Source organism: Ziziphus jujuba, chromosome 3, assembly GCF_031755915.1.
Source record: "Ziziphus jujuba cultivar Dongzao chromosome 3, ASM3175591v1".
In the NCBI taxonomy this organism is placed as follows: domain Eukaryota; kingdom Viridiplantae; phylum Streptophyta; class Magnoliopsida; order Rosales; family Rhamnaceae; genus Ziziphus; species Ziziphus jujuba.
In genome coordinates this window covers 27,236,704-27,307,381 of record NC_083381.1, presented here as the reverse complement: position 1 = coordinate 27,307,381, position 70,678 = coordinate 27,236,704, and the positions used below count along the sequence as shown (strand labels likewise).

The following is a 70,678-nucleotide window of genomic DNA, read 5'->3' as shown; positions in this document are numbered from 1 at the left end:
TTTTTGTATTTTAATTATTATATTTTTTATATTATTTTATTGTATTAATTATCTCATATGTATAAATTTGTATTCTAAATTAAATATTAATAGTATCCATAATTTTGTCGAAATTTTCATCGATATCAATATTTCCATCGATATTTCTATAAAATCTTACCTTCGACGTTTACGCCCATACCAATCTTATTATTCATTTCCAACTTTCTAGTAGCTTTCTGGTTATAAACTATTTTCTCGTTTTAAAAGTAACAAATTGTTAAAAGTAGGATTCTCCCTTTGGTTCCTTTTTATAACACTGCTTTTTAAAATAATGTTTGTCACATCTACAAAACAATTAGAAAAACTAAGTGATAAAATTGACTTTTTGGTTCTTTTTGCAAAATACTTTTTTAATATATGTTTTTCACATATACAAAACAGGAAAAAAGAAAAAATGTGAGACAATTGGCTTTTTCCATCCGTCTAGAAGTGGAACTGACCATCTGGTATAATTCTGTCAAACTGAAATTAAGATCATTTTTTTTCCCCAAAGCTATCAAGATTAGGAGAAATCCCAAATCCAACCCTTGATCATGAAGGAATTCAAATTTCTTAAATTCTTAAGTGCAAAATAATGTCTGAATATATGAAAAAGGACACTCCCAAACCAAGAAGACATTTAATAACTAGAAGGAGGCCGAAAAATGCTTATACTAAAACTTGTAATGCCTGGTTCTAATCTGACTAATGGAAGATGATTTAGGCTTTGCAATTCTTACCAAGATGAACCTGCCATCAAAGAACTGAACCACATGTCAATGCCCCAAAATTCATGGAAAAAAAAAAAAAAGAAGAAGAAGAAGAAGAAAAGGCTCTTTTTACACCAAGAAATACCAAATCATTTATCAAGAAGAATACCTTTCCATTCATCTCCTTCACAGCCAAATGAGCATACTCTTCTCTAGCAAACCCAACATATGCAGATCCTAATGACTGTCCAGAAAATTTATCTGTATTAATCTTAACTGCAAAGGTAATTATAAACAATTAATAAGGACCATGTAATTAAAGATTGTGCATAACAAAAAATTTAACCAAAAAGGCAGAGCTAAACATGATTAATTAGCACAACTAAAGACAAAAGCAGGAACCTAATGCCTAAAGATTCTTCAACTTGTTGGTAATATTAAAAGACTTAACTTAGAGTTTTCTCCATAAATTTAAAGAAACCCCACCAACTTCTTTACCTAGCCCACCTCCCAGATTCCAAGAAAATGGAAACTTTTTTGCTTCTAAAAACACCAACCCAAAAGGCATATAGGATAACACAATGCACAAAAAACCTCCGCACCTTCGTTTACCTCTCCAAACTGTGAAAATGCCTTCTTTAAACGCCCTTCAGATGTTGATTGTGGCAGCCCTGTATCAATCAGATCAGAAATTTTGAAACAGAGAAAACAGCAGTCTTTTATGGAAACTACATATATTTTGTTATGGGGAGATTAAACATTAAAATTTTGTGCAATCTCAATAACAGCTCGAGAAACCTGGACCATTTTCCATGAACACTCAAATTAATGCTTCACAATTAAGGTGTATTCAACAGATTCAATTATGCTTAAGGACATAAACCAGATGGAATTGCTTCAATTTTAGTAAAAGGAAATGGGAATTAGGCAGAACCCACATATAAAATCTCCCTGTTAAAATAAACAAAAAGGGATACCTTTAATCATATAAGTTCTGGAAGATACCTTTTATGAAGACGCTCGTCGAATGAGTATGGTCAGAAGCAGTGGAAGACTCAGAGCTTGTGGAGCAGCAAATGCTTACAAGCGAAGAGAAGCAAGGATTTTGAGTTTTAGAGATTGAATGGAAGGATAAGCTCAAGGAATTGTAGGGGAAGATTGTAGTGGGAATTAGGCTTTTTGGGCTACAGGGTACTTTAAATGAAGAGCTTTTTGGGGATTGGAGTAGTGAAAATGGGGATGGACAACACCAGCAGAGTGCCATCCAAAACACTAATTTCAAAACCCAAAACCCAGACAAGGAGGAAAAGTTGAAGAAAGAAGGACCCAAATATCATTTTTTTTTTTTTTTTTTAAATGGACTTCCCTAGGAATGAGGCTATGACCCATTGGACTGGCGCTGCTACTTGGTAGCCCACCTAACATAATGTCCAATAGCCCTAGCCCATGTAGCTGTGAGAATTTGGTTTGGACTCAGTCTTTGAGATGCTATTTATGTGGGCTAATTAATTCCCAACAAGCCCAGAAAAACGAAAACTGTATATTTTGACGTTTGAATCTTAAAGGTTACCCAAAAAAAAAAACTTTGTGATTTAATCTTAGAATAATTTATTATCTTTTGATTCGGGTTCTATGTGCTAAGCGGTCGAATCAGATAGTTTAAATTATATTTCATACAACAACTTTGGGTATGAATCTCCTATATGGAACATTATGTCTATGGAAAAATGGTAAAGCTTTTTTAATTACCAGTAAGCAAGTGTTAAAAATATCACATGGTCACTACTAATATATTTGTTTATCCCTTGTTAAGTAGAAAAAAAAAAAAAAAAAAAAGAACAACTTTGTGATTTAATTTTAGAATAATTTATTATCTTTTGATTCGGGTTCTATGTTCTAAGCGGTCGAATCAGATAGTTTAAATTATATTTTATACACCTACTTTGAGTATGAATCTCCTAGATGGAACATTATGTGTATGGGAAAATGGTAAAGTTTTTTTAATTATCACTAAGCAAGTGTTAAATATCACATGGTCAGTACTAATATATTTGTTTATCCCTTGTTAAGTAGAATATGTACTAATGATTAAGATAAGTTTTTCCATGCTAAACCAGTCAACTTCACAGAAAGTTAATGATAAGAATTTTCTTATCAAGATAACATAAAATAGTAAAAAAGAAAGTTTATAGTAATGTGTGGACTGCATGCTTCATGATTTTGGATTTAAAATTTGGCGTGCAGCCTAAAAGAAATCTATCACTATTAATAAATCATATCTAACTCAAACCCCATCAGAACTGGGGGCCAAATTCAATCTCAGAGACATAAGAAATTTAGGTTGGGCACAAATCAAATCCATCTTGATTGTTAAACAAGTAAAAGATTTAGATTATGAGATTTTCCTTCTTCTTTTTTTTTTTTTTTTTTTTATTTTTTTATTTTTTATGTGAAAACTGACTTTGTGTTCTTTTTCCACAAACCAAACTTAAAAAACGTTGCTACTAAATCTACTAAATCATCAAATCTCTGATGCACAACAACAGCTTAGAGGAATTTCAGCGCCTGTCCCCACAGGATCTTATCAAGCAAAATGAACTGATCAAAACCACATGTATTTGGTACCGTATAAGCTAATAATCTTTACTTGTTTTTGGATAGGAACTAACCTGTAAAGGCTGCTGAGTCAGGTGTGCTATGGGATTAGGTTCAAGTACTACCATACCCAACTAATAGCATATTGCAGACAAAGAATTAGTCTCTGCAAAATGGCTAAAGGGGTGGGTAGAATTGTTTTTTTAAAAAAAAAAAAAAAAAAGCATTAATGGTGCCGAAAACCGTGTTATTCTTTATGAATTTGATGGTGGATACGGTTAACGAGTTGTGCATGGAAGCTGCTAATGACAAAATTATGTAGACCATATATAGGAGACCAAAAACAAAATGAGTTCTGTGAAAGTACAAAAAACGCTGAGGAAGAAAACAAACTTAGCTCAATAAAACAATTCACCAATGCCAACAGACAACATGAAAGGCCAAATACCAAAAACAAACCAAGATTCCACGAAACTGATTGTTAACAATACACCAATGCCAACAGACAACATGAAAGGCCAAATACCAAAAACAAACCAAGATTCCACGAAACTGATTGTTAACAATTCACCAATGCCAACAGACAACATGAAAGGCCAAATTCCAAAAACAAACCAAAATTCCACGAAACTGCTAATAGATTAACAAGTACAAAGAACTTGGAAAGATGTTTTGGAAAAGTTCAAATTGGGGTTTTCAGATTCTTTGGAATAAGGCTGAAGGAGGGTGTTGATTCAAGTTGAGCAAGACATTCTTCGAAGTGTCTTGGCACTCGTTTGTCTAAATGTGAGTTTCTTGGTCGACCCTTGACATTGGATAAGGCCAAGGATTTGCCAGGAGAGTAGAAGGCTTTCCTTCATATTCTGATACCTATCAATCAATTTCTATTCCATGTGCTATGCTTAGGAAAAGGCTCTGTGGCTCAATTACATAATGCCATGTGATTTGTTTTTTTTAAGAAGATGAGGTTTTAATTTATATGTAAAATATATTTGAACACCATTTCTTTTTTGCAACCCACAAAACGAAAAGAAAACAACAAACCCTATGTTTTGGACTGTGGAATCTATGAAGAGGAAAGGGCGAATTAAAAATAATAATAATAATAATAATAATAATACAACAGATTTTGCTATTCATTGTTTGGTTAAAAGGAAAATCATGGTTAAAATAAATTGGTTTATGGCAAAATGCATGGATTCTAGAAATTTTATGTAAAGGATTTTACGCTACAAGTTGTCACATGTGGACAAAGAGAAAAAAGGTCAAGAACATAACATGATCAATCCATAGAGTTATCAATTTCCTTTTCATAATTTCTGCATAATGAGAATTCTACTCTCATTGACAACAAACTGTCAGATATTTTTCTGCTTTTGTACCACAATTACCATCAAAGCATTACAAAACTATAAGCTACGTCTAATCTATTACTTTCAAAGAGCGAGCATAATAAAATATCTAGTCCAATATGTACACAATGTGACTGTGACAGATCATGAAAATGAAACACTAAATTAGACAATAATGTCTTCAGCAATTTTTGGCTCTTATGCAACTTGTTTGTAAAGCTGAACTTACTTCTTGGGAATTCTGAATTCAAACAAAAGGGTCAAAATATTTCTATCTAAAAAAGAATAAATACAAAAGAGTCGGAAACATGGACAAATAAAAACAAATTTGGAACATTATCTTAATTTGCTTTAAGAAAATAAGAAACGAAATACATAACACAAGATTACATATCTTAATTTTCATTTTAAGTGAAAACTTTTCATAAAGTCTGCTAGCTAATATTAGAGCTTAGTAATGGTACAGCGGCTTCAACATGATGCCACTGCCATAGAGCAGGCTGTCCTTTTAGACGTACCCGACTAAGTGACAGGCTCAGAATCTTTAAAAGAATTACAATACATTTTTTTTTTTCTCTGGTTTTGGTATATATGCATTAGTGATTGAGGATGTTTTCATGATTATTACGATGGTGATTGAAAATGAAACTGTTTGATCTTTATATTGTCTTTGCTTAACATAGACAATTGGTTGATAATTTGATTATGAACGGTGTTAGGCATCTTTTGAAAGACAATTGGAATTTTTTCCATCCCATTCAACTTTAACTTTTTCCTCCATTGAAAAGGGATATAACTAGAAATGAATGGAAAAAAAAGGAAGAGATAAGATACATTTTTGCATACTAACCTTTCATTTTCTTTTTTCTTTATTGGTAAATATAAAAGCATTCTTTTGATTTTTGTCTCAATGTTATATTGGTTTATTTAGTTATATCGTTGCTTAATAGACAAATCTTTCATTTTCTCTCCTTTCATCGGTCATTTAAAAAAAAAAATTAAAGATAAAATTCATCATAGAAATATTATTTTTGTTTTATAGAATTGTAATTTTTGTTTTTTTCACGATTTTTAAAAATCATATGGTTGAGTGGAGACTCTAATTCAAACTTTGAAATAGATGAGCATAAATCATTTACACTGTCCCAAGAAAAATACAAAAGTATTTTGGTTGTGTATAAATATAAACACAAACACGTACTCGAATTCGCTCGTCCAAATTTACAATCAATTCCAAATACATATATTTTATTATTTTGTAAAATACTCACCTTTTCTTTAGCATAATTCCCACCACCAAATCTATGACATAGACATACATATATAAATCAGTATGTCAGTATGTATATATAGGATACAAACAGACACCCTATTGAAAACTTTTGGAAAAAATCAAACCAATGTCCCCAACTTTCTTTTTCTTCTTCTATGTATTAATTTGAATATAGCCAAGATTATCAAGGGCATGCTTTTAGCAAAGGTGATATTGACCCTTTTATGCAACATTTTGCATAAAACTTTAGAAGCTAAAAAAATAAAATGAATAAAATAAAAATTATTATTATGATTATTATTTTGGAAAGTGATGGTCCACATAGACTAATGGGGGGAAGATAGTGAGTGGGTATAAAGGCAACCCATATCATAATAATATAATTGGAGTCATGTGGCCTGAAGATGACAGGGTTCCATGGACTAGACCCCACCAATTACAACTGTTTTCCCCTTTTGTCCCTTTTCCAAGATTCGCATTTTCCAATTTAATTTTTGCACATATTACAAAACAATATCACCAACAAGAATAATAAGCCCCCAAATGTACATGTAGCTGAATTTCAATATGCTTAATCACATTACTCCCCCAGTTCATTTTCCACACACACACTTTTTTTTAATATCATTCACAAGCATATTCATTCCCATCAAATCTTTGGTCCCACATTTTAAGGGTTATTTTCACCTTTGGATCCTGAACGGATGGTGACTAATCATGCTCACAAGTCACAACTTAATAGAGTAAATTCAAGAAGCACTAAAAGGTAAAAATAATAATAATAATAAATTTTTATACATATTCCAGTCATTTTTATATACATATTGTAGGATTTATGCTTTTGAAACAATCTAATCCATTTATCAGTATCTTTAATTAATAATGGATTGTAGAATTTTCAAACTAACTCATTAAATGGCAAAATCCATTTAACGTTAATGACAAAATTCACTTAATTTGTTATGAAGATACAAAAAGAGCCCAAGTAATAGGGCTCAAGGTGTTCTAAAATTAGGATTAGAGTTAATAGCATATAAATATATTCCTTACTAGCTTCTAGTCACAAAATATTTTACGTATTATTTTCTAGAAATTAAGAATCTAAGTAGGAAAATCAATGCATTTTTCAAAATAACATTCTTATTTCTTTTGTGATCATGTGTGCTTATATGTAAATCTATCATTAAAAAATAGTTTAGAAAGTCCTGTTGATTCAAGAAGATATTTTCTATACTACTACAGGTTAGTAATGAGTAATAAAAATATATTTATCACATACTTTATTTAACTGTGCAATTTCTGATCTCATTATATGATTCTAACAATTGGTATCAGCGCACCGGTTGAACTAATGTATGATAGATTGAATCCATATTTTATTTTTATGTATATATATAATTTATCAGATATATGACATATAAAGTTCTAATAATCATGTTATTTATAATTTTGGTATTATGATTAATTATTGGTTTTTGGCCTTAATCCATGGCAAATTTTTATTATTTATTTATTTATATAGTTTTTTGGAATGTAACAAGGAGACTAATCAAAAGATTAGGTTCCCCCTTCGATTTATTTATTTATTCATTTTTTCAACAATTTTATTTATTTATTTTGTAATAAAATCGAATTTTTGAGAAAATATATGTAAAATAACCAAAGAAAAACGAGCAGTCATCACTATTCATCAATTTTTAAGATTTTTTAGACATCAATTTTAGTCACAACCACCATGGATGGATAGTACACATAGAGACAAAACCAATGAGTATCAGAGCATCATCGAAAGTCATTGGACATACCCCATGTGCCACTAGAAGCTACTGCTAATGGATCTTACTCACATAACTTCCCTAGGCAGTGGATGATCTAATTAGACTAATATTTTATGGGTAGTTTCCTCTAGTGATAGTTTATTTATCTATAAAATTTCACAGTAATCAAAGTTTTCTATTGTCCCCAGTGATGTTTTTAGTACTCGTTTTTAATAGGGTTTTATGGTTTTAGGCTTAAAATCCCAGAAAATCAGTTCTAGCTTGGTTCACATTCTATAAACTTGCAAGATTTGCAACAAGGAAGAGGAACAGGCCAAGAAATTAAGTTTGGGCTTTGTGACCCTAATTGGGCATGTATTTTTTTATTTTATTTTTTTTGAAAACCATGGATTAAATGCCTATTTATTATTCAATTTTCTATAAATGTTTAAATTATCTGAACATAACATGTTTATATGTGCTTGTATGCTATATAGAATAGGTGGTACCAAATTATTGCATTATATGATATATACATGTGCATAATATATGTTTTATATCTAGATTATATTATTATGAAAAATCCCAAAAAAAAATTTATTTATAAAGTACTGAATGGGTGAAGGATAAAATTAATTTAATTAATTTAAAATCTGCGGGCTCCATTAAAAGTCCAATAATAAAATAGCTATGTAATGTTCCAACGGATAAGTGTAACCGAATTTTATTGGATTGGACGTAAATTAATTTCAAAATCCTAATTACATTGTATGGTCCAACATCGACAATACTTAGATATTAAAAAAATTTGAAATTAAATTAATGGTTAATATATTCAATTTTAATAATATTAATAATCCTATTAATGAGACTCTGTCAATACTATTAAAAGCCTAAAGAATATTGAAATACTGGTTGATTTTTCTAAAATTAATTTTGAATAGTATCATTTAGTGTCACCTAAGAAAACTGTATCTAAGGAGGTAGCTTTTCAAAGAATCTGAGGCATGTCTCACCTTTCCTAGGAGCTGACTTAGTAAGATACTATATATATCATATTTAAAATGGTAGATTTAAATAAAAATCAATTTTGAGTGGTAGGTGTTACTGTTATCTAATAAGGCTTTGTCTAAGAAGATATGTTTTTAAGAACTCTGAGACTCACCTCGCCTTTCATAGGAGCTAATTTAGTAGAACACTATACGTACCATAATCAAAGTTTAATTTATTACAAATGTTTTGTCCAACTTAAGTATTTATAATGAAAATTAATTATTGTTACAATAAACATAAGAAATAAATAGTTAAAGGGATTTGCATATTTATATGTTTGTTGTGAATATTACGTGTTAATATGTGAGCACTTTTTATTTTCCAAAAAGTATCAAACCTAAATCCCTTAACTATGATTTCGAATCAAAAACCTATAGGTGGAAGTAACTTTAAGCAATGAAAAACTATCTTTTTATCATTCTTGAGTGTAAGATAATTAACATGAGATATGTAGATTGGCGACGGGAGAATACTACAATTTATTATTATATTCTTGTCGGAACTGCCAATCATATGCAAAAGCAAATATGTAACCTATTAAAAATGATCAAGATTCTGGATAGGATGTTTGTTAAGAGTAGTAGTATTGCTAGACAAGCAGCAATAAGGGCACTGATGTACTCTTGTACAACTTGAAGTAGTGTCTAGGAGCATTGTTTCATGATAATGAGGGACTTCATTCGTGTGGATGTGATGGGGGGCTAACCTAGATGAAAAGGTACATATTGATATGATCTTATGAATATCAATCTGATAGCTTCACTCAGTTCAAACTAAACTATAATATATATAATATGAAACTCTCTCCTATTAGTGTCATATACTTGTTTGAGAGCGCTGAAAATACTCTCATGAAGCCAGCAAGTGCATATCATGTTAAAAAAAATTCTAAACTTAAAGGGCAACCTAAAAGTGGAAAGAAAAATAAAAACAAAAAATAAACAGTTTCAGTTGCCAAACCAACTCTAATAAAGAAACCGAAAGGCAAATGCTTTAAGTGCAATCAAAAGAGTCAGTAGAAAAAGAATTGCCCTAAATCAATGATTCAAACAAAGCAGCCTACTCAATAAAGGACAAAAAATTTTGAAGTTGGAAAATAGGAAACAAGTGTTCGTGATGATAATAGGACTAATAGAGCTATCTTTTAATAATAAAACTTTATATTTGTTAGATTATTTATTTATTCCAAATTTTAAAAGAAATTTGATTTTTGTTAATTGTTTATTTAAACATGATTTAACGGTACAATTTGATTTCTCAGTTTCAATTAAGAGTAATGATACTTTTATTTGTTCCGGAGAATTGATGAATGGTATTTATTTCTTAAGTATAGATGATGAACAACTTCCCTTATCTAAGAAAAGAAAAATATTGAATGAAATCTAGCTTTATCACTCGTGATCAGGACATATTGACTCTAATAAGATTTATAGTTTGGTTAAAAGTGGAATTTTAATTTTTTTATCTTTGATCTTATAGCAAAATTTTGATTTCTGTTAATTGTTTATTTAAACATAGTTTAACAATACAATTTGATTTATCAGTTTCAATTAAAAGTAATGATACTTTTATTTATTCTGGAGAATTGATGAATGGTATTTATTTCTTAAGTATAGATGATGAACAACTTCCCTTATCTAAGAAAAGAAAAAGATTGAATGAAATCTATCTTTACCACTCGTGATCAAGACATATTAACTCTAATAAGATTTATAGTTTGGTTAAAAGTGGAATTTTAAATTTCTTTATCTTTGAACTTATAGCAGAAATTTAATTTCTGTTAATTGTTTATTTAAACATGGTTTAACAGTTATAATTTGATTTTTCAGTTTCAATTAAGAGTAATGATACTTTTATTTGTTCTGGAGAATTGATGAATGGTATTTATTTCTTAAGTATAGATGATGAACAACTTCTCTTATCTAAGAAAAGAAAAATATTGAATGAAATCTATCTTTACCACTCATGATTAGGACATATTAACTCTAATAAGATTTATAGTTTGGTTAAAAGTAGAATTTTAAATTTCTTTATCTTTGAATTTATAGCAGAGAATTTTAAATTTCCTTATCTTTGAATTTATAGTAGTATGTAAATCTTGTTTAAAAGGTAAGATGACAAAGAGTCCCATCAAGGCTATAAGAAATCGCACCACTGTACAGATAAAATTGATGCATACTAATGTATGTGGACCAATGAGTGTTCAAGCTAGAAGCGAGTTAAAGTTTTTCATTACACGTAGACCAAAACAGAAACTGTGATATTTCAGTATGTCTTTCAGATCAACTTTTTTGTTTCTTTTGTGATCAAATATGTCCATGCAAAAATTTGTCATGTAAAAAATAATTTGGAAAATCATATGAATTCAAGTAAATATTAATAATGAGTAATGAAAATATATCTATCACATATTTCATTCAACTGTACAATTCATAACTTCTGTTACATGATTCTAATACATATAACATATAGTAAAACAAAACTAGGCATCAGTCATCAAGCATAGGAAAATACAAATTCATATAAAACAACGTAATGACAAAATCATTACTTTTCAATACAATAAGTTTGAGTTCAATTCAACCAAAAAAAAAAAAAAAAAAAAACAACTTATGTCAAAGACCAAGAGACCAAAACGCCACCGTTTGATCACACACAAATGGTGGGGCCTAAAGGCTTATTAAACTATACCTCCAATTTTTAACAATTTTAGACCCCACAAACAAAAGCCAAACCCCTTGACTGTATCATCATCGATGCAGCTCCATAACAACACTATGAGGTACGGAAGTCACATCGAAAAATTTAAAATTAAAAAAAAAAAAAAAAAAAAAAAGTAGGAAAAAACCCGTGCGTGCAAAACTGGCTTTTATTCTTCCACAATGAATGAGAATGTTTGAAGGTCTCCAGAATTTATCTTAAACCTGCTTATAGTCTTGAAAAAAAAAAAAAAAAAAGTAATAAGCCACCAGCACAGATTTCTAAAATGCTTCCACACGTACGGCCGCCAAATATAAATAGTTAACGACTTGATTTAGACCTGTCTGTCAGTCGAAGCCGTAAATTTTCTTCATTCTTTTTTTTTTTTTTTTTTGGTTTTTCCTACCTTAAATTTACCACAAAAAAGGAGAGATGGCAGATTCCCACGTGGCATGATCATGTAAATGTCAAATGTTTTTTGTGGGCTCCAGGGTGAGTAGATTCTGTGTGGGTCCCAAAAATTAACGGGATGCTGCTGCCACTGCTGCGGCCATCGGGACTTGTGCTGATGCCGCTGCGGCGGCGAGTACAGTTGCGGTGGTGGTGGTGGTTTCCGACGGTACGTTAATTGTAGCCAATCCATCGTTGTAAAGAAAACTGTCCACGATCATCGTTGCCGGACCGGCGACAAGGTTGTCCCAAGCTTCATCGGCTTGACGATCATTACCTCGTTTGAGAAACGCTTCGGAGGCGTCAAGACGGTGCATGTTCCAGTCCCACCGGCTATTAAGGCGGTGAATCTTCTGCAGTTGCCGGCGAGCTAACAAGCAAGTGTTCTCTTTGATTTTAGCAATGGCTGATCGGAGAAGCTTCGCCTTTGTCCTCTCGCTAGCTCCCATAGCTTCTGCTCTTAAAAACTCATCCATTTCCGGAACTCCGATTGCTCGGCGAATTCCTACGGAATAATCCGCTTCCGGATCGAACATTCTCTTAACTTCATCAAGTAGTCCTGCTTCCACCATCTTATCAACCCTCTCCGATACAAACGAATGCAGAATTTCAAGGGAAACATCCACCCAAAGGAATCTGGGTTCGTATTTCATTCGAAATTCAGCGTAATCGTTCAACGCATAAATAAATGAATTGGATCCTCCGGCAATGATCGGAAGCCGATCTCGTCGAACAATCGAATCAATAGCGACGGAAGCTTGGTGGCAGAAATCTTCGGAAGTGAAGTTGGAATTGGGGTCGACTATTCCCAACAAGTGGTGGGGTATGCCGCGGCACTCTTCTTCTGTGACCTTATTGGTGGCTATTTCTAGACCTCTGTAGACTTGCATTTTGTCTGAATTTACCACCTCGGCGGGGAAACGAGAGGCCAGGTCGATGGCGAGGCGGGATTTTCCGGTACCGGTGGCTCCAATTACGAACACCACCTTGTCTTTCCGACGGAAGAAGTGTTCCATGTTGATACCACGATGGAGTCCTCCGGGTTCGAAACTCACAAGAGGCCGTACTGGTTTGCAGGAGGACATGGGGGTGATTTTCATGGTTAGAGGTTTGTAGGTGATTCTCATGGTTTGCAAGAGGACATGGGGGTGATTCTCATGGTTAGAGGTTTGTCAAGAACCTGTCAAAACTTTAATTACAAAAGAAAAACACTTGCATACTCAGAATTTGCTCATTTACATTCAAATATATACACATATAAAACAAAAAGAAAGATGTCTGTATAGAAAATATATATATATATATATATATGTTATGAAGAGGGGGAGACACAAATGGAGAAGCAATGAGTTGGATGGTAAGATTTAAGAAGTAGCTAATCTGGATTTTATCCAAATTATACAAATGGAACCAAACACAAAAAAAGACTTAGGAACACCAAAAAAAATAATACCCCACATAAATTTTTATCTTGGACCACCATACCTTTATTACAACAACGCGGCGAATCGTACAGGAATTTTGTTGCCTGTGGCTATAGCTGTGCAGAGAAAGAGAGAGAGATGGGGGAAAAAAAGGGGTAAGAATGGTAATGGTTTGAAGCAAAGGAAGAAGGGGATGAAATGGGGAGAATTTTTTGTAGGTATAAGCACAAATGAGCTACCATTGGCTTTTTCCCACTATCTACACCACATAAATAATAGGAAATCTTTATATTTGTATGATATGCAGTTGTGAACAGGAACTGTTTCAAGCAATGAGAAACGTTTTGTGGATTTTCCCCCTTTTTTTATTTTTTTATTTTTTTTTTTTTTTGGGGTGGGGAGATTTATGGGATTTATGACATATGGTACTAGTAGGAAGTACGTCTATCTCCCTTCCAATTCAATCACCTGCTCAAGCACAAATGATCAGATGATCATCAGCTTGGTATTTATGGTGATAAGAATCCAATAGTGGTTGGACACTTGTTGTCATCCAAAAAAATAATAATAATAATTATTATTATAACTAAGTTTGTGAGAGTACATAGTAGCCGAGTAGGGAAAGGCAAAGCTTGTCCCCATCTATATCTGGATTTGCTCTGCTTTTTCCATTAGGATCAATTCAAGAAGTTACGAATGGTGTAGGGTGGGGGAGGAATGAAAGCTAAAGCTTACATATTCCAAATGTCAAGTAAAAAAAAAATAAAAATAATTACGATTGCTTAATTGGGTATCCATCTTTTTCCAACTTTGTTTCAGTGCAATAGAATGTTTTTTGGTGAAATTTGTGAAGTTCTTTATCGAATGGTGTGAATTTGGGGTCAGGTCAAAGGTTAAATTTTGGCATGAATTTGGGTCTGACTCTTAATTTCAGATTAAGGGTAATAATATATGAGAATGGGGCCAGTCTATTTACTAGTTGAATTTATAAGTAAACTAGATCAAAACTGCCCTTATGCTTTTGCCTTAAGGGTAGCCCTTTCTAAAATTTCAAAGAAATTTTTTATTTTTTTATTTATTTATTTTTTTGTATATATAACGTGGCACTAAGTAAGGTCATTTACACCCAAAGGGGTGGATCAGATGGTAGGAAGCCGACAAATCCATCACACCTGTTTACAGAAGTTACATATTCGATTCCTAATAAGCTCTATCTGAATCTTGGTGTGGTTTCGCATGTTAAGCACAATGGAAGAGGGCAATAGAGATAGCCGCGCAATGGTGGATTGGGCAGTCTATAGACTCCTGCATAGTTATAACGCTACAACTGCTAATGGCTTATAATTTCCTGAAGCTTGGACCGAGGACAATCACCAGGAGGCCCTTTTTTTATTAACCAAAAAAAAAAAAAAAAACTAAGTATGGTCATTTTAATATCTTAAGGAGGTATTTCTCTGTTAAATCAATCATATAATATACAATGTACACAATATTTTTGGAAAATAATATATAATATATACATGAATTAAAACTAGTCAACTTCATAAATATAGTAGGAGGGTTTGTGGTTGAAACGATAGGTTTCTTTCTTTTGTTTCTTAAATTGGCTTTTTTTTTTTTTTTTTTTTTTTTGGTTATGTCCTTGTTATTCCCCATAAAAAGAAAAAAAAAATTAAAAAACCCACATCATCAAAACAATGAAATTTAGGTTGGCTAGCTAGTTGTTTTCACGAAAGCAGTGGGCAAAAAGAATAATTTTCTTTTAGAGTGGTTTTGATACCTAAATAATTATATATGTGGTGAAGGGACAAAATACTGTATATTAATTAGCCTTTCTAATGTTGTGAGAATCTATTTTGCGTGTGTTAACCCCGCGTACGTACAAAGATTAACTTTTCCACTTTAATTATACGTAATAATTCCATTACTTACCTTTGATGTCATAGGAGTTTCTTTTTTTTTTTTTTAAATTGTATTCTTTATTAAATAATTTGCATGGTTTGTAGCAATATATAAAAAATAAAATAAAAATTATAATGAAAACCAACAAGAGTTCCAGTACAAATAGTATGAAAACCGACCGTAATCAAGATATGAGTTAAGCTAAATAAAAATTTTGTGCATTTTTCACTTTTTGAAGTTGTGGTGTTATTGATTTTGGAACTATCTATCTTGTTAATTACAACTTGTCTTGTACTTGGAATATTAGTGATGTTCAAGAATAATGAAAAAATAATATTTATATATATATATATATGGCATGTTAGACATATATAACATTCTAAATTCTCTAAAAATTCCTTCTTTAAAAAAAAAAAATCGATTTAAACATACTATTTATCATTATAAGTTATGGAATATTAACGATGTGACTGTTCATATATGATATGTCCAACACTTTAAATTAAAATATTTTTTTTCCGAGTAATTTGAAGAAAGGCCCATTAACTTTTTTATATGAATATTATGTTCCTTTGCCTTCCAACCAATGCTGGTTTTACATCAATGAGAATTGATGGAGAAAGCAGCTCTAGGAATCAGCAAGAGGCATGCATAAAAGGTAAGAGGATAAAATGTAGAATCCTCTTTTGTTTTTGTGTAAAAAAGAAGTATTTACATAGAGTGAGAGATATTTTAGTGACTGTAGGTTTCAATAAAATTCTTAGAATCTAAAGATAAATTGGAAAAAAAATGCTGCAAATTTAATGGACTACTCGGTTATAGAATCTCTTCGATTTCTATTTCTTTCTCTTTCTTTCTTTCTTTTTTTAGTTTTTTATTTTTTATGATTATTTTTTTTAATTTTTTTTTTTTTTTTTACCCTTTTTCCCTGGTTCCTTTTTCTTTTGTTCTCCACTTTTTTTTCTTTTTCCCCACATAGGACAACCAAATTGATGCAGAACCAGCAAAAATGACAGATCAAAGTACGGCTAGTGCAGAAAAGGACCCTGTTATAATCGTGATAAAAATTTATCCTATGTTCATCCTATTTTTGTAATAAGATGCTTTTATTGTTTTGTCATTGATGAAAAGATAAATCTTAGATAATTTTTTATATAGGATTTCTAGAAGAAAAATTACTAAGGTCATATATTTATGCATATATATATATATATAAAAAATAATTTTCCATTAAAGAATGTTTCCTATATATATATATATAATCATTAGTGGAGACAGAACAAGTTGAAATAGAAAGTAGATAATATATGTAAACATAACTTAAACCTATAATAGAAGGTTGAAGTAGATTTTAAACTATTCGATGAAGTCCATTAGATGAGTTATGTATATGAATGGTGCATACATAAATATTTATGATTTTGATATATTAAAGACCCTAAAGACTTTCATGATGAGAATATTTTATATGGAAAGCTAAACCACTCATATTAATTGTCACATAGAAAAAATGAATTGTCAATTAAATGTAAAAAATATCCAATTAATCATTTATAAGAATTATAGGTGCCTTCCATGCAAATTTAAATGTTTATTATTTACTCAATTAAGGTCTATTTTAAAAACAATCAAAACATATTTAAATGAAATAGCATTGTTTAGATAATATTTTCCAAATGGAATGTTCTTACTTAACATACTTAACATCCTTATCGCATTAATTCTTTTACTATATTATGACTGTATATGTATAGTTTTATATATTAATGATCTGACCTTAACCATACAAGAGTCACTGTAGAATAGATAAACTCATTCACTTATGAGATATTTGAGGCCCCAATGTGATATAGTGGAGCACCATTTAATTGGTTTTAATTTCTTCTACCTGGTGGAGTTCTAATTTTTGAAAGAAACTTTTTTTGGCTCGTGATATTAAGTTGTTCTTTTAAAACAACACATTTATTTTTTATTTTCTTTAATTATCCTTGGCACGCATCTCCCTCCACTTAATCTCTGTAGTGTAGTAAAATCATAATTTTTTTATTTTAATTTTTCACTATGCATAATCAATAATATATTGGCAGAACATGATACCCAGCTTAATAATCATTAGGAGGACAATATTTAACATTATCTAACCGTGCCAACTTGTCTTATTACTTTAAGATAAAGGGTTTAATTTGTACAAAAGGAAATTTTTTGTCAAACTAAGAGTCTTTAGATTTCAACGAGAATTCAAATTGAATGGAAATAAATAAGAAACTAATTTGTACAAACAATATTTTTATATAGTATGTATATATATATATATATATATATTTTTTTTTTTTCCCTCACGAGTCATGACTAGGCTAGGACAAGGCTTTAGTGTTCGTGGGGTTTTTAAAGTATACATTATTTTATGAAAGTTCAAATGGAAGTAGCACTAAATAGAAAAAGTAGGAGATAAAAAGGAGTGCACAATCATATTCTTTTTGGTCTAAGCCAAAACTCCCTTTGATTGTTTTCCATTTCTTATATGAATATTCAAAGTCATCAACACACACCAAACTAATCATTACATAAACTTTATTGAAGCGTGTGATTTCTCCTTTTAATGAAATATTGTATGAATTGCATTTCCCATTAGGTGCTTCCAATAAGAGATCATTTTTCGTTGTCTCTTATTTATCACATTGACCTTCTAAACTTCAAATGAGAAAAGATAAAAACCTTATATATATATATATATATATGTATATGAATGATATGGGGTAAGAAGTCAATCATTATCAAACATTTAATTAATAATTATGTAATAAAATTTATATATTTTATAAAATCCATAAGTTTTTTAATTTATTTTGTGATTTTTTTTATGATGTAATCAATTGTTGTTGATCATTATTATATAGAATGATAGATGATAAGGTATATATATATATATATATAGCCATTATATGCAAGTTTTTCTTCAAAATAAAATTAATGAACCATCCACGTACAACCACTAAAAAGAATACTAGTGATGATTTAACTTTTTGTATAGTTATTGAGGAATCACGCTCGCTCTCTTAATCTTTTTGTCACAAAATTAAAGGCTCCAAAACAATGATGAGTAGGTCAATAATATTAATAATGGGGGGTTTTACAAAAATCACTTTTAATATAGAGTCCACATAACTTGATTATTATAGCTTAAAGGACCCCTCCCCCGTGCGATGAAACCCATGATTTCACATATATACTTAAAACTTTAAGTGTCACAGATATATATATATATATATAATCACAAACCCCAATGTTAAATTAATTTATTCAAGGGTCATCCCTTCATCTGAGCCCCGCATCCACACACTTGTTTGGATTTTTATTTCAAAATTCCATTCAATGCATTCCTCTAAAAATCCAATCATATTTTTTCTAAAATTTAGTACTCCTACTACTAGTCATTTTGTACGTATTTGTCAAGTAATCAGCGCTGGCTGGTTTAATGGTCGTTTTTTATTTTTGTAAAAGAATCTCTTCAAGTAAATCAATGAAAGTCAACCAATTAAAAAAACTCTTAATTAATTAATTGATTTTAAAAAAAAAAAAAAAAACCGAATCTTTCATGATTTCTTCAAGTCTTTGGCTGTCAACGTTGCTGTCAATTTTGTGATAGAAAATAAAGATCATTTTGGATTGATATCACTTGGGTTTTTATAAATTTTCAGCTCTCCACTCATTAAAATTTAACACACATGGGGCTATACAGAAGCGGAACTCATATATATATGTATGTGTATATATATATATATATATATATATAGAGAGAGAGAGAGAGAGAGAGTTTTGATTCAATAATGATTAAGGTTTCATTTCATTATGATGGCAATTATTGACAGCGCACATAAATTTTGATAATTATATTACATTAATCAAAGAGATGTCCCTCTCACTTGACTTTCAGTCACTCATCAATACTTTATATGTGTGTGCTTGGAAAACCCTCTTTTGATGCATGATCTAAACCTCATTTAACTAGAAGAGGAAATTACCCATAAAAATATAACTACTTATTCACAAAAAAAATTTTTAAAAAAAATAAAAAAAATTACTAGTGGGACCAATTTATATCAACCTCATAATTTGATATGGAACGTGACTTGTTCCCAACTTAAAATCCTTAAATTAAGCTCCGCAAATCGTATAGAGTAGCTAGGGATAATATTCATTGACTAATATGCCATGTCCCTTTGAACTTGGATGTTTATTTTCAATAAGCGATTAATATTTTATAAATATATATATATATATATATATATTTTAAAATTTTTGGGCGCTTTCCATCCTAAGTTAAAGTTGGTAGTAGGCTGATCTCTTGAGTATAGGTTATTTTAAGGTCAAAACTTTTAACCTACTTATTACTTTCAAATTCAATACCTGTAAAATTTGAATGCAGAAAAAAAAAAAAAAAAAAGGCTTTCTAAAAATCTTGGCTAGCTACCTACATATTAACCATATATAGTCAAACTCAAATTATAACATAGCAGACAAAAATTGACACTGTTAGATAGTTAGGTTCTTATATATGCATATAGCAACAAAGTGGGGGGACCATTATCATTTTTAGCTTTATTTCTTTAGATTCAATTAGTTATGTCAATATTAAGTCAGCGAAACGCTTCAGCATATTTAAGCATTACCAGTTAAACTTGTTTAAGGTTTTCTTCTATTTTTGTGGATTCCTTATAGTTGGATGAGAACACTGATGAAACAAAAGTTGATTAAACATAGACATATATAATTCAGAAATTAAAATTTCTAAGAATAAAAGCATAAACTTAATTTATACCATAAAAACATAAATTAACAAATAAAGAAAAGCCAACTAGTGTAAGATGGACAACCCATATTAAAATTTCAGCCCAAGTACACTAGTTAAAAGAGATCTGGCCTTGCCCATTATTAGGTGGGTAATTGGCCTAAACGAGCACTAATAGATTCATTAGGCATATATATGAATAATGATCCTGTGAATACCAAATTGGGGTCTGGTGTTGCTTAATACTGCAAAAATAATCACACGCAAGCCCAGCGTTACTGAATACCAATCCGATAAATTTTGGATTTGGTCTCATTTTACTTTCTATATCACGTTGCCTTTTGATTTGATAAATTGGAAGTTTGAGTTTGGTTCTCCACAACTTGCTATACTTCTCGAAGATGTTAAAATAAATAAATAAATAAAACAAAATAAAATAAAATAAAAACCAACAACAACAACAATATGTTTTTGGTCAAAATGGTCACCTCATATATATTTTTTGAAGAAGGTGGCCGGCGATTGTGATGAGAGAGAGGAAAGAGAGAGAGAAGGAAAAAAAAAAAAAAAGGATATTTTTGTCCAAATAAATAAAAAGCAACAAAAAAAAAAAAAAAATTTCTAAGCATGACCCAGTACCTGAACGCAATGGAAGCCAAGTGTTGTCTTTGATTTTTGGCAATGGCTACTGGTTGGAGAAGTTTCTGTAGCTCCAATGGTAGAAGGCTTCCACCAATATCCCATCAACTCCCTAATTAAGTGAAAATTCATAAGCATATTCATATATATATACATAATTGTACATTTATCCAACAAACAAAATAATATTTGTAAAGACTTGCATTTTATCGAAATCTAAAAAAATTATGAATTTGTAAAGAATGCATTTGCTAGATTACATTTTGTCTGAATTTATTATAAATAAATATTATAAATTCAGACAAAATGCAAATCTAGCAAATGCATGTTCCACTGACAACCACGTGGAGAAGAGCCACCCTAATCGTATAAATAGAGCTTGAGCATTTGGTTAGATTCTCCAGTATTAACTTCATGTGTTTAAGATTAAACAGTTAATACTGGCCGACAATTGTGCCCTAATTATCTCAACCGGCCTAAGAACACACGTCACGAACCCTAATTAGCTCAACCGGCCTAAAAACTTTCGCTTTATGTTCAGTCTTCTTCATCTTCCACATCCTTTCAAAATTTGAAAATGGTAGGACATATTATATGCCAGACCAGACGTTTCGATGGTTGCAAACTTCAACTCATCACATTATTCTCTGCCCCCAAAAAAAGAAAAAAAAAGAAAAAAGGCTGGCTAGGTTAAATTAATGATCTGCACACGTTAAAGTAATGCTGGCCGACAACTGCGACCTTTATAGGACTAATGTCAGAAAACACACGTCACGAAGCTAATTAGCTCGATGGAAGTTTCAAACACACGTCAATTATGGTGAAATGACATTTTGGCCTGGATTTTACTCTTCTTCTTCTGTAACTATAATGCTGGATCCAGTTAAAAAAGCCCACTACTAAATACACAGACGACCCATTTTTAATATTTAGCCCAAGTTCATTGGTTGGACCAAATATTTCAGACCAAATGGAACTGCTACAACAAGCTCAACTCAAATCAAAGCCTGAACTACATGTTTTTGTCGGGACACTGCGCCTTGCCCATTATTTGGTCCAGAAATATTGATGACGCGCGCACTTGGTGTGAGCTCGTGGAGAGTAGCGGATCTTTGACATGCCACGTCATCGACATCCAATAACACGAAAAGAGAGAGTGAGTACTCAGTGACTAACTAACGGTAACTGAACCAAGACGGGAAGGACCGTGCCACTTCTCTCTCTCTATCTCTTCGAATTGTGAAGCTCTGCAAATCGGATATCCAAAATTAACAAAATTAAAATAAAAAACCCCAAAAAAAAAAAAGAGAGGTTGGAACTGAAGCCTAGGAATATGGGCGAGCGACAGGATTGAATTTTTCGGAGTCCTCTGAGATGAATCTCTCTCTGACATCATCTATTTCGTCATCTTCGTCCTCAGCTTCTTCTTCGTCGACAGGTTCGTGGCTATCCGGCATTGTTCTGGGCCTGTCCAACGGCTTCGCCAGTGCCAAGATGCCTAGCAAGACCGTTTCCGTCGGTCGTGCCGGTGGTGACTTTTCCGGCCCGGTTGTACGGAAGAATCAGTTCCGAGAATCGCTGTTCAAGTATGGACCCAAACCCATTCAGGTATATTTCGTTCTCTCTGTGCGTTTGGATTCCCTTCAAGATTCGATCTTTGCTTTTCGATATGGTAATTTTTGAAGAATTGGGGGTAAATGTAAATGGCACTATTTTTGGAGGTTTGAAATGACAACCTTTTTGTCAATGGTATTCTTCAATTCGGTTACCTTTGCAATTGTTGGGGACTGTTTTAGATTGAAAGGAAAAATTTGAAACCTGAAATTATTATTATTATTATTATTTTTTTTTAATCATTTGCGCAATTTTCCCTGTTCTTTTTGTTTTGATCATCTGGGGTATGGCGATTGTTATTTTTCAAAGAAATTCCCTTTATATGGTTTGGAAATTATCAGCAATTTTGAGTTCGAAGTTTGATTTTCGTGTTATGTTTCCATCAATAATAGAAATCAAAATGACTGGGCAGCAAGTATGATGTGGATATTTTCAATCTAGGTTCTGGGATCGTAGAAAATCTTAAATTGGTTTATTTGAAGTTACAGCAAGAACAGCTTTGGCTTGCATACTTAATGTGAAATTTTGGAACATGGGGATAATGCCTACATGTGGAGCAATACGAGAATCCAATCCTTATTATGGGATAAATTAGAAAGAGACCCAAATTTTTTGCGCAAAAGATTTTTCACACCTAATTATGTTAGATTCGTTTAGGTTTATGTAATATGCAACCTTTTCGAAATGATGTACACTGATTGTTATCCTTTGCTGTACATGTTGCGTTTAAAACAGCTCATTATAAACAGCAAGTAATTTTTATTGGTGGATTGACTGATGGTTTCTGGCAACAGAGTATGTGTTATGTTGTTAGCTTCGTTTAATCAGCATCATTGAATTTTGTGCCTTCGTTACTCTCCACTCTAGTAACTCGTTATTCTCTTTTAATCCTTTGTGTGAAGATTTTGTTTCACAGAAGATGTTTATTGAGAGCCTTAATTAAACTGAATCCACTCTTTCTATAGAACATTGCTGGATTTTTTAAATCATGTTCTAAAACCTTGTAACTCCAGTCGTATTTTTCTTCTGTCTTGTGTCTAGATACTTGGAGCCTCTTGCAATTGCCCTGGATCAAGCAAAATGGTCACTTGTTCAACTACTCATGTCCTCTTCGCATACTGGATTTGGAACCTCCAGCTTGCGACAGGTAACATATGTATCTCTATTACATGTAAATTATATGTTGATATCTGTTGTTGCACCTGTTGTAGAATTTCACAATGTATAGGCTTTCTAGAATTATTATTTTGTTTAGACACATCCCCTTGTTTGTCTAGCAAGACTCTATTATAGACTTTCCTTTTCATATGGACAAGACAGAAAAAAGATCAGTTCCCAGTTTTTAAACTTACCATAACTCCCAACTCACACTGGCAATCACGTCTTCTGAGGGAAGGCAGATGGTATGAGATATAATTAAACATCAAGGAGGAGATATCAGATGCCTTAATTGGGAAACCTTAGCATGCACCACCTGGTAGTTATTGTCTTACAATATCCGGTTGCTTATTTGCTGAATGTTAAATATTTTGACAGCTGATTGGTCATCATTTATGTTTTCTGGTTTCTGATTTTAACGGTGCTGCATTGAACTGAGTATGATGTATCAGCCTTCAACCTACAATCTTTTTGGTTCGCCTTTTGGTGTGCATAAAGTTACAAATTATGCTGCTTTCACTTATAAGAATCTCAAAGGATGCAATGGAAATCGATCAGTTGATCAGTCATTTTATTAACAAAGAAGGTTCAGAGGGTGTAGTACTATTTGGTCATAGTACAGGCTGTCAGGTTAGTACCGATTGCATCTTGAATTGTATGTGAAGTTAAATTGAGCTAATCAGCACTTTGTGAGGTGGTATTGTTTTGTGGTCATGACTCTAGGATATTGTGCATTATATGTGCACAAATGCTGCTTGCTCTAGAGCAGTCCATGCTGCCATTTTGCAGGTAGTTTGTTTTCCATAATTTTCTTATTTTAGAGTAAAAAGTTTATAAGTAGGCAATTGGAATGTTCATGCCCCGGTCAGTGATCGTGAATATAGAGCAACTCTACCTGAAACACCTGCCATGATTGACTTAGCTTCTTCTATGATAAGTGAGGGTCGTGGGTCCGAATTAATGCCCAGGGAAGCAGATCCAACTGCTCCAATGACTGCCTATAGGTGGGTATACAGCCAGGCTTTGTGATTTTGTCTTCCTAAAGTGAAAAAATATAAGTGGAATTGGTTACTTTCATTTTTATGAATGATATCTATTAGGAAGAATGGGATATTCAACATCAATAAGATCTGCAGATCTTGAGCTAATTGACTCATAATAATGAGGTTTCTTACAATAACCTACCACTAGACTCATTGATCAAGCTTTCAAGCCACAACAAATTTTACTTTTAAAGAATTTAAGGCCTATTAATAGGAAAGTTACTAGATTAAGTCAAGAGTTAGCTAACCGAACAAGACATACTCCTTATTTCTTTATGTTCTCATAATTTTTTGTTGACTTATAGAAACTATAGAAATTGAAAACTCAATAAAGCTAAGGAAATGGTGCTGCCTATCTTATAAAATGATTGTGTGGTTTAAGATATTATAAGTTATTGAAAACTATAAGGAAATATTGTCTATTTAAATTCTGATGATTACTTTATTTTCTTACTTAACACCTTATAGTTATAATTTTTGATACAGTATCTTCCTTGAAGATTTAACTTGCTGATGTAGGGAGCTATGATTTTTGTTATAACTGCAAATGACTTCATTTTATGATTTGTTCAAGTCTTTGGCTGTCAACGCTGCTGTCATTATGGTGATACAAATATAAAGGTCATTTTGGATTGATATCACTTGGGTGTTTATATATTTTCAGCTCTCCACTCATTAAAATTTTTCACACATGGGGTTATACAGAAGAGGAACTCATATACATAAATATATATACAGAGAGAGAGGGAGTGGGGGGGAGTTTTGATTCAATAATGGTTAAGGTTTCACTTCATTATGATGGCAATTATTGACAGCGCACATAAATTTTGATAATTATATTTCATTGATCAAAGAGATGTCCCTCTCACTTGACTTTCAGTCACTCATCAACAATTTATATTTGTGTGCTTGGCAAACCCTCATGATCTAAACCTCCTTTAACTAGAAGAGGAAATTACCCATAAAAACACAACTATGTATTCACACAAAAAAAAAAATATATATATATATATATATATGCTTTACTAGGGGGATCAACTTTATATCAACCTCATAGTTTGATATGGAACGTGACTTGTTCCCAACTTAAAATCCCTAAATTAAGCTCCGCAAATCATATAGAGTAGCTAGGGATAATACTCATTGACTAATATGCCATGTCCTTTTGAACGTCGTTTCATGTTTATTTTCAATAAGCAATAATATATATATATATATATATATATAGATATATATATATTTTTAGTCGTTTTCCATCCTAAATTAAAGCTGGTAAGTAGGCTGATCTCTTGAGTATAGGTTATTTTAAGGTCAAAACTTTTAACCTACTTATTCGATTCTAATTCAATACATGTAAAATTTGAATGCAACCAAAAAAAAAAAAAAAAAAGGTTTTCTAAAGATCTTGGCTAGCTAGCTACAAATTAACCATGTATGGTCAAATTCAAATTATAACATAGCAGACAAAAATTGACACTGTTAGATAGTTAGGTTCTTATATATGTATATAGTAACAAAGGGGAAATCATTAACATTTTTTACTTTATTGTTTTAGATTCACTTTGTTTTGTCAATATTAAGTCAGCAAAACGCTTCCGTATATTTAAGCATTACGGATTAAACTTGTTTTAAGGTTTGTGTTTTTTTGTGAATTCCTTTTAGTTGGATGAGAATCCTAATGAAGCAGAAGTCGATTAAACATAAACCTAATTCAGAAAGTAAAGTTTCTAAGAATAAAATCCTAAACTGTATATCATAATTATATATATATAAATAAATAAGTAACAAAGAAAAGCCAACTAGTGCAAGGTGGACAACCCATATTAAATTTTCAGCCCAGGTACACTAGTTAAAAGAGAGCGTAGATGAAAAAATGTCCTCAATCTGACCTGGCCTTGCCCATTATTAGGTGGGTAGTTGGCCCAAACGAGCACTAATGGGTTCATTAGGCATATATATGATTAATGATCCTGTGAATGTCCAATTGGGGTTGGGTGTTGTTTAATACTGCGTAAATAATCGCACGCAAACCTGTGTTACCGATTATCGTTCCGATAAACGTTGGATTCCATCTCATTTTATTTTCTATATGTGAATCTTAAGATGTTATATATCACATTGCCTTTTGATTTGATAAAATGGAAACCGAGTTTGGTCCTCCAAAACTTGATATATTTTTAAAGAAGTTTGAAAAAAAAAAAAAAAGACCCAACAACAACAACAACAACAACAATATGTTTTTGGTCAAAATGGTCACCCCAAATATATTTTTTTTGAAGAAGGTAGCCGGCGATTGTGATGAGAGAAAGAGGAAAGAGAGAAAGGAAAGAGAGGCTATTTTAACAAGAAGAACCCTAAGCATGACCCTATACCTGAACTCAATGGAATCCAAGTGTTGTCTTCGATTTTTGGCAATGTCTGCTTGTTGGAGAAGTTTTTGTAGCTCCTATGGCTTCCACTAATGTCCTATCAACTCCCTGGTTTAGAAGAAATTCATCACTATATTCATATATATATATATATATAGTTCATCTATAGTGCGTTCACATTGTAGACTTCAATATTAATGATGATTTATACTATCATACAAAACTAATGTTGACAATCATTGTAAATATTAATATCCATATCACAAATATATTTTTTTGATGAAGATAGCCTTATGATGAGAGGAAGAGGAAAGAGAGGCTATTTTAACAAGAAGAACCCTAAGCATGACCCTATACCTGAACTCAATGGAATCCAAGCGTTGTCTTTGATTTTTGGCAATGGCTGCTGGTTGAAGAAGCTTTTGTAGCTCCCATGGCTTCCACTAATGTCCAATCAACTCCCTCGTTAAAAAGAAATTCATCAGCATATTCATATATATATATATATATAGTATCTATTTATGATGCGAACATTTGTATTGTAGATTTCAATATTGATGATAGTTTATACTATTATGTAAAATAAATATTAACGATAATTTTTTTAAAAATCATCATCAATATTGATATCCATATTACAATATGATACATATTGTTCATATCGTAGAATTTCATTATATATATATATATGTATATAACTCTATATTCATCAAACAAACAAAATGACCTTTGTAAGAATTGCATTTTGTCTGAATTTACAATCTCATCATGAATATTACTATACAACGAGATTGTAAATTCAGACAAAATTCGATGTCTTGCAAATTAATTCTCCACTAGCAACTACTAGGAGAAGAGCCAGCGTAACTCTATAAATAGAGCTTGAGCTAAATAAAATAGACGCGTGAAAATAATGCTGGCCGTCACTTTCGACTTTTGGTAGGACAAATTTTATGAAAACACGCGTCATGAAGCTAATTAGCTCAACCTGCCTTATTTACCCAAAAAAAAAAAAAGGCTCAACCTGCCTTAAAACTTTTTGCTTTATTTTCATTCTCTTCGACAGCCTTTTAATTTTGAAAGACCAAATTACCCTTTGAAAATTGCAACTAAGACCATTTATACAACACTACACATTTTTATGGTTCCAAACTTTATTCCTCAAATTAAGCTCTGCAAAAAAATCAATATGCAGCTAGGCTAACTTAGAGATATTCATGAATCTTGATGTTCATCGACTCACATGCCACGTCAATGTCCAATTAAATTGTTTATTTCATGTTTAATTTTAATTATAAATTAAAATCATATATGAATATATATACACATGCCACGTCAATGTACTATTAAGTTGTTTATTTCACGTTTAATTTTAATTATAAACTATATTCATATATAAATATACATATATATATATATATACACATGTCACGTCCATGTCCCATTAAGTTGTCAATTTCATGTTTAATTTTAATTATAAACTATGTTCATGTATAAATATTATATATATATATATATATATTTGGTTGTTTATCATATGGTAAAAGTAGAAGTTTGGTGATTCACCCAAAAAACAAAAAAACAAAAAAGTAGAAGTTTGGTGGGCTGTCTCGATCATCTTTATGGTCAATATCTTTGATAACCTTATGTAAAATCAACTATTAAATTTTTTTCCACCTTTTTTCACCATTAAAGAACCTTGTGAGCCTATAAAATGCGTTGAAGGTGTCGATCAAAAGCCCTTTAATGCTTAAGTTAGAAAAGACTATTAAACTTTTTAGTGAAAAACATAGAGAAAGAAAAGAGAATAGTAATATGTGTATAAAAATTATTACTTCATGCTTTGTATGATGGTTTAAAACCTTTATATAGGCTTTTAATTAGGATTTAATAGAAAATAAAATAAATAAATATATATTATTTTAAAAAATATTTAAATTTAAATTTTCAATCTATTTAAAATTGGACATTTCAAATAAATTGAATTATTGTTTTAAATATATATATATATTTAATGCAAATGTTTTAGGGAACGATGAAAATACCCATACAGTTTCAACGCCTAGAGTAATTAGAAAAAAAAAAAAAAAAAAAAAAAAAAAGAAAGAAGAAGAAGAAAGAAGAAACTTTAGCTACCCATCCGTTTTCGTAGTGAAAAATGTTTTACACGTTTTTATTGGTCTTTTACGTCTTCTTCTGGAACTACAATGCTGGATCCAGTTAAAAAGCCCACTGCTAAGTAGACAGACGACGCTTTTAAATTTTAGACCAAGTTCATTAACTGGCCCAAATCATTTAGGCCCAATGGAACTCAAACAACGATCTCGACTCAAATCAAAGCCTGAACTACCTGTTTGTGTCGGGACACTGGGCCTTGCCCATTATTTGGTCCAGAAATTTAGATGACACGCGCACTTTGGTGTGAGCTCGTGGAGGGTAGCGGATCTTTGACGTGCCACGTCATCGACATCCAAGAACACGAAAAGAGCGAGGTGAGTGACTAACTAACGGTAACGGACCAAGACGGGCAGGACCGTACCATTTCTTTCTCTCTCTCTCTCTCTCTCTCCCCCGAACTGTGAAGCTCTGCAAATCGGAAATCCAAAATTAACAAAATTAAAATAAAAAACCCCCCCAGAAAAATAAAAAAAAGAGGTTGCAACTGAACCCTAAGAATATGGGCGAAGGACAGGATTGAATTTTTGGGAGTCGTCTGAGATGAATCTCTCTCTGACATCATCCACTTCGTCATCAGCTTCTTCATCATCGTCTTCTTCGTCGACAGGTTCGTGGCTATCCGGCATTGTTCTGGGCCGGTCCGACAGGTCCGCCAGTGCCAAGATGACTAGCAAGTCCGTTTCCGTTGGCGGTGCCGGTGGTGACTTTTCTGGCCCGGTTGTACGGAAGAATCAGTTCCGAGGATCGCTGTTCAAATATGGGCCCAAGCCCATTCAGGTATATTTCGTTCTCTCTATGCGTTTGGATTTCCTTCAAGATTCGATTTTTGCTTTTGGATATGGTAATTTTTGAAGAATTGGGGGTAAATGTAAATGGTACTATTTTGGAGGTTTGAAATGACAACCTTTTTGTTATTGGTATTCTTCAATTCGGTTACTTTTGCCATTGTTGTGACTGTTTTTAGATTGAAAGGAAACATTCAAAATTTGAAATCATTATTATTGTTTTTATAATCATTTGCTTTCTTTTTGTTTTGATTATTTGGGGTATTGTGATTGTTATTTTTCAAAGAAATTCCCTTTATATGGTTTTGAAATTATCAGCAATTTTGAGTTCGAAGTTTGATTTTCGTGTTATGCTTACATCAATAATAGAAATCAAAATGACTGGGCAGCAAGTATAATGTGGATATTTTCAATCTAGGTTCTGGACTCGTAGAAAATCTTAAATTGGTTTATTTGCAGTTACAGCAAGAACAGCTTTGGCTTGCACAATTAATGTGAAATTTTGGAACATGGGGATAATGCCTACATGTGGAGCAATACGAGAATCCAATCCTAATTATGGGATAAATTAGAAAGAGACCCAAATTTTTTGTGCAAAAGATTTTTCACACTTAATTATGTTAGATTCCTTTCGGTTTATGTAATATGCAACCTTTTCGAAATGATGTATACTGATTATTATTCTTTGCTGTACAGGTTGCGTTTAAAACAGGTGATTATAAACAGCAAGTAATTTTTATTGGTGGATTGACTGATGGTTTTCTGGCAACAGAGTATGTATTATGTTGTTAGCTTTGTTTAATCAGCATCATTGAATTTTGTGCCTTTGTTACTCTCCACTCAAGTAACTCGTTATTCTCTTTCAGTGTTTCTTTGTGTGAAGATTTTGTTTCACAGAAGATGTTTATTGAGAGCCTTAATTAAACTGAATCCACTCTTCTATAGAATATTGTTGGATTTTTTAAACCATGTTCTAAAACCTTGTAACTCCAGCCATATTTTTCTTTTGTCTCGTGTCTAGATACTTGGAGCCTCTTGCAATTGCCCTGGATCAAGCGAAATGGTCACTTGTTCAACTACTCATGTCCTCTTCGTATACTGGATTTGGAACCTCCAGCTTGCGACAGGTAACATATGTTATCTATATTACATGTAAACTATATGTTGATATCTGTTGTTGTGCCTGTTGTAGAATTTCACAATGTATAGGCTTTTTAGAATTATTATTTTGTTTAGACACATTCCATTGTTTGTCTAGCTAGACTATTATAGACTTTCCTTAACATAGACAAGACACAAAAAAGATCAGTTCCCAGTTTTTAAACTTACCATAACTCCCAACTCACACTGGGAATCATGTCTTCTGAGGGAAGGCAGCTAGTATGAGGTATAATTAAACATCAAGGAGGAGATGTCAGATGCCTTAATTGGGAAACCTTAGCATGCACCACCTGGTAGTTATCGTCTTACAATATCCTCGCTTTTTTGCTGAATGTTAAATATTTTGACTGGTGATTGATCATCATTTATGTTTTCTGGTTCTGGTTTTAATTGTACTGTATTAAACTGAATATGATATATCAATCTTGACCCTATAATCTTTTTGGTTATCCTTTTGGTGTGCATAAAGTTACAGATTATGCTGCTTTCACTTATAAAATGCTTTTACATTTTGTTTCTCAAAGGATGCAATGGAAATCGATCAGTTGATCAGTCATTTTATTAACAAAGAAGATTCAGAGGGTGTAGTACTACTTGGTCATAGTACAGGCTGTCAGGTTAGTACTGATTGCATCTTGAAATTTATGTGAGGTTAGATTGAGCTAATCAGCACTTTATGAGGTGATATTTTTTTTGTGGTCATAACTTTAGGATATTGTGCATTATATGCGCACAAATGCTGCTTGCTCCAGAGCAGTCCGTGCTGCCATTTTGCAGGTAGTTTGCTTTCCATAATTTTCTTATTTTAGAGTAAAAAGTTTATAGGTAGATATTACTGTAATTTTAATATATGACAATTGGAATATTCAGGCCCCAGTCAGTGATCGTGAATATAGAGCAACTCTACCTGAAACACCTGCCATGATTGACTTGGCTTCTTCTATGATAAGTGAGGGTCGTGGGTCCGAATTAATGCCCAGGGAAGCAGATCCAACTGCTCCAATAACTGCCTATAGGTGGGTATACAGCCAGGCTTTGTGATTTTGTCTTCCTAAAGTGAAAAAATATAAATGGAATTGGTTACTTTCATTTTTATGAATGATATTTGTTAGGAAGAATGGGATATTCAACATCAATAAGATCTGTTATCTTGAGCTAATTGACTCATGGTAATAAGGTTTCTTACAATAACCTACCACTAGACTCATTGGTCAAGCTTCCAAGCCACAAGGATACTTTTAAAGAATTTATGCCTATAAATGGAAAATTACTAGATTAAGTTAAGAGTTAGCTAACCAAACAAGACATACTCCTTATTTCTTTTTGTTTTCATAATTTTTTGTTGACTTATAGAAACTATAGACATTGAAAACTCAATAAAGCTGAGGAAATAGTGCTGCCTATCTTATAAAAATGATTGTGTGGTTTGAGATGGTTTAAGATATGGAAAACTATAAGGGAATATGGTCTATTTAAATTCTGATCATAACTTAATTTTCTTACTAACATCTTATAAATATAATTTTTGATATAGTATTATCCTCAATGATTTAACTTGCTGATGTTGGGAGCTATGATTTTGTTATAACTGCAAACAACTTCATTTTATATCTAGTTTGTCCTGGATTCTGAGTGTATTTGCATTAAAATAGTAGTTTTTATTTTGTTATTTTTTATGTGTCACTGTTTTACATCATTTAATGAGAATTCGGCAACTGAAATTGCTAATGCATATCAAAATTTATTTTTCTGCTTCCTCCCTGCTAAAGATCAGTTTCTTGCAGGTATCACTCACTCTGTGCATACATGGGGGATGATGACATGTTCAGTTCTGACCTCAGTGATGACCAATTGAAAATGAGACTTGGGCACATGTCTAACACACCTTGCCAGGTAGGATATGCCTTGTTTTTCCTGTTATATGCCTTGTTTTTCCTGTTTGTTGGAGAAAATGTTTGCACGCACAAATAGAAACTTCATTCAAGATGCTCATGGCTTTAAATTAACGGATAAATGATTTCCAACTTTCTGTCAGGCAAATTTTAAATATTTATATATGAAATACAAAAAATAAATAAATAAGTAAAAAAATGAATATTGAAGATTGGGGCATCTTTTAAGCATCCTCTCCAATACCTGTGGTTAAGGCGCAGACATCACTGGGTAATCATGTCTCTTTACCAAGCAGGAAACCGTTTCTTCTTTCGTCTTTAGGAAAAGTAGAAGGATTATTCTTAGGCACTCAACTGAGTAGGTGTAACCTATAAGCTAATCCTTTGCTCTGCTCATATAGCAGCAAATATGTTTTTAGTTGTGCGCATGATAAATGACGGTATCATGTATTTTCTTCAGGTTATTTTTTCCATGGGTGATGAGTATGTGCCAGATTATGTTGACAAAAAGGCATTGGTTGAAAGGTAAGAAATAGCAACTCTACTTGGTCTACGTTTAAAAAGATGATTTTCATATTGTTTAAATACCTTTCACGTTGATGGCTGGTCTGGTTTAATATACTTTAACCACAAAACAAGTAGTTTCTTTTTGTGTGTCTATTCATGTGCATGGCCCAGCAGTCATTTGTCTCCATTTTGTTGGATATATATACGTAGGAATGATACATATGGTGTAAGAAAATGATCTTTTTGGTATTTTTGGAACTCATACAGACTATGCAGAGCAATGGGTGGAGCAGAGAAAGTTGAAATCGAACACGGAAATCATTCTCTCTCTAACAGAGTCGATGAAGCTGTCAATGCCATTATTGATTTCGTCAAAAGAGAGGGACCCAAAGGTTGGGATGATCCGTGGAGTTAGCATCATGCCTTAATGTACCCTCTTTTTTTTTTTTTAGTTTTCCCCATTGTCTCTTCCTTTTTTGTGTTATTCTTATTCTTTTTCTTTTTACTTTCTTTAGAAATTTCTTGCTCTATACATTAGCAGTAGAGTAAAGTTCAATCTTATATTAATGCCATTCGTGAGCTTGTATCAAGAGAGAGAACTTAGCTTTCCTTTACAACTTATTATAGGAAAAGTTTTGCTTGTTTCCCATGAATTTGTGGCTTTCACAGGTATGGAGTCTCTTTGTTGATTGGTTTGTTGTCTGTACTACATACTTGTGAAATGGACTTCTAACTGTAAATTATTCCTAGTCATGTATGAACATTTATTATTTTTAACAAAACTTATTTGTCGTATCGCCATCAAGGTGAAGAAATTTCTGGTACTCTTGGAATATCGTAAATAGTTTCCCTCGACGTAAATGCTTTGCCGTTGTTTAGATAATTCCCAAAAGTTCTGTTTTTTTTATATATATATATATATATATATATTTTTTTTTTTTTTTAAGTTAATTATATAGTTTTCTGATCCAGTGAGATTGTATATATATGAAATATTAGTTGGAAGAAGGTTACATAATAAAGTCAAAATCACTCGGAAAATTAGTTTCCAGTCCAAAACTATAGAACTAATATGAAAAGTCGCTTTTCTAGACTAGAATGTGCAACTCTAAAGAATAGGGGTATACAAGCAAACCACCTAGAATCGATCCAGGTCCATGACAGCTAAACAAAAGGAGTCCTTTACCAAGTGAGCTAGTCAACCGTCTTGGATGGTTGTGGTAATGTTATGGAAGTAACATTTACATGACTTTCAAGTATGCCAATGGTTAGGTCCCAAAAAATAAAGATAATAAAAGTATATCGGTGGTGAAAAATGGAACAGAAGCAGAGTGAGCAGACAAAAAAGTTTCCCATTGTCTGAGTACTTTTTGATTGAGCAAAGACTTCTGGATTGTACTAAAATGCAAAAGCATGGTTGGTGAGTGTTTTGGTTGGGTTTGGTACCACCATTAATCCACAGTTCCTAACACCATTTTTTATTAAAACCCAAATTCTGCCATTTCTTTCCTTTGTTTTGTTGTTGTTGTTTTTTTTTTTTTTTTTTTTTTTTCAACTTTTTGCCGATAGACATCATGGAGATCCCTTTAGATTTCAAAGATATCTATCCCAGCTGTAATCTTATGAACAATCTTTTTAAGACCTTCACACACTTCAAAGTCTCTTTATCCTTTCGCTTTCTTGTCCATACCTCTCCATGATCTCCACCCATTTCCTTTTGACATTTTGTTTGTTGCCTTTTCTTCTCTCATTTATACCTCAATTCTCTGTCATCGCTTTTGAGACTTTTCCTGGTCCACCAACATTTCAACCAATACTTACAAAACCCATGTCAAGTTTTTGCTCCTTGATTGTTGCTCCTTGAGATGTGAACCGGCATTCAATTTGCTGTCAACAAGCTTCCAAAGAAAACTCCCACATAAAATATTTGGAAACCACATTTTACTGGTCATATATGCCAAGCAATTTCCTGCAAGATCCCACTAGACAAATTGTTTTAAGTCCTCTAAATCGTCGCCTACCACATCACCAAAAACATCTGTTCACATTTTTTATTTTCTGCAGGACATGGAATAAAAGAGTAAAATAATTCTAATATGGGTTTGACAGTTTATTATTTTATTTTGTTAATATAAATGACTTGAGATGTTTTTTTTTTAAAAAATATTAATAAGTATATTGTAAGTGAGAATATTGAATGGAAATAAATATTTATAAATAAAAAAATTGAATGGAAATAAATATTTATCAAAAAAATTTGAATGGAACTAAATGCCGGTTGAAATGTGCTCAGTGCAATCAGTGTGATTGAGATAAGTTGAGGAAGCATTATGTGTTATATATACATCTTATAGAGCGACAGCTTATCAACTAATTTGCTAAATATAATTGTTACAATTAATGCATTGCTACAAATAGCTGTTATTATTAGTTTTTACTCCGATCAAAATATTAGAGGAGGTTTCCAACTCATTGATAGATAAATGATTTCAACCAAAAAAAAAAAAGATAGATTCCCAAATGATTGGCAAATATATATATATATAGAGAGAGAGAGAGAGAGAGAGAGAGAAAGAGAGAGAGGAAAAGAAAAAGAACAACTTTTTCCAGCAAAAATGGGTAGCCTGTGGAGCTTTCTGGATCTGTATCAATAACAGTGAATTTTTATTTTTATTTTTTTTGTTTTTTGTCGTTTTGGAAAGACATGAATTTAGCCAATTCAAATTCAAACATTTTCAAGACAAATATCTGCCTACAGGTGTAAAATTATAATAATGTCCTCAAAGAAAATAAGGAACTATAAAAGAAAAAAAAAAAGGAATATAATTTTTGTTTAAAAAATAAATTTAAATTTAAATTCCCCTGATAATTATTAATCAAGATTCTTCTCGCAATCTTATAGGAAACTAATATAGCTCCATTTTTTCTTCTAATGCATAATATACATATATATGTTTATATATATATATACTTTTGACTTCAAAATCCTAACGTGGTAATAGCTCTTATGCAACTATTTAACTCCTAAACAGTCCTAATAAATTTGGAACCAGAATTTGTTGAGTTTGTACTAAAATTAATGATGGGTGGTGGTAGTCCATCCAGTTCAAATTTCTTATATTCAACCAATTCACATGCTATTGATGATCAAGTTGCTTGAAATTACTTTTATATCCCACTCCATGAATGTGCTCCAGGTTCTTTCTTATTTGCCTAATCTTTTGACTAATTATATACATATTATCATATCTTTGATGTTAAAACTCATCCAACCAACCAACCCCCATTCAAACCCATTTGATCTTTTTGACAGACTTCAAACAACAACATGGACTTGGAGTTTACCTTCTATATATATTTAATACAATCTATTTCTGTTTGATTTGTCATTTCTTAGATTTTAACAGATAATCAAGTTCTGATTAATGAGTACAAAGTGACTTGAAAATCGGTTACGTATACATTAATTATTTTGTAAGATCTATACATAGTTTAGTTCCTTTTCAACATTACAGGTTGTTGGACATTTATTTTTACGTTGTATACAATTGGTATTTATAGAAGGTTAAAATTTACTAATTGTTTCAAAAGTTGGTATAAAAAAAGTATTATGTATCCAAATATAGTACTAAATTTCTTTGACCCAAAAAATATATATATATGTATATATAGTAAATCAATCTCTGCTACTATTTAAATGATAAAAAAAAACAAAAATCAAACAAATAAACACATTTAAAAAAAAAAAAAGCTTGGTAGTTTGCAAAAAGCACAAAACCTGATCATTATTCCAATATAAATTATATCTAAGCCCCAGTACAGGGGTTTAGTTAGTTCTGCTTATGTTTTCTATTTGGTTGGGAAAACAATATCGTCTGGTGTGGACGATCGAACAAGACCCATTAACAGAAGGTTGGCTGAAAAGTTTTCTCCATGGCTGAATGACCGACAAAGAAAAAAAAAAAAAAAAAGAAGAGGTAATTAATAATTAAACTCTTTATTAATTTGTCATCTCTCTCTCACACACCTAATATAATAAATCTTAAAATGACTCATTTTGACAATTTTGTCCTTTTCCCATTTCTTAGAATGAATAGGAATTATGTAGGACCATGCAAATCCATGAGAGATACATGCACATATATGTTGTGAATGCTGTTGATGAACATTTGAAGCTTTGGTTTTGATGGGTTGTATGGTTCTGGATTTGTGGCTCCTTTTGGGTTCCAAAAGTTGGATTAAACATCCGCATGCGATGGCTATGGACGACCTTTTTCATTTTTCATTTTTTAAATTTAATGAACCATGCACAAATTATTAAATAATGCATCAAATGTCATGATTGCCCCTACCCCACTCACTCACCGACGGTCCTACTGATTAGTCACCGGTGTGTCGCCGCGTGTCGGTGCTCCATTATTCTCCATGGCCGTACTTGGTACTTTATGGGTATTTTGGAAAAAATATTTTCAAAAGTATTTTCGTCTGTTTGTTCTCCACCTTTCCCTCCCGGTTTCTTTGTGTGTGTGTGTGTGTGTGTGTGTTCCAGTAACTTTCGGCTTCTAGGATTCCCCAATAAATATATAATTCTATTATAAATAAATAAATTATAATTAACGAATACTATTATTATACTGTTTATCAATATTATTCTCAGCAAAACCAATACCATTTTTATACGATTCTGTATGCTCTTTGTCGTTGTTAGCGAAGCAACAATAAACATACGCTTTCGAAAAAAAAGTGTTTTTTTTTTTTTTTTTTTTAACATTTCTCTCTTATTCTTTTCCTTTGAAACATAGGATTCGATAAACTTGGATCCAAAAAAAAAAAAAAAAAAAATAAGCAATCCAAGAGGCTTGCATTGTATTTCTCCAAGAGTGATTTTTAGCTTCCAGAGAGGGACTTGGAAAATCTCGCACACCGTTCCCATACCCCTGTAAGTATAAGTCTCACTTATATTTCCCATTATATTATATTTATATTTATTTAGCCGAGAAAATCAGAAAGTTAGATGCTTGTCGTCAAAGAAATAAACTTTTTTTTAATGTGGATTTTCGAATTTAATATATGGGTTTGGAAAAAGTTTAGTGCCTTAATGCTGTTTGTTGTTGTTTGATGTTAATCTTTGTTGTTATTGTTGTTGTTGTTTGTTCGACTTGTTGTTTTTCAGTCTTGAAGATGAAGGGGTTGAATTGGCCTTCAACAAATCCATGGACTCCAAGGTCAAGTCCATTGCTTCACTGGCGTTTTGGGTTGCTGACGGCTCTTGTTCTTGTGGGAATGGTTGTGGTTTTGAGCGCCGATGGAAGAACTATAAAGAGCTTCGTCGATGCTTGGAGGTCTCGCCAAGATTATCTGAGTACTGTTAAAGTTAGTACCAACAATGGCCGAGCTTTTCCACCCCAAACGTATGAAGGTATGTCTATAAGCCCCTCAGAAAGTGCGATTGCTGAGTTCGACAACCAAATCAACCAGACCCAGTTCAACATTACCTTCGATTCCCTCAACCCGGTTAATCTGACACAAAATGAACAATCTTTTTCTGAGAATTCAACTGGGGTTTTCATGAACTCAGAGAAGAATCAGACCCAGCTGGTGTTTTCATCAAGTTTGAGTTGGGTTGCAAATGAGTTGGAGCGTGACCTCACTAAGAATCTTCTAGCTCGGTGGTTAGCTCCTGGTGGGGAGCCTTGTAAAGATTCCAAGACCGTGGATATTGCAATTCCTGGTTTGGATGGTCAGGATTTGATTGAGTTGTCGGCTGGTGAAATCCATGAGTTTGGTTTTTTATCACTGGATGATGCTAAGAACCCTCGTTGTTTAGGTGGGGATTACTTTGAGACTGACCTTTCTGGCGATTCATGGAAATCTCGTCCTCTTGTGAAAGATTTCAACAATGGGTCATATTCCATTTCACTACAAGTCCATCCAGATTTTGTTGGGATCTATAATCTTACTATAATACTCCTTTTTAGGCATTTCGAGGGTCTTAGATTCTCACCTCCAAGGTTTGCTTATGATCAAGAGCTTCGTAAGATTCAGATCAGGTTCTACAAAGGCTCAGCTCAATTGCCTGAGCTGCAGACTTGCCAGGAGTCTGATTTTGGTAGAGATTTATGGAGTGGAAGGTGGACTAGGCATGGCAGGAATGATGATTGCCAAATTAGCAATGATGGACGATATCGGTGCTTACCTTCTGATTTTCAATGCCAGAATCCATGGTGCAATGGTTCATTAGGATTGTTGGAGAGTAATGGATGGGTTTATTCAGCACATTGTTCATTTAGATTGTTCACAGCGGATTCTGCTTGGAATTGTTTGAAGAATAGATGGATTTTCTTCTGGGGTGATTCCAATCATGTTGATACCATTAGAAACATTCTCCATTTCATCTTAGATCTGCATGAAATACCTTCGGTTCCTAGAAGATTTGATAGGAATTTCTCAAACCCAAAAGACCCTTCTCAAACTGTTAGAATCACAAGCATTTTCAATGGTCATTGGAATGATACGCAGAATTACCAAGGTTTGAATTCTTTGAAAGATGAAGGTTTTAGGAATTTGGTAAAAAAGTACTTCTCAGAGGAAACAGTTCCAGACACAATAATTATGAATTCTGGACTGCATGATGGTGTATTTTGGACCAACATAAGAGCTTTCTCTAAAGGGGCAAATTATGCAGCATCATTTTGGAAAGAAGTTTTGGAGTCGATAAAGCAGAGGGGATTGATGTTTCCAAAAGTCTATTACCGTACCACAATAGCCACTGGTGGTTATGCAAGGACTTTACAATTCAATCCCAATAAGATGGAGGCATTCAACTGGGTTGTGTTGGAGAAATTGAAGGAAGCTGGTGTGATTTCTGGTGTAATTGATAATTTCGATATGACTTTTCCATGGCATTTCGATAACCGGTGCAATGATGGTGTGCATTATGGTCGTGCTCCGGCGAAAATGAGGTGGAGAGATGGCCAAATTGGGCACCAATATTTTGTGGACCTCATGTTGGCTCATATATTGCTGAATGCACTCTGTGTAAGATAGCAAGTTAATGCAAGTCTAATGCTAGCAAAGTTCTGTGAATCCTTTGCATCTTAAGGAGGAGAAGCACCAAGCAGGTGAGAATTCTGGCCATAAAATGAAACATCAAATGCCAGTGATTTGCTTGAAACATGCATGGTAAGAGACTGGAGGCAGATTTACTGCTGCTGGGAGGCCTGACCAAGTATAAGGAAGAAGATCGATGAGTTGTGCTTTTAGTTTAAAAATTTGTATTCTTTATTGTTCATAATTATTGTTTACCACACGTAATTTGAACGGCTTGTCTATCAGGGGAGATTCTTCTTGCCTCTAAAAGAACTAGAATTCTCGGGTTTTAGCCACATTTTTTTTTTTTTTTTTGCCTGGACACTTTTTTCAGCCAAAAACAGACTGAAATGTAACTTTTGAGTTCTGAAATTTCTTAAGTATGTATCTGTCATTTGAAAACTTGTTCTGAGCTGAATGTTTGGACTTTTCTACTTTAGTTATTGCAATATGGAGAAGTTTACATATACGTCAAAATTATGATAAACATGTAAAACCAAAATGACATAAACATGATAGATTTTCACTTTGGCTGCTTATCTAAGTAAAGCAAACAAATTCTTGAAAGAATATCAAGATATTTATCCGCATACAATTTGTATGCACTAATGCATTTTTTTCAATTGGAAACTATAAAAAATAAAAATAAAAAAGTCCTGATTTAGCCTAGATTTCAATGGTCGCTTACTCAAATAGGACTTACATTGAGTTCTAGATTTGTAGGAAAGAACTCTTGGAAGAGTTTATTAACCAAAGTTAAATGTTAACGTTTTATTTATTTTCATCTAATAATGTCCATTTATTTGTTTTTATGAATTTTATTGATTAAGCTATGATGTTACAACAAATTGGTTTCCAGTGTATGATGGCATTAATTTAAGAGGTTGGAATCCCAATCAATAAAGTTGCATGCATTGTTAGCCCAAAAAAAAAAATGTTGCATGCATGAAAGATGGTGACTGAAATGAGGCTAATGCTTTGAATTTTGTGTGCTTATTAATTAACCCCTCAAGGACATTGCAACTCTCGAGTGTGAAACTACACCATCCCATCCCACCTTTAATGCAAATAAATAAATAAATATTAGGAAAATCACAAACCTTTTTTTTAGCCCAGATTGAAATTAATTGGACTTTAAATTTTTAGCCCATTATATATATATATATATATCAAAGCCTAGCCCTTTAACGTGGGCCTTAAAAATGTTCATGAGGCTCGTAGAGTTGGGTTGCCTCTTGATCTTGGATCAAATCTGCAAAACCAGGCATTGAAAACATGCATGAATATTATATTATTATTATTATTATTTTATTTGTTTTGGATAAGAAGATTAAATAGGGGAATATAAATATATATAATAAATATATATTATCTTCTCACGCTCATCGGAACTGTATTATATAAAATATTCTAGGTCTAAATAAAAAAAGTGATACAGAGACACAGGCTAATTTTAATTAGTAGATTAAAAAGGAATAAATAATTAAAGAAAGACAAGAGAATGTGTTTTTATAAAGACCAGAGAATTTTATTATTTGATTAAAAATGTTTAAAAAAATATTTTTAGAAAAAGAAAAAAAAAAAAAAAAAGAAGTAAAATTTAACCCCCCGTGTGAACACGTCTTCAACACTGAGCCTGTGACGCCAAATTCTGAAAACCAGAAAGCGATAAAAAGAGAATTTTTTTCTCTGCTTTGCGCTTATTCAGATTTTCCCAAATTCTCAATTCCCCAAAAATCCTAATCGAACTCCAAAAGCAAAATCCAAACTCAAAAGATTGATAAAGTTTGGAGCTTTATTATTATCTTTGATGGGCTAAATTGAGAGTTAAAAAGCTTACATTTTTGCTGCCGTAGCCCCAAATCTGGCAAACCTTGGGGGATTGAGACCTCGCTTGTCGCTGAAGCAAGCTCAACCAGACTACGAAGACGACGACGAGGAGTGCAGACCTTGGCGTCGCAGGCTTTCTATGGCTTTTACTTGGGGTTCTGCGCTCAGGATCGCCCTCCTCCTCCTCGTTGTTGCCGCTGTAGTAACCGCATGTTATACTCTCCCTGTTGAAAAGGTCTGGTTTTTTTCATTTGTGGTCTATTTGATTTTCATCTTTTAAGTCTCTGAATTCATCTGGGTCTCTTCAATTCTCACTTTTTAATAAGTCTCTGTATTCGTTTGATTGATTGGTATGTTTTTGTGAATTTTTTTTTTTTTTTTTGACATTTGATTTTGATAATTTGCTTATGGGTGTTCTCCATATTTGTTTACCGTGGCATTTTCTAGAGCTATCTGAGTTGCTTCTATATGTTTGTTATTTATGGAGGAATTTGATATTTGAAACTAGTGTTTTTCTCTTAGATCATTTGTTGCTTTGCCAGTAACTTAGGCTCTTTGGCTAAACTAATTTATGGCATCGGACTCTTTTTAGAAAATCACCGTAAGCAAGTTTAGCATAATGTAGGGGAACATAATTGGATGAATTGTGATACCAGTTTTAGTTCTTACATTATATTAATATTGTTTGGATACCTGCAATGTGTAGTTCTATGTTGATACACTATTAGGGATCTACCTTGGCATAGTGATACTCTTTCCATATAATTTAAAATTTACAACATAAGATGATTTCTCTTTGTAGTGCCGGATTGGGGATTTTGGTGGATGTTGTTTTCGTGACATTTTGATGTCAAAATTCTTTCAGCATCTTATTTGGTATGCTAACATTTTCTGTACGGTTGAATTGATTCCTACAGATTTTGAAGGACTTTTTACAATGGGTTGACAAAGATCTAGGACCCTGGGGTCCCTTTGTGCTGTAAGTATATTATAACTTTCTAATGTTTGTATCCCATCATGAAGTATCATGAAGCCAAAACCTGCTCTACTATGACAATTTTATTTCCGATCAGTTGAAACCACCATGGAGTTGTCAAAACTGACTATATGACTGCAAAGTTTCGTTGCTTATCATAACTTATAAGTTTTATGATATTTGGCTTGCATATTTGAACGCCATGGTTAAAATGATGCCAGTTTTCTCACATAATTCTAATATCAATGCTAGAAAGCTTTTTTCGCATTGTACTGTCGTTAAAATCTGAGGTAACAAAATTTCATGTTTAAAGTCCTTATAGATCAGACCAATAATTAGGGTTCTAAGAGATAAAGCACACATTCAATTTAGTTAAATTGTAATGTCTTGATGCTGAAATTTTATTATTTCTCACTTTTTAATGTATATTTCTTTGGGTGCTATGCAGCGCTGTTGCTTACATTCCTCTAACTGTCTTGGCCGTTCCAGCTTCAGTACTTACTGTAAGCACTAACTTTTGTTCCTTAAGCTTTAGTTAATGCTGTGACCACCCTGTAATTTCTAGTAAAATGATGACTTATTTGTGTTTTCCCTTCTACTTAGATTGTCTTTTATCATTAAATGCTTTAGATCACATCATTGCCTAGAATGCCTATTGTTACTTGAAAAACTTCCATAAATTATGTTTCTCTTCCTAGCTTATTGAGTTGGAACATGTATCTTGCATGGCTTTTCAGACGTGGTAATGACGTACCTGATGGCTTTTCAACACTCATCTGTTTGTTTCTACCAAATTAAGTAATTTTTACCATGGAAGATTTAAAGAACAGAGATGGTTGCTAAATTTTTTTTGCATATTGTTGAGAATAATAATTGATTGCTTGAATGAGTTGTCTTGCTGATAACTTGAGGTGTACTGGAGATTTGAGGCTACAACCTTGTTTCTAGATTATTTTGTAGTTTGAAATTAAGGCTTTTGCAAACAATTAAGTCTTACCATCTGTGAATGCATATATGATAAGGATTTGCTACCCAGATTGTACCTTTTCAATATCTTCCTGCTTCTTAAGGGTCCATTTGGTATAGCTGATGAAAGTAGAGCTTTAGTTCGTAGAGCTTTGTATATTAGATCTTTTTGAAAAAAAAAAATTTATTAAAAAGCTAATAAGTGTTTGGTTATAAATAAAAAAACTGCATTAAATGCTCATTAAGCTGTATTAAATACTTATTAAATTTCCATATAAAGTAAAAAAAGAGCTTTTTTAGAGAAGCTCAAAATTTGAGCTTCTTTAAAACAGCTTAAAAAAATTCATTTTTTGATCAATAAGTACGTATTGACTTTTGCCAAACACCTCTATTTTTTGATAAAAGAGCTTTTGACCCTCAAGTAGAGCTTTTCAACCAAAAAAAAGCTCTGCCAAACAGACCCTAAGATACTTAAGATGCTAGGAAATTGAGTTCATGAATGCAAGCTTCCTTGGTTTGCCGATAACTTAAATAATCCAATCCTACTTTGTTTTAAAATGAATTTCTTTTAATTTAAGTTTGCATTATTGTTTCTCCAAGTGATCCGCACTTTTTGTCTACGGTAGCATTTACACGTATTTTTCAAAGTCTTCTGTTTTTAAATTTTGTCCTATTTTCTTTCTCATTATTTTCTGCCCCATATGTGGTCGATGTGAGGACAAAATTTCAATTTGACATGCAACCTTGTGTGGTATTTGTTCTCAATCTGTCAGCTGGGTGGTGGTTATCTTTTTGGGCTGCCTGTGGGCTTTGTAGCTGACTCCATTGGTGCTACAATTGGCGCTGGGGCTGCATTTGTTCTTGGTAGAACTGTAAGCTTCTGAACCCTTGTCATGACCTTTAAGAAATGTGCTGTATTACCAGGGAAGAACACCAGTTTATCTGTATTTGAAACCAAAAATGTGTTATCCTTTAACCTATCATTCTCCTTTACAGTTTAAGCATCAATGAATGAAAGGATCTTGCATAATGGTCACTGAAAGTTTGCTCTTGGAGGCGTGCATATATCTTCCTGTTAGTCTTTGATTATTATATGTTTATCTGTGTACCTTTCTCGGAAACTCCCATGCAGATTGGCAGATCATTTGTTGTTTCAAAGTTGAAGGATTATCCACAGTTCCGCTCAGTTGCAATTGCAATTCGGAAGTCTGGCTTTAAGGTTTGTGATTTCTTTAAACATATGTGACCTTTGCAAATGGGATGTCATGTTATTGATATGTACATCTATCCATATTGCTTGGTGCAAAAATGTTGACAGCTGAGGCTTTTAATGGATTTCAAAATGAGATACTGATCTTAGCTTAGCATCTTGCTGGAAGTCAATACCACATTGCTCCTGTTAGATGCCTTGGCTCGTTAGTGACAACTAACTTTATATTCTCTGCTGAAAGATTAAAGAGAGGCAGTAGCTTATATTTCTCACTCCATTTTTTTTTTTTTTTTGGTTTTTTTGGGCTACTGACAATCAATATTGTATCCCTCAACCTTTCATTTTTTTTTTTTTTTTTTCACAGATCGTCTTACTGCTTCGGCTCGTTCCCTTACTCCCGTTTAGCATGTTGAATTACCTTCTGTCAGTAACTCCCGTTCCAGTTGGAGAATACATGCTGGCTTCATGGTTAGGAATGATGGTATCTTCTTCCTTCTTGAGCTATTATCAAAATTGATTCATATTGAGAGTGATTCCTTTAATGTGGTATGTTAATGCTTTAAACATGGTTCCATACAGCCAATAACACTTGCCCTGGTATATGTTGGAACAACTCTCAAAGATCTTTCTGATGTGACACATGGGTGGAGTGAGTTTTCAAAAACTCGTTGGGTAAGAGACTAAGCCATTTCCTTTTCATACTTTCCATCTTGCTAGAATTGCTACTTTTTGAATTGACCTTGTCTCATTTATTGAAACATAGGCAAGAAGCTTATAGGTTTGCCTTATGAGCACCCCTATTCTAAGGGTGTATGTATAGTTACAATTCTGTTACTTCATGTGCCTTGTAAGGTGCTTAGAGGGAACATTTTATACATATTGAATTTAGAGATGCAAATTGAGTTTGCATCTCCTTGTCTCCATTCTGATCTATGTTCACTTGTTTATGGTGATGCAGGCACTTATTATACTGGGCCTTGTGGTATCTGGTAAGTTGAAATCCTGGCTCGGCAGCATGAAACCCACACTTTATAAAATAGATCTACCAAAATATGATAGAATATGAAATGTAGCAGAGTATTAATTACATGTGCATGTAATATGCTACATGACATGCCAACCCAAATTTTCAGATCAAAAGAAAGATAGTCATTTCACTAAAAAAAGATGATTAAAATTTCTAGTTGAAATGGAGGATTAACATGCCAAGCTAAACATCTTTTATCCTTTTTCTGCTTATAAAATTGTTAGTAGGGATATCCTTTCTCTGCTTACAAAAATATAAGTAAGAATGCCAGTTGCATTAATCGAGTTAAATAACCAAGAGAATCCCAAAAGAAATAAGGAAAGGAATAAACAGTGAGACAAACTGGATCTGATATTTAAAAAGAAAAAGTTGAATGCTAGACCAACCTGAATCTTGAAGTTAGTAACATTTGGTTGTTTCTTTTGGGCTTTGTGTGCAGTTGTTCTAATGATCTGTGTTACGAAAGTCGCCAGGGCTGCTTTAGAAAAAGCTTTGGCTGAAGATGAGGATATTGAAGACTTCTTAGAACCAGCTCAGTTACCCATTGTGGATGAACATGCTGTGGATCTCAACCGGCCTCTCATAATCAAGATAGACGAATCTCAAGACAATCATGAAAAATGAAGATCTGTGCACTGTGATCTTTTGTAAATTGTTACTACTACATGTATTTGATGCATTTTATTTATGATTTGTACAGATACCTTTTCTTTTAGAAATTTAATTTTGGATCCCTTAACTGAACTTACAAAATACAAAAGAGTATATAGTGTAGCTTGTTTCTAACTGGGACGCAATAAAGGTTGTAAGAAACCATTGTACCACGCGTATTTGTCTTCGATTATTTTATTTAATGTTTTATTCAGCCATTTGAAATTCAAATATAAGAACATCAAGAGCAGTATTCTGATTATAGTGGACTACTTGTGAATATTTTATTTACATTAACCTTATTAATACACACTCAGTATTACAAATTTGTGCATACGTCCATGGTGGTCCTAACTACCCATTATTTTATATCCCACCCCCCCCACACCCCCCCCCAAAAAAAAAAAAAAAATCAACAGCAACTGGTCCTTTCAGTCCAAAATCCAAATTAGATCGTCACTGCTTACAGAGGCTGGAAAAAAAGATTTGCGGGGAGCAAAATATAAAAAAGTAAGTTGCTTTGAAACTTGAACAGGAGTAAATCAAAAGTTTTCCAATGATAAAAGAGGAAGCAACATCAATGCATGTGAAAACCTCATCATGAAAGTTTTTTAAAATGCATTGTTTGTGGGTACCATTCAATGTTCATTTTCTTAGTCCCTCCAAAAACAAAGGAAAATCCAAATCTTTCCCCATTTTCATAAAAATTTGATTGCCCATTTCTTAATCTTTTCTACCGTCTGTTGTTGAATTTTTGGGTATTGGGGTCCCTACCAATTCCTTAATGGAAGGGCTATTAATATTCCAACTTGTTAAAAGTTACCATCACACAACAACTCCATGGTTAACCATGCAGTCTCACAATCAGAACCGCAAGAAATGATTACCACCCTCTTCATAACCTAAAAAATCACAGCCATTTGATTTGCAAAAGGCCCAAAAAAAATGAAAATGAACAATCTTTTTTATACAGACTACAAAGATCGTTAGTTCATATATTGCAACAAAAAAGAAAAAGAAAAAAAAAAAAATGCATGCCGTCTTGAAGTCTAAGGTTACCAAAAAGTTGAAGTCCCTCTCAGGGAAAATGCAAGGATTCTCCATCTTCCCAATTGGAGGTTGCTTTGATGGTTGCAGAGACCATAGCAGAGCAGCAGGATTTGGAACCAGGATCTGGAACCTAAGTGACAAGCCTGTGGACTTGCAGATAAGGGTTGGCTCAATATTGAAGAAGATTCACACAGTGAAACCAGGCTCTTCAAAAAGATTGAAATGCAAAAGCATATATAAAGCTTATATGCCTGGAAGGAATGGAAAGAATGGAGATGGTGCCGTTGGAATGAAGAGCTTGCTTTACTACTATGATGAAACTTGTCACCCTTATGTTTGGATACATGATACTGGTGGCGATAGCTTGAGAATGGTTAAGCAACAGTATATTAGTCTTGAGGATTTGAGGGATTGTTCAGAGATTAGAATCTTTAGAGATCATCAAAGAGGCTGCATATCAGTTAGGAAGAAAACCAGACCAGATCTTTGCTGATCTTTTTACCTCATTTTTCTTATTAAAAAAAAAAAAAAAAAAAAACTCTCTTTGATTGTGAGTTTGAATATGTTTCAGTCTCTTCTTTTTTTATATGTTGTTTTTGCTTTTTGTTGTGTGTATTTGAAGAATTCAGATGCTAAGGTCGTATTATCACAACAAAATATGTACCAAAAGAGTTATACTGAGTGAAATTAGTGCAGGTGTTGGGGTCTCTCTGGTTTTGTCACTAACATGTATCAATATCCCTTGTTTGGAAATGAAAGTCTTACATATCTTTTCTGTTTGGTCTTTGAGAAAATTATTGGGAGAGGAAAGAAAAAGAAGGAAAATATTGAACTTTTGCATTGGATTTTACCATTTATGTTGCAATTACAAATTCATAACTATAGTTTACTGGGGGTAATGAATTCTGTGTAATCTATGCAGTTTCTTGGAAAAGACAGAATAAATTAGATTTTTATACGTATCTTTCGCTTGAATCCAATGTAAGCCATTAATTTTAGGAAATTTATTCCATTTGGTTGCTGATTTTGCACAGAAATCCACAGCAAGCTGAGCAGTCTGAAAATGTCAAAAGGATATTGGATTGCTGATTTTATTTGTAAAGTCAAATAATAGAAGTAATTTTGTCTTGCATAAAAGGTAGGTAAAAAAAAAAAAAAAAGAAAAGAAAAAAAAGGGACATTGACAGCTATATAAATCCACATACAGATTGGTTTATGTCATCTGATGCCTACAGAATACCTGTTTCTTTTGTCCTGTTATTATCTTAAGCTTTTGGTGATTGAATTTGGAGTGAGACAGTTCAACTGGATAACAAATTATCATCCTAATTAAAGATCACAATATGATTGGATGTCCCCCAAAACTTGTGTTTGAAGAATTACTTACCAAATCAAAACAAAAAAGAAAAGTAGAAAAGAAAATTTAATACCCTCAATCTTATATAGTCCTAATAATATAAGCATGACCATTTTGGGTGAGAATTGATGAAGCGCAACAAGTCCTCATGGTGATCATAGCACATGATAGTATTTAGTTGAATGGCAAGTTGGAGTGATAATTAGTGTTAGTGTAGCAGTTAGTATGCACATCCCATTTTTCAATTTTTGATTCAGAATGGATAACAAAGACACATGATTGTTGTCAGTGCATGAGTCATGAACATATATTGAAATAGTGGATCACTTTTTCTTCTTTTTTTTTTCTTTTTTTTTTTTTTTCAAATTGAAATGGTGGATCACTTATGACAGTTCAATAAGGTGTACATATATATAATATATAGGAGAAGACTACGGTATACACATATATAGTAAAATTGATTCTGTTTTTTTTTAAACTTTGATTTTAGTTCGGATCTTCATGTGGACAGATTGCACCATAGTATTTATATATATATATATATCCCACCTAATGTAACAAAATTTCATATTATGATCTTTTTTCTTTTTTTTTTCTATTTCATTTTATGACTCGTAAATCAGATCCTTTTGCGTTATATGTGATTAGTATTTGTAAATTAGATCTGAATCTGTCAGAGTTTAAAATAAAATAAAAATTAACGAATGGAGCATTGTTATCATTGATGAAAGAACTATATTGATATTTTTTTATCCCTTATTATAAAACATATGTTTATATGTCTGCTAGGTAGTATAATTTTAATGAACAAACTTGTGACCAAACCTATTATTTTAGACCAATAACAAAATTAAATATACAAATGCACTTTTTGGCTTCATCTAATAGACCAATTATGCAAAAACACCACTTACCCAAATCAAGTTGAAGAAACTTTTCCTTTCCATAAAAAAGAAAAAAAAAATGTTGAAGAAACTTTTCAGCAGTCACCAAAAATATAAAATGTAACCTAAGCAAAACTTTTGTTAAAACACAAGGACATAAAAACGCCCTTGTAATTAACGGTTTCAAGTTTACATTAAAACCGAGAAATGGCATAGCGTTTTCAGAAGAAAACGCTCTCTCAGAAGCGCTTTTCGGACACGTTAACGACATAAACGCGCTCACGACCAGACCAAACACAAACCCGATACGCCGTTGAAATGAAAAAAAGAAAAAGGTCAAAGGGAGCCTCTGTTTCGTCAATTACACACCAAAGCTCTAGACTTTTCACCGCCTAAAAACCCAAAAAAACAAAAATTTGCAGGGAAAATTTCATAAAAAAAGAGCAGTCAAATCCCTCATCTACTTTCCCTTTTTCCCTTTGCCTTCCCACCATATCTTCTTCCATCTGTGTCTTTGTTTCTATGAGAGATGGGAATTTCATGGAGTGGCAGAAGAAGAAACAACTATTACCAACACCACCCACCTCCTCTTCCACCTCCACCACCACCACCACCGCCACCACCTCCTCAATACCTCCCTTCTTCTTCATCTTCTTCATCTTCCCACTATTACTCCCCAGATTCTCCTTCTCTTCCTCCCCCTGCTCCCCCCCATGCCTATGTCTTTGCCAATACCTCCACTCCTTATCCAGCCCCCCACAATATTTACGCTACTTACCCACCTCCTCCACCTGCTCATAGTCATACCCATTATTGTTCTGGTGGGTATTGTGCCCACAACTATGGAAACTCTGTGATGGGTCGGTTTAATTACCCTCCTCCTTATTATGCTAATCAGGCTGGTGGGGTTTGGCCTTCGTTTCGTCCTCCAATGGGTCAGCAGCAGCAGCCGCTGACTGTGCCTCCACCTTATGTTGAGCATCAGAATGCGAAGAAGGTCAGGAACGATGTGAATGTTCACAAGGATACGTTGAGGCTCGAGGTGGATGAACAGAATCCTGATCAGCATTTGGTCTCTTTCGTTTTTGATGCGTTATATGATGGGAGGTAGACAAGTCTGTTCCTTTTCCTTCTGTTAGTTGCTTTTGGTTCTTGAATTGGCATTGTATGGGTTTGATGTTGAATATCTGTTGTCTGCTTTGGGAGGGTTGTTTGTGTGATTTTGGAATTGGGCTTTGATTATTTCATTTGGTTGTTGAGATGTAGAGTGGTTATTGCTTATAAATTTTGAATCTTTATGGTTACTGGGATTTAGGAACATTTACTATAAAATGCTATAACCTTATAAGAAGCTTGTTCAACAATGTCACTACGTTGGGACTTGGGGGTTTCCTTGCATTTTAGATAGTGTATATGCATTGTTATAATGCAGGAAAAAGATGACTACAGAAAAACAAATGCGTGGTTTTGATTTCAGTATAAGCTATGTAACTATAGCACTGGAGCACTATAGCAGCACTGCCAACCTACCAGAACAAAAGAAAGAGGGAAAAAAATAAAGAGAAAAGGTAGCTGTGCTTAGATGAATTAAATGGATAAACTGGAATACTGTCATGGAATTTTGATTTAATGATTTCATCAAATTCTGGCTAATGGGTTTTAATAATTGGTGGTTTTTATGGATGCCAGTTAATGTATTCACGTTTGAGTGTTGGGATGAAGAATGTGCGATTCATGTGTTCACCTTATTATCTTTCCTATGATTAGGTTTTTTGTCCTGGAAAATTTTCCAATTCTGACCCATGGCTTGTCAAAAAGGTGAAGGCTGAGCTACCTTTCTTCATCATGTTTGGTTGTTTAGTATGAATATTGAATTTCAGAGACAGTTTTTCTATAATGTGGATAATAAATGCATTAGTTTCTCAATTCTTGCAATTTAGTAGATAGTCTGTTTCTACACTCCTGTCCTTCTATTTAAAGCCTTTTAGCTAGAACCTGGTTCTGCTTTCCCAAAAATAGCTATCTCGGTTGTCAGCATGTGTTATATTTTATTTGTCTGCACTAGCTATTATTTGATCTTCTATTTTTAACATATCGGCAAATTTCTTTTTGCCACTTCCAAACTTATATTGCTGCTAGCAATTGTTTCATATAGTTTCTTGTTACATTTGAAAAAGAATATTAAAGGAGGCTTTGGAAAGCAATCATAAAACTAGCGTGTTTCAGTTCTGTTAAAACTTAAATGTAATGCTCTTGATATGCATTTGAAAGGCTACTACAGTAAGGGCCACTTTAGAATCATTTTTCTACCTTTGTATTAGTATCCATTGTTTTATTAACTTCATTTTAAAGCACTATTTGAAATGAAAATATATCTTGATCTGCAGTTCCTTTTGTGGCATGGCAGATGAAATTAGCATTATCCTATTTGTTTTTAATTTTTATAAATTTGAATATAGTTGCAAGAAGATCTTTAAAAACATCAGTTACCAATTATTTACTTGTTCAAGTTGTCTTTAATAAAAATTTAAAAGTACCATGTGAAGCAGCGTTAGGTCTATAATAAGTCAGTAGTGTTACAGAAAACGGTGCTCAATCAGGTCCTTCAAGCATTTCTCATATTGTATTTTGGGAGGACTAATCTGATTAGGTCTTGCATTCAATGATCAAGGGTTCCTGAGAACGTGTTTTTAGTTGTTTCTAAGTTTACAAATTTTCACCTAAACTCAACTTGAACCATTTGTAAGCCAACATGAACTGAAAGTTTTACATCAACTTTCACAGTCCATAGTTCCACCTATACCACAGGCACAAGAACCATACTTGTTAAAAGGCCCTACCCTACCCAAACCAACGGACTTAACATCTCTAATGAGCCCCCACTTCAGCCTGACCAGGTTTTCCCCTTATAGCTGTAATTTGGCAACGAACATATTTATCCATCCATCTGTATTTGCACATGGTGTATGTGTATATGTGCGTGTGCAAGAAATATATTTGTAAAGTTAAAACTATTACAAAATCTGCTTCTTATACTAATATATTATTATTATTATTATTATTTTCTGATTGTGTCTTCTAATTTACAGCATTACTATTTTCTACTTTGCAAAGGAAGAGCCAAACTGTAAATTTGTTCCACTTTACCCAGATGCATATATGCCAGTGAAAATATCCTTTCAGAAAGGACTAGGCCAGAAATTCCGTCAGCCCTCAGGAACAGGCATTGACTTGGGCTTCTTTGAGTTGGATGACCTCGCAAAACCATCCCCAGGAGAAGATGTATATCCTCTTGTAATATCTGCTGAGACAAGTTTGCCACCTGATTTAGACGAACATGTTAGTGAGACTATGCAAGATACATCCCCTCATATGCAGATTACTCAAGCTGTTCTAGAGAAGAACAATGGTGATCCTTTCCAAGTGAGAGTAATAAGACAGATATTGTGGATTGATGGAGTTCGCTATGAGCTCCGTGAGATATTTGGAATTGGAAGCTCGGCAGTGGAAGGCTTTGATGACAATGATCCAGGGAAGGAATGTGTTATTTGCATGACTGAACCTAAGGATACGGCCGTGCTACCTTGCCGACATATGGTGAGTAAATCTTGGATTCTTTATCATATTAAACCTAAGAGCCAGTTGCCAAAATATAGCTACATTTTGGTGATTCTGCAATTGTTCAGGATGCTTGCTATATTGTTAAAAGTAATGATCAGCAAATCTCAAACCATTGTGCTTGAGCATGTTTGATGGTGGATGGTGCACCTAGGCACATAAGCTTGAATACTTTCATCCACTATATAACATTATTTGGATCCCGCACGGAATTGGTATAACCTTCCAAGTTCGCATGGCTGGTTAGTGGAAGTATACATGATAGACAAAACAGTGAGGAAGTGAGGAAGTTGGATGATACATTATTTGACTCTGGCTTCTGTTGTGCTTTGTGTTTATCTTTCATCTTGTGCTATTTCAAAGTTGTTAGTTGGCTCTTTGGGGGCCACATTGCCAGATTTTGTCTCTTCTCAAGAAGAGAATTTTGACAACTCTATGCAATAAGTCCTTTTGAAAACTCTCTAAGAGGTGAAAAAAGATGTTGATGTAGGACAGATAGGGTAGAAAAGAAATAGAAAAAATTAAAGATAGGATTTTAGCATCACACTAGAACAAGTTTAGGAATCACTCCCAAATCCCTAGCCATCACACCTAGTTTTGGTTTTCAGTAGACTTCACAGTTAATTTTAGTTTGCATCACACAAAACCAGAGAAAATAATGTCAGAAAAATATTTGTATTATTAATCAACTGTTTCATAGGGTTATAGAGATCACTATTTATAATAAAACCACCTAACAACATAAGAAAACTAAAATAATAGGTTTAATAAGGAAACTAAATAATAAAAGTTCCTAAAAAAATAAAGCAACTAAAATAATAAAATAACTCTAATTAAATAAGGAAGCTAGATTAAACTAAAACTATTTGGATCCTTAAAGGTCCCAAATAGCCCATCTTCATCCTAGATCATTCCAAATCAAATTTGGGCCTTAGAATTTGGTTTTCCCCTCATTTCATAAGTTTTCAAAAAATGTTTCCATCTTGCATCAATTGCTTGTTTCCATCCTGCATCAGACGTACTTCCTGGTTAGCACAGAGTTTTTAGAATCTTCACTGGTTGGGTATATATGATGAAGCAAGCTTGGTTACTTTTTCCACCATCTTTTTGCTTTGACTCTTGCCTTTGTGACGTAAATGGGTTTGTTCTCAACATGTATGTTGTATTTTCCAGTGTATGTGCCGAGAATGTACGCAAGAATCATAGTTTTAAGAAGATGTGCTTCTACTAGGTGAAAAAAAACTCTCTAATAGGTGAAAAAAGATGTACTTCTTGGTTAATACAGAGTTTTAGAAGCTTCGCTGGTTGGGTATACATGATGAAGCAAGCTTGGTTATTTTTTCACCATCATTTTGTTATGACTCTTGCGTTTATGGTGTTAATGGGTTTGTTCTCAACATGTATGTTGTGTTTTCCAGTGTATGTGCAGAGAATGTGCTCAAGAGTTGAGGCTTCAATCAAACAAATGCCCCATTTGCCGCCAACCTATTGAGGAACTTATAGAGATCAAGATAAAATAGTGGTAATAGGTGATATTTTTTCGCCATGGGAAGTTGATTCATGGTACGACTGGGAAGACTTTTTGTTTATTTGTGTCTGTTTTTACTTTTTTCTTTTTCCTCTTTTCCTGTATATTATAATTTTTATATTGTTTTCCTGATTGTTATGTGATATGTTACATACAGCAACTCAAATCATACTTCATTAGCCTTATGTATATGCACAGTATACATGGTGTAAACCATTAGCTCATCCAACACTTTTGGCCATAGGCAATTTGTTTAATACTTGCATATTTGATATATAAATAAGCCTTTTTTTTTTTTCCCTCCAGTATTGCCTGTTATACTTTGTACTAGCACTTCCATATTTTTCATATTTGATTTTTCTTTCTACTCGACCCTTTTTGGGGTTAAAAGAATTCTTCACATTTTAGCCTTCCTTGGTTGGGTTTCTATTCTTTATTCATACATCTTAAATGAGGGACGGTTGAGAGAGTCAAACATCAAAAAAGAGGGAGGTTAATAAGGCTATTTAGATTAAATGAACATTCTAGGTCTGGGCAAGTAACTTTTTTCTTCTGGACTAACATCCAAGAGAGAGGCTGAGAGAGAATATTTGCCATAGAAGTTAGCATCTAAGGGAGACAAACTGAGAATATATAAAGCTAAGGGTGGGGCCTTAAAGAGTATGTTATCTTTGAACAGATAGAAGAAGATACAAAACTTATGGAATCAAACTAATAATTTTTTGCATCTTATTCAACATTCTTTCCGTATTTGGTCTTTCACCCTTACTGCAGGGTTCACGGAAATGGATCCCCTCAACAAAAAATTATGAGCTCATATTTGCTTAGATACATGTAAATCTACATGGTATAAAGTGCGGGTGTTTGTTCAGAATACTACTGTTAAAATCACGTGGTATTCACCTTAGGAGGGAGAAATTATTGTCAACATTTTCTATAGTAGTCTCTCTTTTCTTTGAATTCAATCATCCTTTAGTATTTGGCAAAAAACACCTTGATCTCACTAACATTTGCTTGATAAGGTTATAGACCAATCTGTAATTCCCTAACCCAATTCCACTTTGAATTCACCAGGGGGTCAGATTAATATTAAACACATGTATCTTTTTTTCTCTTAGTGAATCCAGGCTGGAAACGTAATTTTAGATCCAATATTCATACGCCTCAATTAGGCAGATTAAAACTTATGGGACTGGTTGTGTTTAATCATTTTGAACCATTTTGCTTTAAATTCATTCCCTAAACTGGCGAAATTTCTTTATTGAAAGAGTTTGTAGGCCAAAGCTGTCACATTCCTCATGCCTTTTATATTGAAAGAGAACTGTTAGTGTTTGATTTATGGCAATTACGCAAACAAGGATTGTCTGGGTGGTGTTTATGTAGAGCACCAGCTGTTAACCACAAAATTTTCAAGCCCCCACTTTCTCATTGGTTTTTGTTTCTCTCACGTTTAAGGCAAGTGTACCTCTCAGTGAGGTTACCTAATCTTCTCAGAGTGCTCTATCACATACAGAAGAAGCACCTATAACCTATACTTTTCTCTGAGAGTCCATTTAAGCGTTGCACTTCTTTTATGTCTTCCAATCATACAAGGCTACAAAGCCTAAAATCTATTTCTTTTGCTGTTTTCTCCATTAGCCATTTTATTTTTGAGAAAGTTTTCCTAATAATTCATTTTCATATCATTCATCCTCTAATATTTTAGAATACTTGAGAACTTCCAGGAGTTGCTTTCTGGTTGTCTACCAGTGCAAACATTATTCCTATGGTACATGTGCTTCAAATTTGCAGTTGTGTGGTCCTATTTGCTTGTACATGAAGAAAGAAAAGAAAAAGCATCTAAGAAGGTTCAAGTTCTTTGTAGAAACTTGAAAAGAGTTTTGGAGTAACATTTACATTTGACACACCAGGGAAACGAGGCAAATGTAAGATGGTGCTTGCACTTCGAGCTGCATGTATTGCCCGTTAAGTTCCATTTACATATTTGCTTTTCATTTCTCTGTGGAAAAATGCTATCAGGATCACATAAAGATATATGGAATTCCAAAACTTGTTTTATGATTTTGGAAACAAGTTTAGAATTATTGCAAAGACTTACTGATAGTAGGGAGTCCCCACAAAAAGGTTTATAAAAATGTACCAAAAAAAAGCTTTTTCCCTGAAAGTCAAAACTATTCTACATCTCTAGCTCCATTATTATTTTCCACTTATACACTAAAATCTAGAACCATAGCAAAGAAATATTGCAGAAGACCATGTGGGTATGCAAAACCCATTGAAGCCCTTATGGATGAGATCTAATAAATAGCCTCCTCAATCTGGCATCTGTTTCTATTTTCAATCACCATACATACTTGCATGTGGTGATCATGTGATACCCTCTCATATAAGTGGTAATATCTTTGCATAGTTGCTCAAGTCATTCCCTTAAAGAACCTTAGAGACAAAATAAAATGATGTAATATCAAATCCCAAAATAATAGATAGAAAAATCTTAGATAAGTAAATGTTAACAGACAGTTCAAATGGTAAACGTTATATCATTTCAAATTACAAATCTTATATTGGTTTGTCTTAAAAAATAATTATTGAAAAAGAAAAAGAAAAATTCTCCGTTTATGAATTGAGTCACTAGGATTTGGAACATGGTTTTGCTTAAAACCTAATATGCGAATTAAAGGGTGTTTGTTTCTTTGTGTAAATAAGAAGGAAAGCCATTTGGTTTGCCTTTAATCACCATTGAAACGCGCTTTTAACGGTAAAAGTGACCCTCTTCAATTTCAAAGGTTTAAAAGAGAAAAAAATCAAAATCAAAAACTAAAGGGACAAAAGCCACCAAAGGGTTTATCACGATTTAGGCTTTTAAGGACGACAACAATAATTTGGTTAGAAAAGTAAAAGGAGGGGGTCCATGCTTGTTGAAAAAAAAAAATATATATATATATATATATATATATGTATCCTCAGAAAACGTGATTCTTCTTCTTCATCCCCTCAAAGGGTATTGTTATCTTTACCTAAATGTTCTTAAAGCAAGGCATGATCAACACAAAAGAACTTTATTACTTGCACATTATATATAACACATACAACTTTAGCTTATTTCTTTTTAGAAGCACATAATAATTTAACTGCCCAAGTTTTTCAAATTAATACAATTGGTCATTTGCATTCCTTTTCTCCTGTTTTCTCCAAAGTTTCCTAGAATATTTGCATAAACCATGTACTTTTTAGCCAAAGTTGATCAAACTCCTTATAAACACACTCAAATCAGCAACCCTTTTATTCATATTTCTGAAACTGATATCTTTCTTCTGTGGAAGGGATTCAATTTTTGTTGGCTGATTTCATAAGTTTTCTCAAGCGAAGTAAAAAAGAGCCTAAAAACCCTTTTTCATTGCCTTTATAAATAAATAGGATATATATGTTCATCCATATGTATGGCATTGCTCATCAATGGCTTTGCATTGTTTAGGCGAGGAAACAAGGTTAATATTCTTGGTGTTTTTGTTAGTTGAAGTTCTACTGACAAATTGTGAGCATGTTCAGTGATCTATACGCATGGAAAATGCTGGTTTGGTTGATTTACTATAACCCAGTGTTTATCAATTAAATTAAGAAACTATGAAGTTAAACCAATAATTTAATGGAAATATATATTTGATAATTTCCATTCATTAATTGCTTTAAGACTTGAGCAAACTTTGATTGTTGGTCACCAAGATTTCTAAGATGAGCTGTCTAATTTTTTCTAGAAAGGTTTTAGTTTAGACATAATATATGTGCGTGTCTGAAAACGTTGGTTAATTTTCTAGTAAATTATGTAATTTTTTAAAACAAATTTATGCATTTTGGTTGCTTAAATTTGTTTCAACTTTTTTCCACTAAAGTTTATTTTTTAGTTGTTTTCACTTTCAATATTTTTCGAAGTCCAGTCTGTTCCTTTAAAAGGGGGAAAAATATCGAATTTATAAATATTTTTCTTCTTAAAAAAGCTTTTTTTTTTTTTTTTGTCCAATTTTTAAAAAAGTTTCCTGAATGTCATTACCAACCATAACCCAATTGATTAGAAATACATATATTGATTTTGTGAATCTCAATCATTATTTGGCATATGCCCATTGTGTTTAAAAGTTAATGATTTTATATGTTCCATATTTTTTTATAATGAAAAATAAGTAGGAATACGAAAAGCTATATATATATATATATATATTTTTATTTTTTTTTTAAACTTAATATAATGATAAATATGCCTGTATATGCATATGAATAAATGAGTATTTTTATACCCATTCAATATTCTAGAAGTTGGTAACATTTATTTGTAAATATGTCTGAAAAATTAATATTCTACTCATTAAAATATGACATAAAAAATTAGTCGATTCTAAACTTAATGAACCCAATTAAGATGCATCAAATTCATTGGTAGAGACATAACAATAATTGAAACTATTTTAGCCAAAAAAAAAAAAAGAAAAAAGAAAAAAACAATAATTGAAACTATAGTTTGGAATTTGATTAAACAATCCATTGATATCTATAGAAGCAAAAAGGAAAAAACATCCTACTATCACATTACATTACATATCAATAAATGTTATTCCAAATAAACAATTTTGTTCTTCCTGAATATCTCTAAGAATTGAATTAATATTATGATATTTTTGGAGAAAGAAAACAAAAATAAAAATATTTGGTTTGAAGTTTTTGTGGGGGTATCTATCTTTAAACAAAATTGTTGAGAATTCCACTCAACAAGTAAAAGATATTAAATCCCATGTATAACAAAATGAGTAAGTAATTTGATATATTACCAAAAACAAAAACGAGTGAGAAATTTGGTAGCAGAGGAGTTTGAAATTAATTAGTGAGAGCTGGTGAATGACAGTTCAGTTCATGTTCTTGAGCGGATGAAGCTCAAGAAAACAAAATTCCAAGAAGGGTATAATGGTAAGTGAAAAAAAAAAGTTTAACATATAATAAGAAAACTGAAAATGTAAAAAAATAAAATATATAAAATAATAAAAAATTAAAATTTATTAAGAAACCACCTAAGTACCTCCACAACCATTAAATGGCAATATTTATTGTATCCCCACCCAATACCCAATTTGAGTATAGAAAAGTCTGACAAGAGTTTTCATTCAAATCTGGTGATAATAATTATCAAAGATTAAAAACAAATCTGAACTCTCTATTACCATGTAACCCAAAAAAAAAAAAAAACCCAGTAACATTTAAGAGCTTCACCACCATAGCAATGGTTTATGGATGAGATAAGATAATTTGACCATGAACCATGGGGTTGAAGCCAAGCCAAATTAGCCAATAGATAGAGAGAGAGAGAGAGAGTAAAAAAAAAATAGAAAAGAAAAAAAGCTCATACTTTTTGAAAGGCTCAGAAGCCAAGCGAAAATGGTTACAATCCTAGTTAGTGCACTTGGGTTATTAATAAATTTTTTTGGTTTTTTATTAAGTTACAGCAAGAGAGAGAGGGTCTAAAAATATGTGACAAAAATACCAATAAATAAAGCCTCCCCAAAAGAAAGAGTGAAGCCTCGAAGCTCTACTCTCTGTGCCAGTGTTTCTCTACACTTTGGTTTTAGATCTCTCTCTCTCTCTCTCTATCTTCTCTATCTTCTCTCTCTTACCCTGAAATAGAGGAAGCAGAGACACAGAAGTTTTAATGTCCACCCACCGCTTCTGGCCTGTTTCTTTCTCTTTCTCTATCTCTTGAAGACTGAACCTTTCTTGTTGTTGGAGGTTACTCTTGAGGACTTTTTTCTCTGCTCAGAGATTTTTCAGACCCATTTGTTTTCTCTCATTTTTCTCTGTGTTTGGGGAAACACCCAAAAGAGAGAAACACAGAAGAAAGCATTTTGTGGAGCTCTTTGCAATTCTTTTCTTTTTCTCTCTGCAATATCAGCTGCTCTGTTTTTCTCTTTATATATATATATATATATTAGATCTATCAGCCAACTCTTTTTTGTGCATTGTATCATTATTTGTACCCTTCTGTTTGTTGCATTTGAGTGGCAAGTATGAGTAAAGAAGAGTTTTTGAAGATCCAGGTACTCTTTCAATTTCTTGTTCTTTCCTTCCATAACTCTGTTTTTTTTTTTTTTTTTTTTTTTTGAACACTCTAAAAAATTTGTTATTTTTTATTTTTTTTATCTTGTTTTCCCTTTCATATTCCATTGTTAGCTTCTTTTATCAAAACTTCATTTTCGCTTCTTTTTCTTAATGATATTTCTCTTACACCCTTTTTTTCTTTTTTCTTTTTTGGATTGCTTGTGCATGCAGAAATGTGTTCTCAAAGTAAACATTCACTGTGATGGTTGCAAGCACAAAGTGAAGAAAATCTTGCAGAAAATTGATGGTAATCTTCCATTTATTTTCCCTGAAAACCCTATTTTAGTTACATTCTTCCTTCTCACCTAAAAGATCTATATATTTCATTTTTTTACCCTTTTGCAATTTTTCATCTCTTTTTTATTTAGAGTTTTCCATATTCAAAATTTTTCCCTTTTTTTTTTTTTGGTTATTCAAGGTGTTTTCACCACCGACATAGATTCGGAACAAGGGAAAGTTACAGTCTCAGGAAATGTAGACCCACAAGTTCTTATCAAGAAACTAGCAAAATCAGGCAAACATGCAGATATCTGGGGTGCTCCAAAAGCTAACAACAACCAAAACCACCTTGCCAATCAGTTCAAGAACATGCAAATTGATAACAATGGTGGCAAAGGTGGTGGTGGGAACAACAAAGGCCAAAAGGGCGGGAACAACAACACCAATCAAGGCAAAGGAGGAGGTGGACAACAGGGTCAGAACCAAAACCAGAACCAGAACCAGCAACTTCAGCAATTGCAGCAAATCCAGCAGCTTCAACAGCTGCAGAACATGAAAGGGTTTCAAGATCTGAAGCTTCCCCAATTGAAAGGAATGCAGCAACAGATGCCCAATATGAAAGACCTGAACCCAAACAACCAGAAGGCTGTCAAGTTCGACTTGCCAGAGGATGATGACATGAGTGATGATGAATTTGATGAATTTGATGATGATGACTTGGATTATGATGAATTTGATGATGACTTGGATGATATACATCCTCCTATGAAAATGGGTGGTGGTCAAGGGGGTGCAGGAGCAGTACCTAACATGATGATGTTGAATGGTATGATGAAAGGGAATAATAATCCACAGCTTGTAAATGCTCAAAAGGTTGGAAATGGTGGTGGTGGTGGTGGTGGAGGAAATAATAACAACAATAATAATGGAAAGAAAGGCGGCGGTGGTAATGGTGGTGGGCCTGTTCAGGTGAATGATGGTAAAAATGGAGGAAAGAAAGGTGGTGGTGGTGGAGGAGGAAATAATCAAAACCAAGGAGGAGGTAAAAATGGAGGTAAAGGTGGAGGCTTTCCTTCCGATTCGAAGAATGGTAACAATGGTGGTGGTGGTGGAGCAAATAAGAACAACGGAGGAGGTCCAAATGGAAATGGAGGTGGTGGTGGTGGTGGTAAAAAAGGTGGATTCCCAGATGGGGTTCAAGCTATGAACAATGGATTTGGTGGAGGTGGAGGTGGAGGTGGTGCACGTGGTATGCCAAATATGGGTCAGATGGGGGGTAACATGAACATGGCAGCAATGAGTCAAATGAGCAATATGCCCATGAACCAAATGGGTAATATTCCGGCAGTCCAAGGTCTACCGGCGACGGCAGTGAACGGCGGTGGAGCTGGTGGTTATTTCCAAGGAGCAGGGCCAGAAATGGTGCCCGGAAATCCTTATCATCAGCAGCAACAGCAGCAATATTTGGCAGCAGTGATGAACCAACAGAGAGCAATGGGGAATGAGAGGTTTCAGCCCATGATGTATGCTCGGCCACCGCCGGCCGTGAATTATATGCCGCCGTATCCACATCCACATCCACACCATCCTTATCCACCACCACCACCACCTGAGCCTGCTTATGCTCACTTTTTCAGTGACGAAAATACTTCAAGCTGCAATGTCATGTGAGAAACTAAACCCCGAAAAAAGAAAAAAAAAAAAAAAAAGAAAACTTTGCTTCTCAAGTTTGTGGGTGAAAGGATGATGCCAATATTAAATTATACAAGGAAATGGGTTTTTTTGTTTTATTTTAGTTTTTTTTTTTTTTTTTTTTTTTTGGACTTCCAATTTTTCCCTTAAATATTTACTTTTCTTTTTTAATCTGAAGGTTGAAGTAGGGGTTTTAAATTATATATGAAATAGGAGGGAGTATCTAATATTTTAGATATAAATATTAAAATGTAAGCTAAAAAAGCAACAGGGCTTAGTAGTAGTTGCTTTGGGGGGCTTTTTTCTTTTTCTATATGAGAGACTTTGTTTATATATGATGTTTATATTGTGTTTGCAAAAACAAAAATAAGATTTAGAAAAAGAGAAATGGGAAAAAGAAAATAGCCCTCTCTCTCTCTCTCTCTGTCCATTTTTCTCTTCTCTTCAGCTCTTTTTATAATATGCTCATTGTGCATTTGCTCTTTTATCGTTAATTTTAATTGTAACGCATTATCATGTTCCCTCTATTTGATTATAACAGTTTTTTGTATGGTAGGGGACTTAGCACAATGAGTAGGGTTTTGGTGGGTATATTATGGGTTTGTTTGGGACCCCCATCAATCCTGAAAGTGGTGTGGTGTGTTTGGTAATGGATGATGGGGGTATGGGGCAACCCAAATTCTCTTTCATCGTATTTGTGAATTGTCATAATTTTTATTAAATCAAAAATATTAAAAAAAAAAAAAAAAAAAAGAGTCCACTCGGGTGAGCGACAGCGATTCAGAGTGTAACTCACTTCACTCAACTAGAGTCCAAAAGCTTTGTCTCTACCTCTCTCTCTCTCTCTCTCTCTCTCTCTCTCTTTTCTCTCCTGCATATAAATCGGAAGGAAAATAAGCCGTAGAACATGTTGACAAAGACTAGCTAACTACTTCTATTTTGAAGATCTAACGGCGTTGACACTTTGACACGAATTTCTGGCGGGGTCGAGTCTTATCAACAAAAAGAGCATCAAGAAAAATTATTAATTTTAATAATATAAAAAAAGTTAACAGTGGGATACTATATTTTTATATATATATAGATATATTTTTTTAAACTATCTTCCATTATGTATTGGATATGTCACATGATGATCATGATGATAAGAAATGGGGCTCATCAAAACTCCATCTATCAAGTCTAATCAGGGACAGTGATTGATGTGGGGTCCCCAGTAGCACCCCATCTCTCAAAAGTACTTCTCTGTTTCTTCAGCTTACGATTCCCCATAATTAGTCCACCTTATTAGAAAAAAAAAAAAAAAAAATTTACAGTACAGTACAAAAAAAAAAAAAAAAGCACTAGATTATAGCTGCTGCTACTAGTATTCATATTTCAGTGGGGCCCTGTTGCTTTGAACTAAGGAAGGAGATTGGATCAGGTAAATCAGCACTCATCTTTACTGAATTTACTCCGACCCACAAGATTTTTTAGTGGATTTTGTTTTTGTGTTTTTTTGGTTACGCCAACTTGTGGGTTTTGTTCATATATATATATATATATGTGTGTATATATATGTATGATTTTCAGAAGGCTATACGGTTGCTTTGCACGGGTGCTGAGAAAAACCTGAGAGAACATTTAATGAGGATAGCTCGAGATCCAATATTCACTCGCTCCGTTTGGAAACAAGCTTAACATAGCCCAATCCTCTACTCTGAACATGAAAAATGAAAAATAAGAGTAACCCAGTTTGCCAAGTGTCTGCCATGCAACATTACACGTCAGTAAAAAGAGAATTGACTTGAACTTTGAAAGGGCAGGTGAAGAATTAAGGAATATATATATATATATATATACACAGAGTTATATATATTATCACCAAATGGGAATATATATATATATGTATATGTATATGTATCACATGGGAGAGTATATGGGGATGAGGAAGTTATGGGCTTTGTTTGGAAGTACATGCATGCTGGCACAATTTTACATGTTTTTTGCTGCCATTAAAAAAATAAAAAAGAAAGGGCTGGTTTTGTTTTTCAAAATTAAAAACAAAAACAACTTTCTTTTCTTTTTCAATTTTCTGGTCGGTGTGAGACTTGTGGCTAAAACTTTGTAAATGAGGAAGAGAATTTGCGTGGGTTATAGGCTGTATAGATGCACAAACAACGTGCAAAAAGTGCACAAAATCCATGCAGACATATAACCCAGAAATTAATCCCATTTCTTTTTAATTTCTTTTTTGGGTTATTTGAATATTTGGTTTGGTTTTGTGGAATTATGAGTTAGCTGGCTTTTCGTGGTTTACAACTTTTAAGCCTATTGTATGGAGAAATCCAGGGATTTTTAGACGAGAAAGAGAGATGTTAATCATGATGAAGAAGACACAGGACTGAAGCTGTCACTTTGTTTTTCAATTTTTATTATTTTTGTTTTCGCTTTTTTTTTTTTTTTCCTTCTGTCTTTTGGGCCCTTGAATTTGACCAAGATTGGAAAAAATAAAATAAAATAAATACCTGAACTTTCACGTGGGTCCTTAAGTAAGCTACTGGCTCCACTTGATTGGAGCTCTACTTTTTTTGGGCCCCACTGTATTTCCAATTTTGCACTCATGCGTTTTTGTTTTACAGTGAAATTATGTAATAGAACTGATTAAAAATACACACCGTCCGATCTGATGATGTTACAGTTTACACGCCCTCTGATGGATGGTGATTTCACTCAGATAGTGAACCCCAAGTGTGTCATGTCAAAAAGATGAGGGATTTCATTCACAATCATGCATGTGTGATGATTAAATTTTCTTCAAAGGCTGTTTGAGAAGCAAGGCCAAGTTCAAGGGATTCCCTTTTTAAAATATACATATATATATATATATATAAAGAAATTAAAACCTTTAGCATTTCTTCTACTCCCTACCATGAGAAGCAATTAGGTTCTCTTTAGATAAATACATATCTATATTCTTTACTTCTACTTTTGATCTCTTTTGTTGGATGAAATTAGACTCCATGATGTTTTGCAATCGTAGTTTTTTAGTCAGCATTTGAAACAAGTTATACATTATTACAAATCTAATAATTTTATTTTATTTTATTGAGGATGAAGAAATTCAAATCTAAAATTATTATACGACTGTATATGATAAAAAAAAAAAAAATTAAGATATCAATGATGAGAGATTGTCTCGAAGTACTTGTTATTGATTATAATTGTTGAAAGTTTTTTGAAAAATATATTTGTAGTCATAAATCATTATAGGATGACGACTAGATTTAAGTGAACAAGTTTCCCACCATTTAAAATTAGATGTTAAATTGACTAATTTGTTGGAACTTTGAGATTTTCTTGTATCATATACAATCAAAGGTTTAAAAAAGCAATTTTATTATATTATTGATATTGTAGGAAGTAGTTATTTCAAAGTTTAATTATTGGAAAGTTTCATTATTGGTTGTAGAAAATTTGATAGTATTTATTCCTTCCTTAATTAGGAAATACGATTCAAGTGTCTTTTGTAAGACCTCATCATAAGAATGAATCCATATAACCTATTGCTTAGGGATAACAATTGATGTTAATGTATAGGTTGGTGTGTTCCTCTCAACAAATATCAACAATTATGATGAATTACGTCAATCGTATAATAATCCATCTAAAAATTATTAAGATAACATTCGTACTTAAATCATAATTTGTTTCATCATAATTATATTGATGAATTAAATCGTATAACGTAATTAATAATTTATATATTAATTTAATATATATATATATTAATAGAAAAATTATTATTTTTTCCAAGTAATAAAAAATGATAGTACATTATAATATTTTATTTAAGAAATTAAACATAAGAAGTTGTCAATTGTTAACTCGTTAGTTTTGATAGGAAAAACATATCATTATTTTTAAGTTTATACTCGGCATTTAGTATACAAAATTGTTGAAAGTAATATAGTGATAAAATTAAGGGTTTTTGAGTAATTTGGACAGGGCAAATGGTTCCAAATAGAGTTCGATGGCCGAGAGAACCCGAGTTGGCTCGGGGGCCACCTGTTGCCTGGTTTTTGTATACAACCCAGAATTATGCTTTCTAGCTGGGACCCGCAAAACAAAATTACAAAATTACCTCTTCGACGGAAGCAAAAAAACGCCGCCTGTAAGTTTTAAATTAAAATAATAATAAAAAAAAAGGGGGGCATAAATTGTAATAATTACAAATTCGTAAAAAGCAAAAACACAGAGTCGTATATTCGTACCATCCAACGATTAAAATAATTTCGTCCTATATTCATCGCACGGCTAAAAAACGAGTTGGGTGGTTTTCTTTCGTCTGCTAGAATGCACACTTTCTTATCCTGCGCACCATCTCGCATTGGACCAAAATTTGTCCTCAATGTGCAATGTATGAGGTTTGAAGTTTGTGATAAGTAAAAAAAACAGAGAATCTTGTGACCAAGTACATGAATTATTGACAAAGCGGGTTAGCATCCTTATTTATGTTTTCAAAATCACGAGTTTGAATTACACGCCGAGAAATTTTAAAAAGATTGTAAAATAGATAATTTATTAAAAAAAAAAAATACATGAATTATTCAAAATAAAAGGCCTATAATAATCATATATTAAAAATGAGAAAAACAAATAATTGAAATTGAACCTTGTTCAAGTTATTTTCTTTTCCATTTCCCATTATAGGGAATTCAAATTTATAACTTTTCCAATAGAAAAAGTGAAGCAAATGTGTTTCTCATATACTTTGAGTCTTTGACTAATAGAATTAAACTTTACATCAAAAAAAAAATTAACATATACATATACATATATATATATATATATATGAGCTTGTATAAGGAGCTTCTCCCTAGTTGCTTTTATGAGCTTGTATCCAAGGAGAAGGACCTGATGGTCATCTCCTAATCTGGCATTTTTTCGGCACTTTTTTTATTATTTTTTTGGGTTAATATAACCTTATTTATAGGAGGAAAAAAATTGAACTAGTAGGCATGAGACCCGTGAATTTATTTATTTAAATTATTTTCTTTCATCATAAATGCCAGGAATGAGTATGTCTTCACGAGCATTTTATTTTATTTTTTTGTCGTTTTCTATCCTAAAGTCTTAACTTACTATTTTGCTTTTATATGTAAATTCAAATCTATTAATTTCGTTTTAAGTTCACGTTTCAGTGTCATTGTATATAACCACTTCAAAATACATGCAATATTATACAAATTACATCTAATCTCCATCATTTTTACATCTATACAAATATTATACAAATTACATCTAATCTCCGTGATTTTCACATTTATTTTTATTTTTTTGAAGAATTGTTTATAAAGATAGCAACGTGATTCAAGTGAATTGAACCAAAAATTATGGTAATTTTCAAAACGAAGTGACATATTGTCCCTCATGATTTGTGTTTTTTGGAAAGCTTTTTCTCACTTCTGCCACCATAATGTATATGACCTACCAATTATAGGTAACCTTTTGACAAAACAAAACCCTAGCTGCCGGAAGCAAATACTTATAATATCATGCTTTTTGAGAAATTGCAATCAAGGTTGGCTTTGAAATTCAAAGTTCATGCCTCTACAAGCTACATACATTAGAGGTTTTCCTCGCTATCTCCTATATTGGATGGCCGTGGTGGTGGGTTTACCACAATCCCCACCATCCCCTTCCACTTGAAACATGTCCCATTAACTCTTATCTCATTTCCTTTTTACCTCCACTAAATATAACACTGTATATTCCACAGTTTAAAGCACCATCCATAACTAATGTAACCCCTATGGTTTATGCTGCTTTAGCCAGATTACCATTGCCTTGGAGTTTATGTGTGTGGATACAAATTTGTTGGGAATTCCAACATTATAAAATAGATGGAAATCTATTAATGTGTCACATGCTAATAGTATTTAGCATGTTAATTAGTGATTTAAAATTAACAATTAATTGAATCTTTACCACTTAATATGGTAATAAATTCTCAATAATATAATATAATATATATATATATTATATTATTTTTCTTTTCTAGACTTTATTGAATTTAGATAATTATATAATAAGTGCTTAGAGTTGTTATAATCCATCTAGGTTTTAAATTAAAATTAAAATAATAATTATCAATACAATATACAACTAATTTATATACTACATATGCAACCCTCATTTAATTAATTGTGTTGGATAACAAAATTAATTATATACAAAATAATAATCTAGTAGGTTATTTGGTTCACTTTTATCATTTACTATATAGAAATAAGATCGACAAATTATATATAGTAATTAATTAGCATTTTTTTATTTGCGAGTATAAAGGAAAATGAATTCTTAAATAAAAGCCATTTAAATTTTCACATGGTGTTTAAATAATATTATATTTTTTATTTAAAAAAATAAAAATTTTATGTATTTATTTATTTCTATTTAATTTAAAATTATATCAATATCTAGCATTATAAAATAAATTAGATAATCCATTAATCAAAACTCACTACATATATATACATATATATATATATATATATATTCATATAGACATATATTGTCGGAATCTATAAAGATTGATGGCAAATTCAAAAAATGTAAACGTAATAATAGAGGAGGTAGATAAAAATCTTTCAAACAATTATTAAAAAAGTAGACTATATTTTTGAAATAAAAGGGCTGGATTAAATTTATAACAAACCTCAAGAAAGCTATCAAGTGAAGTTGCCTATACCCCTTATGTCTATACTCATAAAATCATAGGTTCGAGACACTCTCGTTTCCCTTGTAAATTAGAAACTTTTTTAATGATAAAAAAAGGATAAAAAGAAAGAAGGAAGCCAAAATGCTATGAAGTTATGAACCCATATATCAATGATTGTTCATGTTGGAGATAGTAAAGCCTGAATAGTGACTAAATGGCCTGCCACCGGGGGGATGGGGATCAGGTAATTAGGTTGATTTTAAAGTAGGATGTCCACATGAAAGTTGACAATTTAGCATATTTGAAGTTATAAAAATATGGAAATATTTTTGGTGGAGCCAGACTTGAGTGTAATCTAAGAAGTTAAG

The 70,678-nt window shown here is 32.7% G+C and overlaps 9 protein-coding genes across 23 annotated transcripts; 7 read left to right on the top strand and 2 right to left on the bottom strand.

Moving 5' to 3' along the window:
• Positions 1-561: 561 nt before the first annotated feature.
• LOC125423477 (organelle RRM domain-containing protein 1, chloroplastic) lies at positions 562-2,056 on the bottom strand. 4 transcript variants are annotated; one of them, XM_025075560.3, is made up of 4 exons: positions 1,737-2,056; positions 1,344-1,402; positions 901-975; positions 562-771 (listed from the first exon to the last, which is right to left on the bottom strand). In XM_025075560.3, the coding sequence occupies exons 1-4, from the start codon at positions 1,993-1,995 to the stop codon at positions 742-744; spliced, it is 423 nt and encodes a 140-aa protein (XP_024931328.1). In that variant the 5' UTR covers positions 1,996-2,056; the 3' UTR covers positions 562-741. The 4 variants fall into 4 exon arrangements, with proteins under 4 accessions (XP_024931328.1, XP_015888297.1, XP_015888296.1 ...); XM_016032811.4 differs by having other exon boundaries at positions 901-1,007; positions 1,334-1,402; positions 1,737-2,055; XM_016032810.4 differs by having other exon boundaries at positions 562-785; positions 1,737-2,054.
• A 9,769-nt stretch (positions 2,057-11,825) lies between these two features.
• LOC107423266 (adenylate isopentenyltransferase 5, chloroplastic) lies at positions 11,826-13,819 on the bottom strand. The gene is made up of 2 exons (XM_016032797.4): positions 13,397-13,819; positions 11,826-13,100 (listed from the first exon to the last, which is right to left on the bottom strand). Exon 2 carries the CDS (start codon positions 13,036-13,038, stop codon positions 11,983-11,985), a length of 1,056 nt encoding a protein of 351 aa, XP_015888283.1. The 5' UTR covers positions 13,039-13,100; positions 13,397-13,819; the 3' UTR covers positions 11,826-11,982.
• Positions 13,820-21,750: 7,931 nt separating this feature from the next.
• On the top strand, positions 21,751-27,292 carry LOC107423264 (uncharacterized). 12 transcript variants are annotated; one of them, XM_060815979.1, is made up of 4 exons: positions 21,751-22,273; positions 23,321-23,429; positions 24,278-24,441; positions 26,763-27,037. In XM_060815979.1, the coding sequence occupies exons 1-4, from the start codon at positions 22,254-22,256 to the stop codon at positions 26,764-26,766; spliced, it is 297 nt and encodes a 98-aa protein (XP_060671962.1). In that variant the 5' UTR covers positions 21,751-22,253; the 3' UTR covers positions 26,767-27,037. The 12 variants fall into 12 exon arrangements, 10 of the variants coding, with proteins under 10 accessions (XP_060671962.1, XP_060671961.1, XP_060671963.1 ...); XM_060815978.1 differs by lacking the exon at positions 26,763-27,037 and adding an exon at positions 24,967-25,116; XR_007242221.2 differs by lacking the exons at positions 24,278-24,441; positions 26,763-27,037 and adding an exon at positions 24,967-25,116 and having other exon boundaries at positions 21,753-22,273; positions 23,321-24,067.
• A 2,062-nt stretch (positions 27,293-29,354) lies between these two features.
• LOC107423265 (UPF0613 protein PB24D3.06c) lies at positions 29,355-34,154 on the top strand. The gene is made up of 9 exons (XM_016032796.4): positions 29,355-29,804; positions 30,509-30,585; positions 30,834-30,939; positions 31,498-31,590; positions 31,685-31,750; positions 31,844-31,989; positions 32,758-32,866; positions 33,326-33,390; positions 33,640-34,154. Exons 1-9 carry the CDS (start codon positions 29,568-29,570, stop codon positions 33,785-33,787), a joined length of 1,047 nt encoding a protein of 348 aa, XP_015888282.3. The 5' UTR covers positions 29,355-29,567; the 3' UTR covers positions 33,788-34,154.
• A 4,288-nt stretch (positions 34,155-38,442) lies between these two features.
• LOC107423261 (uncharacterized) lies at positions 38,443-40,433 on the top strand. The gene is made up of 2 exons (XM_048476954.2): positions 38,443-38,446; positions 38,546-40,433. Exons 1-2 carry the CDS (start codon positions 38,443-38,445, stop codon positions 40,417-40,419), a joined length of 1,878 nt encoding a protein of 625 aa, XP_048332911.1. The 3' UTR covers positions 40,420-40,433.
• A 1,620-nt stretch (positions 40,434-42,053) lies between these two features.
• On the top strand, positions 42,054-47,294 carry LOC107423287 (uncharacterized). The gene is made up of 9 exons (XM_016032823.4): positions 42,054-42,526; positions 43,209-43,270; positions 43,716-43,770; positions 45,007-45,105; positions 45,366-45,452; positions 45,808-45,924; positions 46,023-46,115; positions 46,402-46,432; positions 46,910-47,294. Exons 1-9 carry the CDS (start codon positions 42,431-42,433, stop codon positions 47,092-47,094), a joined length of 825 nt encoding a protein of 274 aa, XP_015888309.3. The 5' UTR covers positions 42,054-42,430; the 3' UTR covers positions 47,095-47,294.
• Positions 47,295-47,877: 583 nt separating this feature from the next.
• On the top strand, positions 47,878-48,946 carry LOC107423289 (uncharacterized). The gene has a single exon (XM_016032824.4). The coding sequence runs from the start codon at positions 48,152-48,154 to the stop codon at positions 48,662-48,664; it is 513 nt and encodes a 170-aa protein (XP_015888310.1). The 5' UTR covers positions 47,878-48,151; the 3' UTR covers positions 48,665-48,946.
• Positions 48,947-50,618: 1,672 nt separating this feature from the next.
• Positions 50,619-55,863, top strand: LOC107423290 (probable E3 ubiquitin-protein ligase LUL4). Its single transcript, XM_016032825.4, has 3 exons — positions 50,619-51,519; positions 53,502-54,009; positions 55,449-55,863. Exons 1-3 carry the CDS (start codon positions 50,942-50,944, stop codon positions 55,548-55,550), a joined length of 1,188 nt encoding a protein of 395 aa, XP_015888311.1. The 5' UTR covers positions 50,619-50,941; the 3' UTR covers positions 55,551-55,863.
• Positions 55,864-60,799: 4,936 nt separating this feature from the next.
• Positions 60,800-64,035, top strand: LOC107423296 (heavy metal-associated isoprenylated plant protein 33). The gene is made up of 3 exons (XM_016032832.4): positions 60,800-61,635; positions 61,868-61,943; positions 62,115-64,035. The coding sequence occupies exons 1-3, from the start codon at positions 61,606-61,608 to the stop codon at positions 63,584-63,586; spliced, it is 1,578 nt and encodes a 525-aa protein (XP_015888318.1). The 5' UTR covers positions 60,800-61,605; the 3' UTR covers positions 63,587-64,035.
• Positions 64,036-70,678: the final 6,643 nt, after the last annotated feature.

Coding starts and splice junctions, on each gene's coding strand:
- LOC125423477 (XM_016032809.4), bottom strand. CDS start 1,995: ATGGCACTCTGCTGGTGTTGTCCATCCCCATTTTCACTACTCCAATCC. Junction 1,403..1,736: donor GACGAGCGTCTTCATAAAAG/GTATCTTCCAGA, acceptor TGATTGATACAG/GGCTGCCACAATCAACATCT. Junction 786..900: donor TGAAGGAGATGAATGGAAAG/GTATTCTTCTTG, acceptor CATGTGGTTCAG/TTCTTTGATGGCAGGTTCAT.
- LOC107423266 (XM_016032797.4), bottom strand. CDS start 13,038: ATGAGAATCACCTACAAACCTCTAACCATGAAAATCACCCCCATGTCC.
- LOC107423264 (XM_060815976.1), top strand. CDS start 22,040: ATGAATCTCTCTCTGACATCATCTATTTCGTCATCTTCGTCCTCAGCT. Junction 22,274..23,320: donor ATGGACCCAAACCCATTCAG/GTATATTTCGTT, acceptor TCTTGTGTCTAG/ATACTTGGAGCCTCTTGCAA.
- LOC107423265 (XM_016032796.4), top strand. CDS start 29,568: ATGAATCTCTCTCTGACATCATCCACTTCGTCATCAGCTTCTTCATCA. Junction 29,805..30,508: donor ATGGGCCCAAGCCCATTCAG/GTATATTTCGTT, acceptor TTTGCTGTACAG/GTTGCGTTTAAAACAGGTGA. Junction 33,391..33,639: donor AAAAAGGCATTGGTTGAAAG/GTAAGAAATAGC, acceptor GAACTCATACAG/ACTATGCAGAGCAATGGGTG.
- LOC107423287 (XM_016032823.4), top strand. CDS start 42,431: ATGGCTTTTACTTGGGGTTCTGCGCTCAGGATCGCCCTCCTCCTCCTC. Junction 45,106..45,365: donor CATTTGTTCTTGGTAGAACT/GTAAGCTTCTGA, acceptor ACTCCCATGCAG/ATTGGCAGATCATTTGTTGT. Junction 45,453..45,807: donor TTCGGAAGTCTGGCTTTAAG/GTTTGTGATTTC, acceptor TTTTTTTCACAG/ATCGTCTTACTGCTTCGGCT.
- LOC107423289 (XM_016032824.4), top strand. CDS start 48,152: ATGCATGCCGTCTTGAAGTCTAAGGTTACCAAAAAGTTGAAGTCCCTC.
- LOC107423290 (XM_016032825.4), top strand. CDS start 50,942: ATGGGAATTTCATGGAGTGGCAGAAGAAGAAACAACTATTACCAACAC. Junction 51,520..53,501: donor GATGCGTTATATGATGGGAG/GTAGACAAGTCT, acceptor TCTAATTTACAG/CATTACTATTTTCTACTTTG. Junction 54,010..55,448: donor TGCTACCTTGCCGACATATG/GTGAGTAAATCT, acceptor TGTGTTTTCCAG/TGTATGTGCAGAGAATGTGC.
- LOC107423296 (XM_016032832.4), top strand. CDS start 61,606: ATGAGTAAAGAAGAGTTTTTGAAGATCCAG. Junction 61,636..61,867: donor AAGAGTTTTTGAAGATCCAG/GTACTCTTTCAA, acceptor TTGTGCATGCAG/AAATGTGTTCTCAAAGTAAA. Junction 61,944..62,114: donor AATCTTGCAGAAAATTGATG/GTAATCTTCCAT, acceptor TGGTTATTCAAG/GTGTTTTCACCACCGACATA.